Here is a 68,132-nt window from a genome sequence, read left to right as displayed (position 1 = left end):
TGATAAAAAAGGTGGCGTTGTGTTTCAATATACAAGACTCACTTGAAAGGCGTGTGGAGTAAGGGCATTTCACATAATAACCAACTAATGTACCACACCTATATGGCGTATTTTCATGCGTATTGCTCTTTGTTTGATAATCATAAATAACAATTTTATATCCATAATATATTTAGAGACGTCTAATTTCCTATGCTTATGTTCACTGATAATGTATTATCATTAGAATTTTTTTTCTTTTTCTTTTTTTTTTCACGTGTACTATGATTTCCCGATTTGCAATAAACAGTGATCCACTGAAACAACTTCTGCCTCTCTCCGGTCTTTCTTAATCTGAGTATATCTCAAGAGCTATATAAAAGATGTATATGAGCTTCTCTTGCAAAACATGGTTGTCCAGGGTTTGCTTTTATACAAAGAAGCTCACAATGCACGCGCGATGCAATGCAATGTTTGTGTGGTTGGTGAGTTCCTCATTTTCCCTTTCTGACGTAAAAGCTTAGCCATGTTGAAAGCAGGCTTTCCAATTCAGCGATACAGAACCTAGATGGATAAACTGTGGAACGTTTTCCAGAGTGACGTCACTGATAAAGAAAGTGGGTGAGGCGTCAAAGTCATGGTGCATTACTTGTGTGTTCTTCAGACTGATACAAGTCTTTACATGCACTGAACAGCTAGTCTAAAAGGATCTGAAGTTCTGCTTCACTGTGTGAAACAGCAGCATTGTCAGTGAAATAAAGTTACACGAATACTTTTAGTACTTAGTTCTCAGTCAGTGATGGATTTAGGTGGGGGGGGGGGGTTGTCAGACGGTGCTGCCTCCCCCCCCCCCTTCGGTTTCTGAAAAAATTGGAACTTTGAATAGCTGAACTAGCTGAATTGTAGTTTGTAACTCAAACCAAATGGCACCATTCACCCTTTGAAATGCCAATGTCTCGCCAATGGGGTTAGGGTCGGCTTTACATCTGTGACTCCTAAAAAATGGACCACCCTTCTTTCAAATATTCCTGGATACGCCCCTGTTAGGCGTGTTAAATGTTTTAAAATAACATCACTTGTTGCAAAATCTGTTGACATCTGGATAATTATTAATTATTATATTAAAATTTTGCAGGTAGCTCAGAATTATGTTAAAAAAGTGAAATGAATTAATGATTTTATCCAATATTAGTGAAAAATGTTAGCAACCACTATGGATTTATCAAAATACACTAAAAAGATTCCATACAATAAAGGAATTAGTATCTTATTTCCGGTGCATATTTTGTATTTTATGTACCATTAATCAAGTAAGATTATGATGACTTGAATATAAAAACACTGTTTGTAACAATTTACAACTGTGAGGTGATCATTTGTTAAAAAAATACATGGATCGAATTGGAGGTATGACAACATTTTTGTCTGTGTATTTTAATTAGCTATATATAGCCTTGTATAGTTTCAGTTGACCAACATAATTTGATAAGCAAGTTGAATATTCACCTAGGAGAAAAAACTTCCTAAGAACAGAAAAAATAATAAAATTCTAGGTTCCAAAAATTAGTTTGGACAAGAACAGTTTGTATAGAATTAGACTACAAACACATTTTGCTGTAGGTAGATTGTAATTTTAGTTTCCAAAACTTTTCCCAAATTTTGATGCCAATTATCCAAACTTGGGCACAGACTCGAAATCAAATGAATAAATTATAATATGACTTACGGCTTTTAAGATTGACAAAACAGCTTATATGCAAGGTCACTTACCTCGATTATGTATTCCCCATAAAACATTGAGTTGGTTTCATCAAGTATTCCTGAATACCCAGTTCCGTAAACCTGAGTGCTGTTAATGACCTCAATCACCCAGCCCGCGTTAGAAACGAACCCTCTAGCACTCTTGTCTGTAATGTAACAAATTGTCAAATGATAATTTTATCCACTCAAATGACATAAATAGCCTATATATCAGTTTCTACCACAGATGCTCTTTCCACTGCTAAGACTTCACTCATTTAAGGGTGTTTGGACTTCAAACACAAGTAAAGGATGTCTTCATGGCTCGATATCTTGGTCTATTGGCCGCATTATACAGTATGTCTCTGACTAACAAAAGATGTACCACATGAGGCAGGACCTCGGAAACAAAACGCCGTAATACAAAAATCCATGATCCGCTCAAACTTACTCAGAATGACATAAAATGGGGAAAAAGTATGCTACGAAATCTAAGTAGGATCGGATTACGAAAATCGGATACATAAATTTAAAGTCACCAGCAAAAGTTTTTCTCCAGACTTCCCTTCTCAAATTATAAATCAGTTCATACCACTAACAAGACTGCATTTTGCATTTGGGTTAAGGTGGTAGGGGTGAAACACCATCCTTCCGTCCTCTAATAGGACACGTCCATCTAGTATATCAGAATCAGTCACAGCAGACATATTTATTCCATAGTGGTCGCCAAAATATTTCACAGCATCCCTTCCAAATTCAACTATGGTCTGGTTGCTTCAAAAGTAAACGTGCTACAGCTGTACGTTGATATATAATATGTTCAGTTATACATACAACTCTCCATCTTATTTGTAATTACTGAAATATAGGTATATTAATTTACATTAGTCATAGTCCTACTAGACAATTTTTTTCACCAGTGAAGACAATAATTTGTTGCCATGAGTATTTCACAAAATAGCCTCCTTTACCTTTAATGTTAAAATAAGGTACCCGAGCGCCATACTAATGGTACTCACTCTGTTCTCCCGGCACACGCATGATGTTGCATAAATCTGGTGAGGTTTTTTTCTAGCCCTGTCCATATTCCACTCAAACGAAATACAAAAGTCCATCTACCCACACTTTCTACGGATAAGATATCACACTCCTGGGTGACATACAATGAGCAATGGAGCATGCAGAGCAAAGCTGTAGCAATTCTGAAATCACAAAAACAGTTAAAACTTGCATTTGACTTTCAAAGAAATTTTGCTTGTCTTTGAGAATATGAGTAAGTATAGGGGGTTAAAAAGTATTGTACCTCAACGTTAGTAGCACGCTCATAAGTTCTGGGGTTGTTCGGAACGTGTCAAATACGTCTACATATGTCAATGTGCGTTAGAGGTAAGTTCGATATAAGTTACACAATGCACGGTTCAATGCACGTTAATCATAGGTTGAACAAACGTCTTGGGTACGCTTGATATTATCTTGACGTATTACGACTTGTGAGTAACTTACACATAAAGCCTCGGTCACAACCAGACGCACGACTTTCATGATCGTACGTCCCCTGCGATTTTTGGGTGTTGCAGAGGCCGTGGAGTTCGTAGAGGTAGAGGAAAGTCTGCCTTGCGAGTCGCAAGGGCCACATGAGATGTCCTTTCAAGCAGGGACGCTAATTGCAAGGAGCGATGGCCGTGGAAATTGTACTCATTTCTTGAGTTTGTCTTGCTTCCTGTGTACGTGGCACACACTCACCACTTACGAAGGGAATGCAACGCACGGCGAAAGTAGTGCCCTTTTCCGTCAGTTTTGCTTCACACTTGCCTCACACGTTTGTCGTGACGTACTGACGGCGTACGTCAGTTTTGCTTCCTGTTCTCCTCTTCTTTCTTCTTCCTCCTCCCTTTTTCTACTTTGTCAGCTTCTTTAGATTGCCTTTTTGAGGCATATTAGAAACTAAATTGTGCAAAAATGTGAAAATGTTAAAAATTGTTGCACACGTTACACAGTCGACGTTCATTGTAAAGACACAAACGTGCGTCGTGAGCACGCCTTTTATACACCAGGCTTGGGGGTGACGTACGTGCGACGCTTTCCCGGTGTGCCCTCGACTTTGTTCGTTAGTTGTGAGGGCGTGCGCCTTAAGCCTAGGTCCCGACTACGTTTTGGACGCACGTTTTTTCTGGTTCCCACCGGCTAGGACGTAGCTAGATCGCACGTAGCCGCTGTTGATCATGTCGAAAAGTTTCTACGTGCTGTTTGCGTCCTCCAAAAGTCGCACGATGGACGTGCTCCTCACGTACGAACTCCCACGTTTTCCCCATTTTTTTTTTGGCCGTAGACCACACGCAGCAGCCCGTACGTTCGGTTGGGACCTAGGCTTTACTTGATTTCTTCCTTGCGATCTAGCTACGTCCTAGACGGACGCAAGGAACCTAAAACCGTGCGTCCAAAACGTAGTTGGGACCTAGGCTTTACTCAACACGCAAAGGGCACTTGTTCCTTTATAGCTTGCGACGTGCGTCTTGCACAACGCGCGACACTCTTGCTAACTCCGTGCGAGGGGAGCAAGTTACGCTTGCGGCCTCGCTGTTCGCAAGCTATTCGTAGAATCTTTTGGACATGTCCAACATCCTCCGTACGTGCTTATGGGCTGTCTGCGAACTCCAAATTCCGTAAGAAGGACTTGCGTGGGACGTGAGATTCTGCGCAAAATTTGGACGCAAACAGCCCGTAAGAGCCCGTACGGCCGGTTGTGACCGAAGCTTAACGTGTGTGAACTGGTGTCAACAATCGCATAACTTATTGCCCGCCTATGCTGGACGTATGAATCATACGTTGACATACGTCGAAAAGTTTTGTGCATGCACAAATTTTTTTGGACTACCTGGACGTACTACGACGTAAGCCGGCGTGCTTCAGCGTGCTTTTAACTAATACAAAACTTACCCGTAACTTATTCGACATACGCCAGCGTATTGGCCAAATTTTTTATACGTTGGCGTTCGCTGGCTGTGAAGGTGTCGTCAAGGTGTGACAGGGCCATAAGTTTATTCCCATTGTTAGATATCATTTGAAAAAAAATATTATAAAGGCAGGCGTTTGATTTAAAACCCATGTGAACAGAAAGGATATCATTTTAAGACGACGCATGTCACATAGTTGTGATTGTGTAGTAGTCAGTGCTATATCACAGTGTTTACCCGGCAAGTATAAAGTTAACCTGGACTGATAGTTAAGTATGATGAGATGACACATGTCAAACACTGATGCAGACCCGAGGGATTGTGATTCAGCTACTCCAATTAAATTTCGCTGACTCTCCTTGGTATGGAGAGGGTGATTAATTAAGTTAGGATCTGAGTAGAGTGATCAAAGTGAATTGAATCCACCGCGCAATGTCGGTCAATTTACGCTTGGGAGATCGCTAAATTGCGACCATGCTCAGCTTCGACCTTTTTCACAGCAAGCTAGGAGTTGGCTCTTTTGCTAGCAGAAGTTAAGACACGATTATTATCCTACGGGGCAGGGACGGAGTATTTTTGTTAAAAGAAAGTAAACACGGCATGGATGACAGCGTTATTTCCTTGGTTGCCGCGACAGGCCGTATGAATAACTCGCAGGCACCCGCACGGTAAATAAGGTTAGATTCCGGCGGCACTGTATTTTGATTTGCTGTCGATGTAAAGCTGAACATACTGGTATCCTCACAGGTTACATTTACAGTAGCTAACATAGCGTGCATGATTTTAAAGCATGCCACGGAAAGGCATTTCTGGTGTTTTGATATAGGCTTAGAAGTTATGTCGACATTATGTTGCAATATTTGAAAGAACAGCATCTTAACTGCTTCACTTGCTAATATTGCAAAAAAAAGTTTCTTTCGATCCAGTGTTTTTGCTCAAAGTTCACAATAAACAAAATTTCTATTTATCTGTCTACCTACCTATGTATGTATGTATCTATCTATCTATCTATCTATCTACCAAACAACATGGTGCAACACCGAGTTATATTTTAGTGATCATCACATCTTGAAACTTCATAATAATAAAATTGGGGTATGGAAATTTATTCATTTTTTATCTATCTATCAATCTATATATTTATCTATCTATCTATTTTATTGACCATCAGATCTCAAAACTTAATACTTATAAACTTGGGATAGGGACAGTTATTTGTTCATTATTAAAACTCCGAGAGAATGATGATCGAGAGACCTGGCTATGAATATCAAGGCAAGAGACTGTTATTAACGTTGGTTGAATCTGTGTCACCCGCTTAAATATAGTTCTATAGAGCAAAGAGCTATATGCTTTAATTTAATTAATTTGCCGTCTGACACACACGGTGTCCAATTAAGGCCTTGTATGAGACACATATAATCATTATAGACATTATATATATAGGTTCGAATCTCAGTACAGAATGCCGAAATGGACGCTCTGGTGGATTTAAACTGGTTTCATTTATAACATTTTGTGTAAAGTTTAAAGAGCTAAAGTAGACTTGTTAATAATTAATTCATCTGTTTAAGAAATTAACTTTACGAATCCCTGCTTTTTATATTTTCTACAGAGTGGGACTCCCCACAATCAGCAGAATGTACCTGAAGAAGTGAGTGAACATTAAATAATTGAAACTGGTTATTGTTGTCAGCTTGGATTGGATTTCCTTATCACAAGTTGATTTTCATCTTCAACCTTTATTACTGAATACTTGCCTTTTTTTCAGGGACTGAAGATGTTGTGAAAACCAGATCAACGTTGGTAATAATCCGAAAGCAATTTATTTGTTTTTATTTATTTATTTATTTATTTATTTATTTTTGTATATAAATTGACATATATTCAGCCGGTTCACGCATTTATATGAATCGTCTACCTTACCGTCTACATCAAAATGCCGCTTAAAGCTATCATACTGAAATTGCTACAATTCCACGGTTAAAGGTTCGGAATGAAGGTGAATATAACGACCTACCTCAACATATTGGTTTTACGTCTCAACAGGTTTTACGTTGGTGAAGAACGTCCGATGCTGCTTCTCACAATCTGGGTATTGTGCTTTAAGTACCGTGAGCGTAATATTTTAATAGTTGTTTCACCTGGAGAGTTAGGGATGTTTGTGTGTGTGTGTGTGGGGGGGGGGGGTACGGTACAGGTACTAAGGCCGGGTAAATACTATAAAAGCAGTTTGAAAATGTTACCCCTATAAGAGTTAGTTTGAATGCTTTTTTCTTGTCCAAAGCACAAAATGCTTTTTTCTAGATAAACCGACGAAAGCACCTTCCTTAGAAGGCCATGTTGAAAGTTCTTTTAAAATCAGTGATATTCAGTCAATCTAATATATCCTACCAGTGCTCCTACTAGGCACGACAAAATCGTCTTTGGCTTAGCAACATTATAGGGGTACTTTCAATTGCATTTGTGTCGACTTATTAAAAAGCACCCATGTCATTTTAGTGCAGTCTGTTTAATTTATCCAGTCTACAGAAAGCTGTGCTCAATTAGTTTATCTAAACTAATTCCTTTGTAGAACTTCAGTCTCTTGATTGCTATACGTTTGATAAATCCTTTGTTATTAAGTTAAAAGTCTTGATCCATGCTTCCATGTCCCCATACACAGGGGTGGAACGAAGATAATTTGAAAGGGGGGTCTGTGGATGGGAAGCCAACCCACTCCTCCGCTGAATTTTGGTATTTTAAAGGATGAACGGTGCCATTTGGTTCGATTTAGAACTATTATTCAGCTAGTCAAAATCCTAATTTCAAGAGGGGACCATTGGTGTGTTGTTTTTTTTTTTCAGAAATATGAAAACTGTATCACGATGTCTATAGACTTTTAGGATCGATCTATCTCCCTGAGGAGTCTCAATAAGTTGCTATCAACTTAACCGGCTTAAATGTCACTCACGTCTAGTAAAGCTGTTAGCGGGTAATTATCTTTACCCCATAGCTGATTCGGAAGGTGTGACAGACATTTAAGTTGTCTTTCTAGGCAAGGGATCCCAGTTTAAGACTGGGTTCCCATCCCTAGATCGATGTAAAAGAATTGGTCCATCTCCACATGGTTTCTCGCTAAATTGCTTTCAGCTTTAGTGACTTAGATGTCTGCCACGCCTGCTAAAGCTGCTAAACGATAGTTAATTGCCCCCTGTTAGCTTCAGTAGGCATGACAGACTTTTAAGTCGCTTAAGTTAATTGCGATTTAGCGAGAATCCCCTTGGAGATAGTTCGACCCAAAGTTAGTACGATAGTCTCTGGGAATGGTCTCTCACTTACAAAATCAGGCAAAGAAAATGGTCCTGGCTGGTTCTCTACTGTGTATGACACACGGGGCTTGATGCATGCAACCTCATACCAGTACACTGGGAGCGCAATCACAGAAGACGAAAATATAGAGGAGTGTATATGACTCTCTAAAATACCCACAACTGAAAAACTGATCACAGCAGCTGACGCCCTTGACTCGACCGGCCTCAATGTTCAAATTAGGTTATAAAAAGTACCTTTTATGATTAATTTTTACTTAATCTCACTTCCCCCAGAAAGAAGAGCAATTTTTCTTACTTGCGAACCATTCCTTAAAAAGTCTCAGCAATAAAGTATGTGGTGTTTTGCACCATTGGCAAGTACATGACATAGACTAGAACGAATTGTAAGCATTTAGACCACCAGCTCTCCCTGGCATATCCAAACGAGACATCTACATCAGGTCCTTTTATTCCAAGGTTAAAACGATTTGTAAAGAACTGAATAGGGGGTGGATGGGCAGTTGTGCGGAATATTCAGACATCCATAGAGGAATTTGCAAACATATTGCATAGTACCCCTGGCACGCAGATCCCCTAACATTAATGCTGATTGAATTATATGGTCCCTGCATTGGAAATAAATAAAACCATTAGCAATGAAAGAGCTATATGTTTTCATTTGCTGCAGATGTAAAACTGAAAATACTGGTATCCTGTCAAGTTACATAATGTACGTGTGCATATATAACAGTCCTCATGATCATTGTCATATGGGACTGACAGCCCATTACCGGGAAATTATTATTATTATTATTATTATTATTATTATTATTATTATTATTATTATTATTATTGTTGTTGTTGTTGTTGTTCACCTGTACAGCTTTGTGTGTCAATTATATGGTAACCACGTTACATAGCTCGGGCATAAATTACTTTCTCTGTTTTTGATAGATGACACTATTAAAAATATTAACACATATTGCATTAATTCTCTTTCACATATAGACCCTTTATCGAAATAATATATATCTTCACTTCCTGATTCTGTTTAACTTCTCAAGTTAAAGTTAAAGGAAAAAATACTGTATATACAGTATATATACTTTGGATTTCCTAACCCTTTCGGTGAAAAACTCCTCCTAGATTATAAAATGTTTTTTGTAAGAAAATATCAAGATGTTTCCATTTTCATTCACAATCAGTTTTGAATTATTTTAATTTATAGTTAAAAACTTTTTTATACATTGAAAAATGACTTATATTAGTCAAGGTCCATTGTAGAGTTTATGAGGATTTGTGACACAGTCAATGAGCCCACCATGTGACCAAGTGAGTATTTCAAAGGTCACATACAATGTCTAGGAAAAGATCTACCAAAGGCATGAATATTAAATCAAGCATGTAGTTTTAAAAATATTCTTGGTTACGCTTACCTGTAAAAGCAACACACGCATCCTTTAAATATTTGTATGTGACCTTTGACATACTCCCTTGGTCACATGGTGGGCTCATTGACTGTGTCACAAATCATGAACTCTAAAATGGACCTTGACTAATATAAATCATTTTTTAATGTATAAAAATAAGTTTTTAACTATAAAATAAGATTATATATATATATCGGAGAATTAAGTCAATACACCATGAAAAAGTTCTCCACCCATGGTGGCGGACCGTGGGGAGCTGGTATAGAAAATCAAGGATACGAATAAATTAGACTTTTCTCTCCATTTTATTAAAAAATGCCCTACGACCGTTTCGGCCCTGAGGCCTCATCAGGGGCAAAACGGTCGAGGGCATTTTTTAAAATAAAATGGAGAGAAAAGTCTAATTTATTCGTATCCCTGATTTTCTATATACAGGTATATATTCAATATTTGATACAGTTTTAAAGGGTTTGAAGGGGAATAACGGCATTATACCATCATTTCTATATGGAACCCATGGGAGACAATATTGATTTTGACATAATGTAGATCTCTGTATATATATTTAATTTTTTTGAACTGAAGAGAGAATGGATACCACTTCTGTCTCCACTCTGATTCCTTTGATGTACATGTATCAATTTTCCAAACACAAGACGGCTGTAGTCAAATTTGTAAATAGAACGTTGTATATAAAAAATTGTATAAAATATTTTGTGGTTGTTTACTGATTTAATTATTTTAAGTAAAAACTATCACAACATTGTAGGCCAGTACACCGAGTGAAGTATATGGGCAAATCCTGTAGAAGCAGGTTTGCTGTTTACAGTTAAACGAGGGAAGTGAAATAGCAGGTCCACCATGCATGGTGCAAAAATGTCTCTTGAACGATGTCGTTTTTTTTTTTTTTTAATTATGATTTCCATAGTATTCTCATTCGCAAAGATTTGTTTATATTTATTTGTAGATATCAGTATAGTCAGTTTGTCCATAAAGGAATTTTGCTTACTTATAATATATTTTATTTATTGAAAATGTTACTGCAAAAATGCAATATTCAATTTGATTCAAACAGGATTTTTCATAGGATGTTTAGGCATAGGACGTTTAGACATTTATTCCTTTTCGTTATTTGAAGTGGTGCTTGTGAGCATGCATAAAAGTTAAGAAAACCATCTACTTGCTGAAGCTGCTTTTATTCTTAGCATTTGGAGGAAACAAATGAATGACAACTTTCATTAAAATATCGGTATTGAAGTTTTCAAGTATTTTTATCAGTGCAATACATCAATGAAATTAATCAAATTGAAACAAAAAGGTGACAGTAACATTTACTAAATTCTGCTTGGCAATTTGATAAAATATTTTCGTCCTTATTAGTTGTGTAGTGTAGCTGCCGTTGTTATGCTTGCTTTACGGTAGTTCTATATCCGATATGATTAATCGTGTGCATTATTTGCATTTTTCAAATGCGCACACCTTAAAAAATGAAAATCTCTGTTCCGTCGATTTCCCTTTTTTTGGCATCTATGGAAAAGCCACCGTATGACTGTCCTTTGATTCCAGCCCAGGATGCGATAGTCTTGTACGTGTACAAACCTGATTTGGAAAGTGTGGCTGGCGTTGGTGTTTTATACTTAAAGGATTCCCGATCTTGCAAGTACAGCATGTAATAAGCTGGCTGAAATGGAATTATCAATAGCGTTATTACATATTAATATCAATAGCGTTATTATATTAATTTGGTTGGACTGGAGAGGGAGGGGGTGGTGTCAAACGAGGTGGAGACTGTATCACAAAGACCGCAAAATTCCCCTCAGCGATATGCTGTTGCTAGAAGTAATCATCATCTCCACCTGTCACGCCACTTCTAGCGGAAGGTGTTCCACAGACCACTGCACGTTTTGTTTGCTGTAGGCAGTGGCGGATTTTTTTTTTTTTTTGGGGGGGGGGGGGGGGTCAGGGTCGTTCTGACCCCCCCCCTTCTTCTGAAAAAAATCACACCAATGATCCCCTCTTGAAATTAGCATTTTGACTACCCGAATCATAGTTCTAAACCGTTGACAATGAAAATGACAATAAAAATTTGGGCCCGAACCCTTCGCAGGCTCTTATCAGCAGACTCCCCCTTCAAAAATTCCTGGATCCACCCCTAGAAGGTGTTGTGTAATCAAGAAGCTCACAAGCGCGATGCAATGCAATTTTGGTTGGTCAATGAGTCTCTTATTTTCCCTTTCCAGACATGAAAACTTCGCTATGTTGAAAGCAGCTTTTCCTGTTCTTTTCCCAAGCCCTGTATCCAGCGATACAGAACCTAGAGGGATAAACTGTGGAACGTTTTCCAGAGTTACGTCACTGATAAGGAAAGTGGGTGAGGCGTCAAAGCTCTGCTGCACAACTTGAGTGTTCTTTAGACTGATATAATGCTTGAAATCTTAACATGCATTGAACAGTTAGTCTAAAAGTATCTGAAGTTCTGCTGCACTTTGTGAAACGAGCAGCACTGTAAGGGAAATAAAGTCACACAAATACTTTTAGCACTTAGTTCTCAGTCTGTGGTGGATTTAGCGGGAGAGGTGTCAGGCGGTACTGACCCTCCTCCCTTCGGTTTCTGAAAAATTATTATTTTGACTAGCTGAACTAGCTGGATTGTTCGTAACCCTAACAAATGGCACCATATTCACCACTCGAAACCTCAATTTCTCGGAAACGGGGGTTAGGGCCGGCTTTACACCCGAGGCCTGTGACTTCTAAAAGTCGACCCTCCCTCCTTTCAAATAACCCTAGATCCGCCCCTGTAAGGCGTGTTAGCTTTCAAAAGCTATGTTGCCTTTATCTCCTGATTTGAATTTGTGTTTCAGGTAAACATAAAAGGGAATCCTTGCTTCAAACCGCTGTTAATATTAAATATATCCGTTACCATCAAATGGTACAGTGCCTTTTGTGTTGGCATATAATGATATAGTGAAACGCAGGAGGTTTGGTAGGCAGCTAGTAAGGGCCAACGTCCGACTCTGTCAACCATGCCAAAGGCCTTTGTTACATCAATGAAATCCTATCATTGGAGGACATTTTGTAAAAATGGTGATTGTCTAGAGTATATCATATTCACTTCATTCACAGGGGCTGAAGACCAATATCACATCTAAATTTGTGCTTAGTTCAAAATTGACTAAAAATATAACTCAATATTTTACTAAATGTATAATGAAAAAAATGTTATGTGTATCAATGATACGTATTTCGTCCTTTGATTCGGAGGCTATCTTGTTCAATGTTTTAAAATAATATCACTTGTTGCAAAAAGTGTTGACATCTGGATAAACGAGTCACGTTGTACTTAAATTTTGTAAGGAGCTCAAAATTAAGTTTCAAAAGGAAATGAATTAATGATTTTATCCATTTATAGTGAAAAATTTTGGCAACCACTATAGATTTATCAAAATGCACTGAAATGATTGGGATAGGGATAACTACAGTAAAGTATTTTATTTCCAGTGTATATTTTGTATTTTCTGTACTATTAGTCAAGTAAGATATGATAACTTGAATATACAAACACTGTTTGTAACAATTTACACCGGCAAGGTGATCAATTATAAAAAGGGTACATGGATCGAAGCAGAGGTGGGGCAACATTTTTGTCTGTATATTTCAATGAGGAATGGCGATATCTAGCTTTGTATAGTTCCCGTTGACCAACATAAGTTAATAATCATGCTGAATAGGGCCCCTAGGAGAATACACTTAGTAAGAACAGAAAAAATCACAAAATTCTAAGTTCCAAACATTTAGCTTGGACTTAAACATTTTGTATCAACTTAGACTACAAACACATTTTGCTGTAGGTTTGTTGTAATTTTAATCTCCAAAACTTTGAGCACTGATACGAACACAAAATCAAATAAATAAATTATAATATGACTTAGGACTTTGAAGATTAACAAAACAGCTTGTATGCAATGTCACTTACCTCGATTATGTATTCCCCATAAAATATTGAATTGGTTTCTTCAAGCGTTCCTGAATACCCAGTTCCGTTAACCTGAATGTTGTTAATAACCTCAATCACCCAGCCCGCGTTAGAAAGGAACCCTCTAATCTTCTTGTCTGTAATGTAACAAATTGTCAAATAATCATGTAGTCCACTTAACGACATATATATATATATATATATATATATATATATATATATATATATATATATATATATATATATATTTCAACTTCCACCACAGATGCTCTGTCCACTGCTAAGACAACTCATTTAAGGGTTTTTGGACTTCAAGTAACGGATGTCTTCATGGCTCAATATCTTGGTCTATTGGTCACATTATACAGTATGCCTCTGACTAATAAAAGATGTAACACATGAGGCCTCGGAAATAAAACGCCGTAATACAAAACTCATGATCCGCTCAAACATACTCAGAATAACATAGAATTGGGAAAAAGTATGCTTTGCGCATTGCTACGAAATCTTAGTAGAATCGGATTACAAAAATCGGATACATTAATTTGAAAGCAACAGCAAAAGATTTTCACCAGACTTGCCTCATCAAATTATAAACCAGTTCTTACCATTAACAAGACTGCATTTTGCAACTGGATTGAGGTGGTAGGGGTGAAACTCCATCCTTCCGTCCTCTAATAGGACACGTCCATCTAGTATATCAGCATCGGTCACAGCAGTCATATTTATTCCAAAGTGGTCGCCAAAATATTTCACTGCATCCCGTCCAAATTCAACTATGGCCTGGTTGCTGCAAAAGTAAATTTGCTACAACTGTACTTCGATATGTAATTTGTTCAGTTACACATACCACTCTCCATCTGAGTTGTAAATACTGAACTATAAGTAAATTAATTTATATAAGTCATAGTCTTAGTAGACAATTCTTTTCACTAGTGAAGACAATAATTTGTTGTAAAGAGTATTTCACAATACAGCCTCCTTTACCTTTAATGTTAAAATAAGGTACCCGAGCGTCATACTAATGGTACTTACTCTGTTCTCCCAGCACATGTATGATGTTGTTTAAATCTGCTGAGGTTTTCTACTAGCCCTGTCCATATTCCACTCAATCGAAATACGAAATTCCACCCACCCCTGCTTTCTACGGATGAGGAAACACACTCCTGTGTGACACAGTGAACGTACAATGAGCACTGGAGCACGCAGAACAAAGCTGTAGCAATTCTGAAATCACAAAAACATAAGTGTTTTTCACCTAGCAGGTAAGTAGCAAACTATTCAAACACTTTTCTGCGTCTTTATATCTGATGTAACCTGAACATTATAAGATGTAAAGTCATACTTAATAAGTGCATTTCTCTTTCTTAGAAATATTACTTTTCTTTGAGAATATATGAGGAACATATATTAATTATTGTACCTTTTTGCTTAAAGGCGAACAACAGGTGGTGTTGTTTTTACTACAGATTCATTTTGTTCACGGATATTCTGCCTAAGGTGCTAAGTTTAAGGGCAACTCCATGAGATTTCCCCGCCAAAATTATAGGTTACAGGTTCTCTCCGCGCGTTTGAAAATCCACCACGGTCTTACATATGTATCTATGCCATTTAACGCTTCTTACATTTCCCAATTCAGACTAAAAAGATAGAATTCCTTTAAATAAAAGTTTGTCTTAAGCGTCCCTTGTATCGTAATTATATGTATTTTATGAATCCTTTAGTGATGGTTTGCCAAATTCGATAGGCGATGTATGCCGTTCGCTTGCCAGGTGACACGATGACACAAAAATCAGTGATGTAAACTTTTTATGTTTTACGAGTAGCCCAGATAGACAAACAATCTTATTGGCACGTGTCAGCTGATTGATAATTAGGCACATTTAAATTGATTGGATTGAAAAACATCATCGAAATAAAAAATGCCAAGTGATAGTTAAGGTTAGATTCCAGCGACACTCTAATTTACTTTGCTGTCGATATAAAGCTGAACATACTGGTATCCTCAAAGGTTACATTTACTGTAGCTAACATAGTGTGCACGGTTTTAAAGCACGCCACAGAAAAGCATTTCTGGTGTTTTGATATAGGCTTAGAAGTTATGTCGACATTAGGTAATTTTTGCAATATTTAAAAGAATAGAACAGCATCTTTCACTGGCTGATATTGCGAAAAAAATGTCTTTTTCGATGTAGTGTTCTTGCTCAAAATCCACAATAAACAAAAGTTCTATTTATCTTTCTACCTATCTATCAATCAACATGGTGCGACACTGAGTTATATTTTATTTGTCATCAGATCTTAGAATCGGGGTATGTATATTTATCTTTCTATCTATCCATATCTATTTTATTGACCACCAGATCTTGAAACTTAATAATAATAACAAACTTGGGGTATACACGGTTATTTGATCATTATTAAAACTGCGAGAGAATGTTGATCGAGAGACCTGCCTATGAATATCAAGGCAAGATACTGTTATAAACGTTGGTTGAAACTGTGTCACCCGCTTAAATATACGTCTGCAGAGTGAAGAGCTATATGCTTTAATTTAATTAATTTGCCGTCTGACTCACACGGTGTCCAATTTAGGCCTTGTATGAGACACATATAATCATCATAGACATTATATATATATATATATATATATATATATATATATATATATATATATATATATATAAAGAAAAAAAGAACAGCAACTTTTTTGCCCGACCGGTTTCTTTCTTTCTTCAGGGGGTTTTGTTTATTTGTTTGTAGGTGTACAATTAAACACCTATTGTTACAGACGTCACATTTTAGCCTTTATGACATCACCTAGAAACAAATAAACAAAACCCCCTGAAGAAAGAAAGAAACCGTTCGGGGCAAAAAAGTTGCTGTTCTATTTTTCTTTTTATTATATATAATATTACTCGTACAGGAAAAACGTTTTTACTTTTAATATATATATATATATATATATAAGTCTGACATTCCTTGTGTTAAGTTTAAAGAGCTAAAGTAGAATTGTTAATAATTAATTCATCTGTTTAAGAAGTTAACTGCTGTTTTATATTTTCTAAAGAGTTGGTCTCCCCACATTCAGCAGACTGTACCCGAAGAAGTGGGTGAACATTTAATAATTAAAACTGGTTATTGTTGTCAGCGTTGGATTTCCTTATCACAAGTTGATTTTCATCTTCAATCTTTATTACTGAATACTTGTCTTTTTTAAGGGACTAAAGATGTTGTGAAAACCATATCAACGTTGGTAATAATCTGAATGCTCCAAAAGCAATGAACTTGCAATGTGTTTAACATTTCTTCTTTGTTTTTATTTATTTATTTATTTGTTTGTTTGTTTTTGTATATAAATTGGCATATATTCAGCTGGTTTACGGGCATTTATCTGAATTGTCTACCTTACCGTTTACATCTAAATGCCGCTTAAAGCTATCATACTGAAATTGCTACAATTCCACGGTTAAAGGTTCAGAACGAAAGTAAATAAAACGACGTACCTCAACATCTTGTATCAGGTTTAACGTTGGTGAAGAACGTCCGATGCTGCTTCTCACAATCTGGGGATTGTGCTTTAAGTACCGTGAGCGTATTTCATATTTTCTAAAACATTTTGAACATATACTAGACGAGCCTCAGGAAGCAGATGCCAAATGAAGTCACTATGTGAACATTGTAGAGTTCATGAAATTTTGTGACACAGTCATATTTGTAAATAGAACGTTGTATATAATAAACTTGTGTAAAATATTTTGTTTTATTTACTGATTTTATTTTGTTTAAGTAGAAACTATCAAAACATTGTAGAGTGAAAGATATGAGCAAATCCTGTAGAAACAGACGTGCTGTTTACAATTAAATGAGGGAAATAAAGAAGCAGGCCCATCAAGCATATCGTCTCCTTAACGATGCCGTCTACAAAGAAAATATTTCCATAGTGTTCTCATTCACAAAGATTTGTTTATATTTATTGGTAGTTATCAGTATAGTTATTTTTGCAGATGACACACAAGTATATATTACATGCAAGAGCAGCCAGTCTGCAACAATCACTTCTATGGAGACTTGTCTTAAAGAGATTCGAAAATGGATGAAAGTGAACATGTTGGCTTTAAATGATAGTTGATATGGTTTACATCAAGGTTCAAGGCAAATAGAAAAAATGTAGCAAATGCCAACATTTGCATAGGAGATGTTCTTATAAAACCATCTAGTTCTGTAAAAGATCTGGGAGTTACCCTCGATGAAAATGGCACTATGGGCAAGCGTGTATCTGAAGTGTGTAAATCAGCATCTTATGCACTATGGCGCATTTCCCAATTCAGAAAAATAAGGAAAGTGTTAGATAACAAAACCACTGAAAAATTAGTACATGCATTTATATCATCAAGATTAGATTACTGCAATAGTCTCCTCTTTGGTATTTGTGACTATCAAATAAAAAAGTTACAAGTTATTCAAAACTCAGCTGCATGACTGGTTTGTCAAATTAAGTACAATAGTACACACCATATCACTCCCATTCTGAAAGAATTACACTGGCTGCCTGTGAAGCAGAGGATTGATTTTAAAGTACTTTGTATTATTTTTAAGGCGATCCATTCACAAGGACCATTATATTTATCTGATCTTATCTGTTTTAACTTACCACGGCGGTCCACTCGTTTTAATACTGAAAATGATTTTATTTTAGAACATTCTGTTTTAGAGAAGGGGTGCCTCAAAAGTTATGGAGATCGTGCTTTTATAATCTACGCCCCAAAAGTGTGGAATGGTCTACCAAATTTTATTAGAAAAACAGAAGACTTTGACAATTTAAATCGCTTTTAAAGACCCACATTTTTAATTCTGTCTATATCTCTTAGATTTTTTAATATATATATGTATTTTAATAAGATTGATTCTTAGTAGTGTAAGTTTTAAATGGTTTCCAATGAGAGTTTATGATTAAAATATTGTAGTCATTTTAATGATTTTATTATATTAGCCATTATTGTAAGGCGCCTTGAGATAGAATGTAAGGCGCCATATAAGAATCTTATTATTATTATTATCATTATTATTACTGTATTATTATAGTCAGTTTGTCCATATAGGAATTTTGCTTACTTTTAATATACTTTTTATTTATAAAAATGTCACTGCAAAAAATATAATATTCTGTTTGATTCATACATGATTTTTCATAGGATTATCGAGAATCTTTGTGTAAGTGCAAAAAAAAATTGATTCCATTGCTTCTTTCTAGTGCATAGGTTCGTTTATATTTTATGGGCCAAAGGAGTATAGGGCAAAGGTGTTTTTTTAGCAAGACCATGCAAGTATTATCCTTCAAGTAATATTTTCTCCCCCTCCCCCTCTATTTTTTACCAACAAGAGCATAATATAGGTGAAAGGTACGTCTCTACAACCAGAAGCATTGTCCATCCCATTCCTGGACATTCAGGGCTAAACTAAATAGAAAACGAGACTTGTATAATGCATTTCAAGAACAATGAGACAAAAACGTTTAGGCATTTATTCTTTCTGTTATTTGTAGTGCTGCTTGTGAGCATGCGTAAAAGTTAAAGTTAAGAAAACCATCAACTTGCTGAAGCTGCATGTATCCTAATCATTTTGAGGAAAAAAATAATGACAACTTTCATTAAAAGATCGGTTTTGAAGATTTCATGTATGATTTTATCAGTGCAATACATGAAGAAAATCAATCAAATTGAAAAAAGGTGACAATTATATTTACTCAATTCTGCTATGCAATTTGATTAAATCAATTCCTAAGTTTTATAGTGAAGTTGCCGTTGTTAGGCTTGCTCTACGGTAGTTCTACATAAGATATGATTTACAGTGTGTACATTATTCGCATTTTCAAAAGGGCGAACCTGATACAATGAATGTCTCTGCTCCATCGATATCGCCTTTTTCTGGATCTATGGTAAAGCTAGCGTATGATTGTGCTTTGTATCTACACCAAGATGCGATAGTCTTGTACGTGTACAAACCTGATTTGGAAAGTGTGGCTGGCGTGGGTGTTTTATACTTAAAGGATTCCCGATCTTGCCAGTGCTGCATGTTACCTTGCTGAAATGGAATTATCAATAGCGTTATTACATATTAAAACTAACTCCAATAATAATAATTAATTTAATTTGGTTGGACTGGAGAGGAAGGGAGTGGTGTCGAACGAAGAGGAGACTGTATCACGGAGACCACAAAATTCCCCTCAGCAATATGTTGTTCATAAAGGTAATCAGCCTCTCCGCCATCTTCCACTTCTAGCGGAAGGCGTTCCGCAGACTACTGCACGTTTTGTTTGTTGTAGGCAGTGACGGATTGCTATGTTAAAAGCAGCCTTTCCATTTCTTTTTCCAAGCCCTGTATCCAACGATACAGAACCTAGAGGGATAAACTGTGGAACGTTCTAGAGTGACGTGACTGATAAGGAAAGTGGGCGAGGAGTCAAAGCCATGTTGCTCTACTTGAGATATGTAGTGCTTGAAATCTTAACATGCATTGAACAGCTAGTCTAAAAGTTCTGCTGCACTTTGTGAAACGAGCAGCATTGTAAGTGAAATAAAGTCACACAAATACTTTTAGCACTTAGTTCTCAGTCTGTGGTGGATTTAGGGGGAGAGGTGTCAGGCGGTACTGACCCCCCTCCCGTCGGTTTCTGAAAAAATATCATTTGACTAGCTGAACTAGCTGGATTGTAGTTCGTAGCCCTAACAAATGGCACCATTAACAATCGGAACTCCAATTTCTCGGCTATGGGGGTTATGGTCGGCTTTACACCCAAGGTCTGTGAGTCCTAAAAATCGACCCTCCCTCCTTTCAAATAATCCTGTATCCGCCTCTATAAGGCGTGTTAGATTTTCCCGTCAGATCGAATTTGTAATGTGGTGCTTTCATCTCCTGATTTGAATGCGTGTTTCAGATAAACAGAAAAGGGAATGTTTAAGAGTGGCAATGCTAATGCACACCATTGCTTCACACCACTGTCAATATTAAATATATCAGTTACCATCGAATGGTACAGTGCCTTTTGTGTTGACATGGAATAATATAGTGAAACGCAGGAGGTTTGGTCGGCAGCCAGAAAGGGCCAACGTCCATCTCTGTCAACCATGTCAAAGGCCTTTATTACATCAATAAAATCATATCATTGGACATTGGAGGATATTTTGTAAAATTGTGATTGTCTAGAATATTATATTCACTTGATTCACAGGGGATGAAGACCAATATAACATCTAAAATTTGTGCTTAGTTCAAAATCGACTAAAATTTAACTCAATATTTCACGAAATGTATCACGAAAAAAAAAAAGGTTATGTTTAGCAATGATATGCATTTCGTCCTTTAATTCGGAGGCTATCTTATTCAATGTTTTAAAATAATATCACTTGCTGCAAAAAGTGTTGACATCTAGATAAACGAGTCACGCTGTACTTAAAATTCTGTAGGGCGCTAAAAATTGTGTTTCAAAAGGAAATGAATTAATGATTTTATCCATTTTTAGTGAAAAGAGTTGGCAACTACTATAGATTTATCAAAATGCATTGAAATGATTCCATGCAGTAAAGGTATTAGTATTTTATTTCTAGTGCATATTTTGTCTTATCTGTACCATTTGTTAAGTAAGATTTGATAAATTGAATATAAAAACAGTATTTGTAACAATTTGCACCTGCGCGATGATCATTTATGAAAAAGTACATGGGTCAAATCAGGGTTGGGACAGAATTTTTGTCTGTATATTTCAACGAGAATTGGCGATATCTAGCTCTGCATAGTTTCAGTTGACCAACATAAGCTGATTACCATGCTGAAGAGGACCCCTATGAGAATACACTTATTAAGAACAGAAAAAATCATAAAATTCTAGGTTCCAAAAATTTAGCTTGGACTAAAGCAATTTGTATCAACTTAGACCACAAACACATTTTGGTCTAGGTATCTTGAAATTTTAATCTACAAAACTTTAACCACTGATACGAACTCAAATCAAATGAATAAATTATAATATGACTTAGGACTTTGAAGACAGCTTGTATGCAATGTCACTTACCCCGATTATGTATTCCCCATAAAATATTGAATTGGTTTCATCAAGCGTTCCTGTATACCCAGTTCCGTTAACCTGAATGTTGTTAATGACCTCAATCACCCAGCCCACGTTAGAAACGAACCCTCTACCCTTCTTGTCTGTAATGTAACAAATTGTCAAATAATCATTAAATCCACTTAAACGACATAAATATATTTCAACTTCCACCCCAGATGCTCTGTCCACTACTAAGACTTTACTCATTTAAGGATGTTTGGACCTCAAACACAAGTAACAGAGGTCTTCATGGCTCGATATCTTATATTGTACATTGGCTGCATTATACAGTATGCCTCTGACTAATAAAAGATGTACCACATGAGGCAGGACCTCGCAAATAAAACGCCGTAATACAAAACTCATGATCCGCTCGAACTTACTCAGAATAACATAAAATTGGGAAAAAGTATGCTTTGCACATTGCTATGAAATCTTAGTAGAATCGGATTACGAAATATGATACATTAGTTTGAAAGCAACAGAAAAAGTCTTTCACCAGACTTGCCTTATCAAATTATAAATCAGTTCTTACCATTAACAAGACTGCATTTTGCAACTGGATTGAGGTGGTAGGGGTGAAACACCATCCTTCCCCCCTCTAATAGGACACGTCCATGTAGTATATCAGAATCGGTCAAAGCAGACATATTTATTCCAAAGTGGTCGCCAAAATATTTCACTGCATCCCGTCCAAATTCAACTATGGCCTGGTTGCTGCAAAAGTAAATATGCTACAACTGTACTTCGATATATAATTTGTTCAGTTACACATACCACTCTCCATCTGAGTTGTAAATACTGAACTATATAAGTACATTAATTTACATAAGTCATTGTCTTAGTAGACAATTCTTTTCACCAGTGAAGACAATGATTTGTTGTAAAGAGTATTTCACAATATAGCCTCCTTTACCTTTAATGTTACAATAAGGTACCCGAGCGTCATACTAATGGCACTTACTCTGTTCTCCCAACACATGCATGGTGTTGTTTAAATCTGATGAAGTTTTCTACTAGCCCTGTCCATATTCCACTCAAACGAAATACGAAATTCCACCCACCCCCGCTTTCTACGGATGAGAAAGGACACCTCTGTGTGACACAGTGAACGTACAATGAGCACTGGAGCACACAGAACAATGCTCTAGTAATTCTGAAATCACAAAAACATAAATGTTTTTCATCGTTCCACCTGGTTGGTAAGTAACAAACAGTTCAAATACTTTCTGCGTCTTTATATCTGTTGAATAATGTTATGTAAAATAAAAGTTTGTCTGAAGCGTACCTTGTGTCGTAATTATCTGTTAGGAATCCTTGGGTGATGGTTTGCAAAATTCGATAGGCGATGTATACCGTCCACTTCCCAGCTGACACGATGACACAAAAATCAGTGATATAAACTTTTCATGTTTTACGAGTAGTCTGTTTTACGTGTCAGCTGATTGATAATTAGGTCCATTTAAATTGTTTGGACTGAAAAACGTCATCGAAATAAAAATCGCGCCGAGCTGTTTTCATAGATAGTAATATCTAATGGCTGAGTAAGTTTATTCCCATCGTTAGATGCTCCTTGGAATGGAGAGGGCGTTTAATTAAGTTTTAATCAGAGTAGAGTGATATAAGTGGATTGAAGCCACCGCGCAATGTCGGTCAATTTACGCTTGGACGATCCCTTAACTGCGATCATGCTCAGCTTCGACCTTTATCTCAGCAGGCTAGGAGTTGACTCTTTTGCTGGCAGAAAATAAGACACGATTATTATCCTACGGGGAAGGAGCAGGGTACTTTTGTCAAGAGAAATCAAACACCGCATGTGTGACAATGTCATTTCCTCGGTTACCGCGACAGGCAGCATGAATAACCCGCAGGCTCCCGCATGGTAGACATACTAGCGGCACTTCACTTTGCTGTCGATGTTAAGCTGAACATACTGGTATCCCCGCAGGTTACACATACAGTAGCTAAAATAGTGTGCATGATTTTAAAGCTCGCCACGTTAAAGCATCTCTGGTTGTTTTGATATAGTCTTCGAAATTATGTCGGCATTAGGTACTTTTTGCAATATTTGAAAGAACAACATCTTGACTGCTTCACTTGCTGATATTGCGAAAATATGTTTCTTTCGATGTATTGCTTTTGCTCAAAATTCACAATCACAATTAAAATATCTTTTTTATCTGTCTATCTATCTATCAACGTGGTGCGACATTGAGTTATATATAATTGATCATCAGATCTTGAAACTTCACAATTATAAATTAGGGTGTGGACATTTATTTATTCTCTATGTATGTATGTATGTATGTATGTATGTATGTATTTTATTGACCATCAGATCTTCAAACATAATAATTATAAACTTGGGGAAGGGACGGTAATTTGTTCATTATTAAAACTCCGAGAGAATGTTGATCGAGAGATCTGGCTATGAATGTCAATGCAAGAGACTTATAAACGTCGGTTGAATCTGTATCAACCGCTGAAATATAGGTCTATAGAGGAAAGAGCTATATGCTTTAATTGAATTTATTTTATTTACTGTCTGCCACACACAGTGTAATATATATATATATATATATATATATATATATATATATATATATATATATATATATATATATATATATATATTCGTAGCTTTGAATATCTGATCTCACCAAGCAGTACAGAATGACAAAATGGACGCTCTGGTGGATTTAAACTGGTTTCATTTTGACAACTCATCTAGGTTAATTTATAAATTAATGTTTCAGTTCATGTACGGAATGTCTTGGTTTGTAGTCCGTAATTCCTAATAATAATTTTTGTTAAGTTAAATAGTGTTAAATAGAGCTAAACAGTGTTATTAACAATTTTAATTAAAATTTATCAGATTTAAAAGTTAACTTTAAGAATCCTTGCTTGTATAATATTCTAAAGAGTGGGACTTTCCACAATCAGCAGAATGCACCCGAAGAAGCGAGTGAATATTAAATGATTGAAACTGGTTATTGTTGTCAGCGTTGGATTTCCTCATAGCGATTTACACGTTGATGTTTTGACCGCGAATCTTGGCCCGGTTGCACCAACAGGTCGTAAATTTACTCGGCTACGACTGTTGTAAACCGCAACGCCTGGCGTCCGTGCGCCAGGTTTACTCTCCCTGCTTACGCCCGTTGCACCAAGACAAAAACTGATCGTCGTAACTACGCCCGAGTAATGCTCCGTTGCGCCTCTGTCCAACAATACGTGGATGGTATAATTGGGCAAATGAGGAATTCTCAGCTGCAGTCATAATGGAATGATGACATAAATAAACACAAAAGGAGCATTTCAGTGACGGAGAAATTCATGAGCTACATTATTCCATTTTGATTTAGAAATAAGAACGTTAAAATACGTTAACTTTGCTGTTGCCTTGGATATATAGCAATAAAATCGTAAATATATTCCGAATCAAAATATTATTATAGTATGCTATCGTATGCTATTATAATATGCTGTTGTAAATGAGAAAAACGCGTTGGAGGCAGTACGTATTTCTATTAATGGATTTGAACACTTTCACATTTGTTATTGGAACATTTGAGTCTGAAAATAATCCAAAAAAGCCAGCATTGCTTTCTTTTTATAATTTTACTACAATTTCATGACCTTTTTTTATCTATGGTTACACCGCGAGGTATCATTTAATTCAATCGAGCTTACATCTTGGAGATTGAGAAATACAAGAGACCTAATACATATTATATGAGCCTTAAAATGTTGATATTTTAAGCTTTCGTCTCTATGTTTATATATAGTAAAATATGAATGATATAAAATTTGAATAAAAAATGACTATGGTTAGTTATGGTTTGTCAAAAATTGTGAAAAGAATTAAAGAAACCGTACTGCTGAGAGCCAAGGCGTGTCGACATAAGTGGTAAGATTTAATTTGAACACATGCATGTACATGTACATGGCTACACACATAATGTATTTAATTATCACTTATATATATATATAAGTGTATAAAATTAGTTTTTTAAAAACCAAGCTATACAGACGGAAGTTTTGTGTAAGAAACAAACAAAAAACAACCCACATAATCTACGTTAACTACGATAATTGTCATCAAACTCTCTCTGTGCCAGCCTAGCCATAGTGGAAAACGAGCTACGACCGACTTACTCCACCTAGCTAGCAGGCGTAAATTTACGACTAAGTTAAGACCGACGTAAACACTATTCTAGTTTGGTGCAACTGGCTTTTCTCGGGCGTAGCATTTTGCGCCCGGTTTACCCGGCGCAACTGCTACGCCTCACTTACGACCGGTTGGTGCAACCGGGCCCTGGAAAGCAGTATTAATGCGTTATCTGATATATCTTATATAACGGTGTCCGTATTTCAAGCCTGTTTATACTTTTTATTTATTGTGCGGTTCCGAACACCAATACCGGACACCGATGCTTCATTTTGACGAGAAAGACTGATTATTGCAAGCATATAACACAGGTCAACCTATCAAATGGCTTTGTTCTACAACGGCAGCATTTATGCAACCAACAGATTACCTTAAAATTGTAAACTTATCACAGGTTAATTTTCATTTTCAACCTTTCATTTTCAATCTATTTTCAGGAACTGAAGATGTTGAGAAAACCATATCAATGTTGATTATAATCTGAATGCTCAAAAACTTGCGACGTGTTTTACATTTTTTATTTACTTATTTATTTATTTATTCATTTATTTTTGTATATAGATTGACATATATTCCATCCGGGCCATGAGCATTTATCTGATTCGTCTACCTTACCGTCTACATCAAAATGCCGCTTAAAGTTATCATACTGAAATTGCTACAATTCCACGGTTAAAGGTTCGGAACGAAGGTAAATATAACGACCTACCTCGACATCTTGTATCAGGTTTTACGTTGGTGAAGCTCGTCCAATGCTACTCCTCAAAATCTGGGGATTGTGCTTAAAGTACCGTCAGCGTAATATTTTAATGATACGGGCTGCTCGAGATAGCCTATTTTGAATATCTGCGCAGCAGATGACGTCAAACGAGACCTAGATATATAAGAGCGAGATTTAACGAAAGGTTGGGTTAAAATCTGCCATAGCAACTCCTCTCGCGGTCGGGCACGAGTCTATGTTATAGGACTACATTGAGTAAAATTTGGCGTTGTCATGTAATTTAAGATAGAGTCAACGCAATGGCGAATTGCTTATGTTGTTTCGTAGGGTGCATTGCAGTTAAAGTACAGACCAGGTCGTAGTATTTTGTTGGAAGAAAGGGACCAACTGTAGACAACTCACACCCGACCGTCACTGGCTTCACGGCATCACCGTATAGACCGTATCATCAACGGTCGGGGGACATATTAAAAAGTAAGTTTTGTGTGTAGTTTACAGGACACCATGGTTTATTAATGTAATACAGCTCTAGTACTTGTGATTAAAAGTCTTTTACGGTAACTATATCAGACCAATTTTCTTATACCATTCCTGTCTCTGTGATGTGTACCTGATCATGAAATACTGGTTACCTTCCACACCTATTCAGTATACACAATGTTCAGTTGCATTTGTAACATTCCATGCCGGGTGGTCAGTTATGATCATTGCAAGTAAGGTAGAAAATGAGAGTTGGTATTTTTACAACATACTGGTATGCATTTCAACATACTGGTATGCATTTCAGAAAACTAAGTGAGTCATTTTTTATTTATTTCAGAACAAGACAAAAATGTGCACCAATAGCACATGTTACTGGGGTTCCATTCCTGGATCGATCCAACAGAATTGGTCCATCTCCACAGGGTTTCTTGCTTAATTGCTTTCAGCTTTAGTGGCTTAAATGTCTGCCACGCCTGCTTAAGCTGCTAAACGCTAGTTAAACGATAGTCAACTATACCCGAATACCCAGAACCATAAACCAGAATGGTATTTAAGACCTCAATCACCCAGCCTGCGCTGGAAACGAATTTTTTCCATGCTCCATCTGTAAGATAACAAATGATCAACATTTAAATCTCTCCATTAAAATATCAGGAATTTATTGCAATTCCCTGGACAAACGCTCTGTCTATTGCTACATTCTAAACATTATACAAATATATTATTACAGGTTCCTATTGCTGATCTTTCCAAGCAGTACTACATGGCGAGATGAACGTTCTTGTGGATACAATCTGGTTTTACTTTGAGCAATCTCGGTTTTTGGATGTTTCAGTTGAGGGGCGGAGTCAAGTTCACGACCTGGTGTCTGACTATATCTTGGATTTGATTCTATATTTTTTTATGAATGAAGGTTTGGAACTAAGATAAATATAACACCCTACCTCAACATATTGTATCAGGTTCCACGTTGGCGAAGAACGTCCGATGCTGCTGCTCACGATGTTCAAGAGAGTACCGTTTACGTAATAACAATAAATCTGTTTAACTCAGGAGGGGGCACACAAGGGAAGACGGGTACATACTATAAAACAGTCTTGAACCGTTACCCCAGAAAGCATTCATCTGAAGGCTTCTTTTATTGCTCAAACTACAAAATTCTTTGTTGTAGAAAGACCGATGACCACATCTTCCCCAAAACACCCGTTTGAATGTTTCTCTTTCCTTCGATAATATAAACTCGACCTAATTAATACTACCGGTGCCCCGTACGGGCACGGCAGAGCAACCGTATTATAGGGGTACTTTTAATTGAATTTGTGTCGACTTATTAAAAAGCACCCACAGAATTTTTAGTGCAGTCTGCTTAGTGCAATACACAGTACCAAAGTTTACCACAAAAAACTTTTTCTCAACACTTTTGTTCCGCTTTATTTTTCCAGTCTTGAGAAACATGTGCTTATTTACCTTATTTGCGTATTTTGTAGTGGTTTATCCTCACCAATTCCTTTCTACTTTGATTAATCTTTTGCTATTTAGTTTAATGCCTAGCTCCTTGTTTCCATGTCTCCATGCACGACAGGGTGCAAACAAGGGTTGCCTGTCTGCTTTGCAGTTGCATCAGAGTTTTCCTTCTACTACAGATGTGGTGTGACAACAGTCAAGAGCATCCCCCCCCCCCCCCGTCCCAGTGTGATGACCGCATGCCTAATAGGCACCACAGAAGGTATTTCCATCCCCCCCCCCATGCGCACTGAACAAGATGGAGAGAACTTAAAATTTCTAGCGTGGACCACAGACTCAAGTGTAGTCCTTTCGTTTCCATATAGCCGAGCGCGCAATCCTACATGGCTGTTAATCGTGGACTGTATCAATTAAAGAGGAGAGGGCCCTAGGTTGAGTGAATACATATAACTCTAATAAATGGGGCATGCAAACGCGTATAGTATTCCATCAACTATCCAGGTTGCAATAGAGCAAATATAATGTACCAACTGCTGTATTGTTCGCTGTGTTATTGATTACATTATTCGCTCTATTGCGTTGTTTCAGTTAAGCGAAAGAGGGCATATTGTGCCCTAGTACACATGAACTTAATACTTAAGAACGCGTCTACATTGAGTATTTTGTGTTATCGTCACCGTCCATAGTGCAGCAAGATTGTGGTAGCGTTCTGTAAGTAAAAAACTGCGACCAACATGGCAAATATCGTAGTTTTCCTGGGCGATCTTTTGTCATCGCTTGGTCCAGCCACTGTTCTGGTCTTCGTGGCAGTATTGTTGCTGAGTCTGTGGGCGTTAACGCCTCGGACGCCTCGGGTGAACTGGCCGCCCGGGCCTTTCTGTTTTCCCGTGGTGGGCTGTCTCCCACAGCTGATAATCAGCGGGAGGAGGCGACAACCGACAGTTCTTCTTCCGTGGTATGATACTTACGGAGATATCATGCACATCAAAATTGGCGAACAGCACATGGTGATACTGGGGACTAAAGAGCTGCAACAAGAGGCCTTCGTGAAGAAGGCGAGTTCAGTGAGTGAAAGGCCGCTTTGGGTTTATATCTTCGATCGTCTAGTGGGAAAGGACGGTATGTATACTCACAATGGCTGCATTCGCGGCCAAAGTTGATCCGCGAGCTGGCAGATCCGCGAATCAAATATGGCCGACCTACTTGAAAGCTTACCGCTTAATCCCTGGGGGGAATCTATTCAGTGTCTATTAGGGGGATAATGCGACAAGTTTTTAAGTGAGTCGGCCATATTTGATCACCGGATCTGTAATAGAGCAGATCAACTTGTTCTGAATACCCTCTAAATAGGTCATCTATCGCACGTCCCAAAAGTGCATTGTGAAAAAAGTTGCAGAGGTCACGCATTGTACGTGTGTAAGAACCTCTGGGTACTGAAAAGACTTAAGCTAATAAAAATATATATATATATATATACGAATGACCTCTGAAACTTTAAGTTAGAGAGGTGAAGTGTACATGTACTAGCACTGAGCAAGGTGTTTTATATATATATATATATATATATATATATATATATATATATATATATATATATATATATATATATATATATAACTCCCTGCACCGGGCAATTCACAGTGTCAAAAAAAGGAAGAGCTTACCTTCCGTGTCTGTATATGAGGACACGTTTATTCATTCATTAATCTGTATTATTTATTTATCATTGAATACTAACATGCTGGAACTGAATAGTAGATCACAGTACTGTAAGCATGCAGTTACAGTTTCACTCAAATCTTGAAGAATGTACTGTTATATGTGCATTTATGCTGTCACTGAGTAAAGTAATTCAGTAAAATAAGTCCTTAATTTAATGTTTATACCGGTATATAGATGTTTTATAAATATAATTTCCGAATAATTCAAACTCAAAATGTTAATTATATTAATTAGCATATTTATTTTCGTTACAGGAGCTGGAGTTATAATGAATTCTGGCCATGCATGGAAAGAACTCAGGCGTTTCACACTCTCGTCTTTTCGAGATCTCGGAGTGGGCAAACATAGTTTGCAAGAAAGGATTCAAGACGAGGCTAGATACTTGGTGCAAAGTATGGAAGATGAAAATGGAAATCCTTTCTCTCCCAGGGACAGGATTGGAAAGGCTGTCAGCAACATCATTTCTATAGTTGTTTTTGGCACGAGGTAGTTTTTTTTTCTTTTTTACAAAGTCTTGATCAATCTAAACTAAGGGACCAGAAATTTACCTTAGAAGAGAGTGCTGGTACATTAAGTTTCATACTTATATGTTTCTGGTATCTCAATTCCATGCCTTGGCAAGCTCCTACCGTTTCAACCCCGAGTTTCAACGATTACCAGTACTAGAAACTACATTGTGTCTTTCAATATCAATAGTCCTTACGAATGGCATGTACATGTGCATGTAGTACCAGTACGTGAAGAAGAGTGCTAGTTGTAAATGATAGTCTTTTCGTAAAAATAAATGCATAAACTATGAAGCTCAATGTGGGCGTTAAGGGACAATGTGTCATATTGACTCTGTCTATTTACAGGTGGAATTATGACGAACCTTCAGAAATGTTGACGAATGTGGATCAGACGTTGCGGTTACTTACCGGAATTCTAATCTTCACAGACTTTGGACGCGTTTTTACGCCGGTAATATATAATTAAATTGAAATAATTTTTTGTGAATTGCTTTATCTATAATAAATAACTGAAATACTGTACTGCTTAAATCTCACTAGGTACATGCATGCCAATACACGTACTGGCCTTGGAATTGACGTAAAATGAATTTAACTTCTATCCCGATAGAACAATCGCATTTTGTATCAGATTTTATCACATTGTAATGAACCGGTCATTCGGAGTAGGGTTTAGTATCTACTTGTTAAGGTAGATAAATAGGCATACATTTTCAATTTTGTTTTAGACAAAGAAAATATTTGCCCTCGTAAATCGTCTACGTGAATTGATTGCACAAGAACTGGAACGACACCGCCAGACCTTTGATCCAAATGACATCCGGGACTTCATTGACCTCTTTATAAAGGTCACCCAAGAGGGACAGGATCCTGAGGTCTTCACTGGTATGATTGAAGAAAAGATGATCCGAGTACTAACTGATCCGCCGACTAAATATGACCGATCACACTCCGAAAGCTATATGCCGCTGATTCCCGTTGGTCTTCCTGTCACCACGGCGGTTAGTACTCGGATCATCTATTCTAAATGGACCCTAATGAAAAGAATGCTACAGGTCCAGGTAATGTTGCAATCGCTTCATTTTTATAAAACTCGACCGCTATTCGACAGGAAGCATGTTTAATATCACACAATGCGTATCGTCAGTTTAGGGGTTAAGTTTTACCCTTTGACCACTAAGTTGCGTTTTACGGAACATCCATCATTCTTTTAACTAATCCCCTTGAGTAACAATGAGAGGTGTTTGTTCTCAATTATAATGGGTCAATAAGTATTCTTAATAGTGTGAAAATATATAAGAACAGTGTTGCAAAGCCGATTTTGCATAATTGGCTTTTCGGTTTTATAAATCTAAATTTATCCCAATTATTTTTTGTCTGAAAATATTCTCCTGAGTTTTTTCAATAAGTATTTTCACATTTATATTATATCGAAATAGTATTAGTGATGCACCCTTTTGTGCTCTCTATCCTTTTAATCAGATCTTCTCTGGCATTTTAATGCACAATTACTACTCAAATCAAATTTTAGAGAAGAACTTTTTTCGCACAATCGCCGATCTGTACATGGCCGGCACCGACACAACGGCCAATACTTTGAGATGGTCCCTTGTCCATATGGTGAATGAGCCACATGTTCAGAAGAAAGTACAACAGGAAATCAATGAGGTAAGCGATGTTTTTATCATAAAAAATACAGAGAAAAATAGCGTTGAACTACTTTTACGATTCAACTAATTAGATCTTTAATCGCACAGTAAAGTATTGAACATACTTGTACTTTGGAAATTAAAAAAATGCAAATATCTGGAGGAGGTCATATCTATTCCCATTTATGCCCGTGCTAAACCTCGTACACCCAAAGGAATCTTCGGAGATATCCTTTTCATTGGGATTTTCTAAGCATATCTCATCAGCCTCATTAAATACTGATACCTGAGGAAAGAGGGCGTTTGAAACGCTCTCAAATCAATTCCAAGGCATGGTTGGAATTGTCCAGCCCGTGTGGCCATCGCGTCAGCCTCTAGACCAAGCTTCACTATTGCAGGAATGACCTCGGTGACAAAAAGATACTGGCGCTCCCTGTCGAATGTTTCCACGGTAGTTGGAGTGTCTAGGTTGATGAATTGTCCGGAGGACGCTGTATATTCTGGCCACTGGACACTGACCGGGTCACCGACATTTGGGTCACTGAAAGGACGAGAGTGTTGAATGCTTAGAAAAAAGAAAAGAATGAAATTATATGTTTATGACGTTATTTGGACGTCAGTACGACATAAAAACGACATCCTGACGTCATGCTTGTGATGGGCCGTTTTCAAGACAGGAAGTTTGGATTAATGAAAATTCATCGACATTATGGCCATTGAAACTTTATATACACCGTGTTTTCATTAACAATTGCATGTATCATACATGCTTCAATTACGCATATTGATAAGCCCTTACCCATATTTTGCGAAGTTAGCTATATATCGTCTTATACTTCTTCCAAGTTCCATTTCCTCAGCCGTCAAATTATAAAGCTCCGGGTGCTCTTCAAAAACACCAAAATACAGAATGCGAGTGTCAAAGTGATCAGCTCGTACAAAGGGCGCCTTGGGAAGGTAAGAAGGTGGATGGCCAAGACGGACCGACAATGTGTATTTGTACGCTGTGGCACCTCCCGCTGCGTTCAGTCTCGCCGACTCCTCTGCAGGCATTCCAAAGAGAAAGTCGGTGTTCTGTTGTACCAGACGTGTCAAGATTTCCAATGGCTCCATGGGGTCTTGGAGGAGGCCGTATTCATGAAGCATCGACCTGGCAAAAGCGACCTTGGCGCTTTTCATTTTGAGGTGATAGGCGAGTGATGCAAACGTTTCAAGATTGATGCGTTGCTGGGCAACGGTAGGGGGATCCCCAGCCACTGGAAGTGCAAAGATGCTGGCGCTGTGGGAGGAGAAGCCAGTCATATATCGAAGCCCGGATGTCACGTTTTTTCTCAAGAGATCTCGCGGATGCACTGGGATCAAAACCCCGTCAATACCTGGTCGCCAATTGAGTACACCACGCAACCTTTTCTCTTTTATCTCTACTAATCCCTGGGCATCCTTACTGCGGAGGCAGCGGAGTCTTGCCGAAGGTTCATCCATATCACAACCGGCCATTTTAGAAAACTCAAGACTGACGTTGAGAGACTCGGTCAGAGACCACGGAGCCAAGCTCGACCCTTCGGCAGATATCCCTCCCTGGATCAAACCACGGTTTAGGGGAGAGATCATCTGAAAATCCACCGACGCTCCTCCTGCAGAATCACCAATTAAAGTGATGCGATCAGGGTCTCCGCCAAATGCCTCAGCGTTCTTTCGTATCCATTTAATAGCCCAGTGCTGGTCATACAGACCGTAATTTCCCCTTGCCTCGTCAGTCCCCGTGCTGAAGAACCCCAGAAAACCCAATCTGTAGTTTATAGTGACGACGATGACATCGGACTCCAGCGCAAGGATATCCCCATTAAAAGACGCACCTGAGCCTGTTTTAAAAGCCCCGCCGTGAAAGTGAATCAAAACCGCCAGACGAACGCCCGTCGCACGTAGAACATCAACCCCGCGTGGCACGTACACGTTCAAAAACAAACAATCTTCGTCACGTGTGATGTTGGTGATTGTTCGTCCTAGGTTGGCAAAAAGGGATATATCGCTATCACTCTGCGGGCAGTGGGGACCGAATTGTTGGGCCAGTAGTACCGTATCTCCCCATCCGGGATGTGGCTCGGGATTGGCGAATCTCAGTCTTCCCACAGGCGGTTTTGCGTACGGTATACCACGAAAGCGGTCCACTATTCCTGGGACTGGATTTGAAAGATAAAAGTGAATCGGTGATATATTTAAGCCATAATAATATAAATATGTATTTTGCAACTAAATACTGATTGTACATGCACTAAGAAGGAAATGGAACTAAAACACAACTGTATTATCCACTATAACATAAATGGAGAGTTCGGTGATTGAAATATTGAAAAAAAATTAACTTATGCTTAAAAATGACCCAAGGCAACTTAATGGTTAGAAGGAGATGTTTCAACAATGACCCAATTAGTACATATCAGAGCTTCATCCCTGTATGGTGCATTGTTAATCACAATATGCGTGTCATATTTAACATAATATACGGGTCGCATTTAACACAATATACAGTATTCTCTCTCCCAATGTTAAAACTAGTTATCGGCACGTGTGTGTGTGTGTGTGTGTGTGTGTGTGTGTGTGTATGTATGTGTATGTGTGTGTGTGTGTGTGTGTGTAGAAGTGTTCTAGATCTCTACAACCCCATTATCCAATACTCTAGATTGCGCGTGAGCGTTCTAACTGAACACGAGGACATGTGCATGTACAAACAGGCTTTCCCACCCCAAACAGACAGATGCATTTAGGCCTACCTGACGAAAACGCGCAACTAGGGGAGTGGTGATTATATTCAAGGAATGTCTTGAAATAGGCGCCTTTCAAAGTTCTACGGTAAGATCAGCGATCTGTTTTCATTACTGACATTAATTCATCCAGATTAATGTTAATTTTAGTATTCTTCGCTTATTGACACTGAAATCCCATTATTTTTCAATCGACACCTTTAGACAAATTTCAAAGACACCGCATATATGAAATACGGTTTCTGCGACCGTTTTGTGATGACGAAGACGTTATCTACTTACCGGCGCCAATATTAACAGCAACTTTTTCTCCAACAATCTCCCCTAGGTTTGTTCTCACCATATGCGTATCCAAACATAGAACCGGCTGTGTTGTCACCAAAATGTAGAAACAGACAGCAAAATGAGCAATCTTACCCGCCATCTTACTGACACAGCAACACGCACAATGCTTAGTCAAACGCGTGTTGGTGTACGCCTAGCTTTAATGTCAAGCAATAAAATTGTGTGGTGCAAAATACTGCGATGTCTGTCACGGTGTTAAATCAAGAATAATCACGTTATTTTAAGAGGCAGTATAATCGGCTATTCTACCCCTTAACTATTATGTCGTCTGCTAGACACTGAATTCATATTACAAAACCACTTGAAAGAATTACTATTGCCATAAGATAGCGCTTAGCTCCAATTAATTTTAAATAAAATGTTCGTGTGGAATTTGATAGCGTTTAAGAGACCATTCCCACAGATATTTAAATCGATCTATCCCCCTGGGGAGTCTCACTAGATTGCTGTCAGCTTAACCGGCTTAAATGTCTGTCCCGCTTACTAAAAGCTGTAAGGGGGTAATAACTTTTGTGCGCGCTCGGCTCCCGGAAGCTGACAGCAATATAGCGTAAACCCCCAGGGAGTTAGGCCGATCCAGATGGATCGATCTAAATCTGTGGGAACCCAGTCTAAGCGTGCTAGACGAGGACATGTCTCGTCTGACGCACTGTTCTGCTTGGTAAAGTTTTATCTAGGAAATTTTGACGAACACGTTCAGTTACAGAGTGAATATATTCTGATTAATTATTTGAATTGCTTGGTCTTTAGTGTCCCCATCAGGTGTATTGAACAGGGCTGGGGAACTAAGCCTTCCCTCCGGGGGTTTTACATGTACATACGGTTTACTACGCAAACGGCTCACTATTCTTAATACTGGATTTGAAAATAACAATGAGGTGAAGAGCTGAAAGTGGTATCAAAATGCTCACAACTACAGCAACGTCTCTAAATTGGATTGGTTTTGAAACTACTGCAATATGAATTACCCTAAAACTAAACTTTAGTCACAGTAGTATCAGTAGTATCAGCACAAAAAAGGGCACACAATTGCCTAGACAAATATTTGTGAATATTAAGTGTTGAATCAATCTGCGGCCCTGTTCGATAGGGTCTCGTGCTTGGTCCAACTGTTGACGACGATGAAACCCAAAGCCCTTCGGTCACGTGATGTGTCTGCACAATTTCTGGACGTTGCTCCTGTCCACTCTCTGATGTTGCAATTTCCACACAAGTTTATCCTGAGCGTTCGCGTCTCCGTCTTCCTCTGATGCCGCTTGGAGATCAGTTTTTAAAAGGAGACATGCAATTGTATTAATGAAGCTTTGGAGCAAAAAAAAAAATAAATAAATAAATAAATAATAAAATAAATAAATAAATAAATAAATAAATAAATAAATAAAAATAAAAACTAAATAAATAAAAAAGGTTTAGAACCGTGATTCAGCTATTCAAAATTCTAATTTCAAGAGGGGACCAGAAATCGAAGGGGAGGTCAGGTCCCCCCTGACCCCCTCTAAATCCGCCACTGTATAGGCCTAGTACCATTATTACTCACCATTATTGATTTCTACATTCACTTTATCTCAAACAGTCTTCCCGAGAATTGTTGTCACACTGTACCACGGACGTTTCTCTACAAAACGTTGGTGCTAGCAATAAACAGTAACAGAATTTGAAAATTATATTAACCTAAGGCTTAGGCCTGCCTGTGCCTTAAATTGAAGAGATCTAGTAATTTCCGAAAAGAATATATTGGATAGTAAAGGAGAATAATAATTTTAATTATCAAAATACAAGAAATATTCACTCACTGCACATTCTTCATTTGGGGTCAAATTAAATCATAATCCTTAAAAATATGAAAATGCTCAAACAGTCAGCATTTTTATATGTACACAACTAATACAATAGGTCATAACACAGATGGAACAGGGTGACGTTGGACAATGTCTATATATGCCTACACGGTAGCCTATCGGAACATGCCCAGTGGATTGGAAGAAAGGACAGGATAAACTGCAATCGTTAGATATATGCACCTCATCCTATCCCAGAGCCCATTATAATTACAAAACATTTTCATTTCAAGGTCATAGGTCAAGGTCGAGTTGTCAAGATGGAGGACAAGATCAGGATGCCCTACACTGAAGCAACCATCTTGGAGGTTTTTCGAATGTCGCCCGTCGGTGAGTTCTAATATCTGTTCATCGTATAAGGTTATCATATAATAAGATAAAATATTTTCCATTCATACTAAGTTGATGATCAAAAGTGACGCATATTTAAGACACAGTTTACAGAATTTGGGTGTGAAAAGCAAGATATTCGCATATACCTGTACTGTTGCATTTTGAAAAACCTTCATGTAAAAGCCATGGAGCTATTGATTTCCAAACTAAAAAAAAAAACACCCTTAACCCATGAAAGTATTCTCATTGCCTCCTGGGCAACCAAGCGTACTGAACATTTAATCGTTTATTTTCATCATTCCCGTCGCAGATTCTATTAGGCCCGAGTTTGAGGCTTGTTTCACACAGAACAAAGTAAATTGCTTGATTAATTTTTGATACTTAATCTTAAGCCCCTTTTGGCGTCGCACATGCAACCAGCGAGTCGGTGGAGGTGGGTGGATACACCATTCCCAAGGGAACGATAGTGATAGCAGATCAGTATCGGATATTACACGATAAATGTAACTTCGAGGCCCCGTACCAGTTCAAACCAGAAAGGTGGCTGGATAGTTCTGGGAAGGTGACCAAGTCTGGCGCTTACATACCATTCTCCACAGGTGAGATGACAATAATTATATTATAATTATATTTTAATTATATGCAGAAAGGAATCCTACGAGAGGTACATGTAGCCAAGTTACGATGGTAAGTATTTTTGAATAATGAGCGGTTTAATTTTGTAAGTAATTAAGTTAGCTGTATTGATAAAAAAGAATTTATTTGTAGCACACGCACGCACACACACACACACACACACACACACACATATACATGTGTATATGTAGAGAGAGAGAGAGAGAGAGAGAGAGAGAGAGAGAGAGAGAGAGAGAGAGAGAGAGAGAGAGAGAGAGAGGCAATTATTTATTTATTTATTTATTTATTTATTTATTTATTTCATTTTGTCGTCAATTTTCAGGACCTCGTGTTTGCTTGGGCAAGGGGCTGGCCGAAATGGAAGCTTTCATTTTCTTCACCACGTTGATGCAGAACTTTGTGTTTAAGGTGCCAAATGGCGAGAAACACCCCAATGGAATCGAAGGCATAAACACAGGGGTCTTTATGCCGTACCCCTACAATGTGGTTGCGGTGAGGCGTTAAGATTCAACTTTAAGGACCTAACGGCTCGGGTATCGTATGGCAGAAGGGCCAATTTCGTTATGGTGGAAGAATCGCGGCATATTTAGCTCGTGGTTGTTTTCAATCTTAATGGAGTTACAACCGCCCACTATTTAGAGAAAATGACGTCTGTTTTTGTTTCATTTAAAAGAGAATTATTTCAAATTATGTAGTGGTTTTGTTTTCCATATATCTTAAATTTCTCTCATACTGAAGGTGCATAAAACTGTAGATCAATGTCAGATAGAGCCTAATTTATCATATTGAAAGATGTTGACACAGCAAGGTCATAGGTCAAGGTCGAGTTGTCAAGATGGAGGACAAGATCAGGATGCCCTACACTGAAGCATCCATCTTGGAGGTTTTTCGAATGTCGCCCGTTGGCGAGTTCTAATATGTATCCATCATATAAGGTTATCATATAATAAGCTACAGTATTTTCCATCCATACTAAGTTGAGGATCAAAAGTGACGCATATTAAAGACACAGTTTACATAATTTGTGTGTGTAAAACAAGATATTCAATATTACTGTATCGTTGCATTTTGAAAAACCTTCATGTAGAGGCCAGGGAGCTATTTATTTCCAAACTCAAAAACTCTCTTAGCCTATGAAAGTAGGTCCTATTCACATTGCCTGCTGGGCAACCAAGCAACCAAATTAGCCAAGCACATGTATTAATACGGTTACAGCACACGTTTTGTCCACAACATATCTGCAGTGCAAGGTTCTTCATTGTGTCTGTAGTGTAATAGTGCAATCTAGCGAACTCTCTTGCTTTAAAATCAATTGGAATGAAGAATCATTAAATACTAGTTGTGTGGACGGGTGAACCTGTGTGAAAATGATTTTATAAACTGCAGTATCTATTAAAGTTTGATATAACGGTCATTTATTCGATGTGCAGTGTAGGCCTATAATAATAATAATAATAATAAGTGTGTGTGTGTGTGTGTGTGTGTGTGTGCGTGTGTGTGCACTGTAGGGGCCTATACACTTATTTTCATTTTTCCCATAATTATATAATCAATCCATTTTGTAAATAAAAATGCTTTTTGCTTCAGATTCGTATATTTTGCCACACAAACAACTGCATGCTTCTTGAGTGCAAGTGATGTCTTTTTTCTATTTGCTAAGGTAATTTCCGAATTATCTAAGCTGGTTAGGGAAACAAGCCTGAAGTCCCTATCTTCCAAGAATCGTTCTTAATTTACTACAGTATATCAGACAAATGTGTGAAATGTCCCATTAATGTAAATTTTGCACAAAAGAGGGTCAACATTTAAAGCTGCGGAACAAGTACAGGAGGCATTTGACCTATCATTTTTGAGGCGAACCCACCACTTTTTTTAGGGGGGATGGAGGGGAATTAGAGATTCCTTTTACAAAATTAAAAAAAAAACATTGGCCCCGCTCCCCCACATATCGCCAGAGAGTACTTGACAGTGAGCCGAGAGAACGCTACAGGAAAGTCCTGGTAGCCATCCACATCAAGAAGACAGGGGCCAGTCTCAACAGAAATGAAGGTGCCATCCTCACTGACGTTTACCTACCTTTCCTACAGCAATAGGTGGGGGGAGGGAGCAAGTTTATCTCTTGAATAGAGGCTTTTCACCTGAATAGCTAGCCTCATTACCTGATAAAGATGCTCTGTTAGACATCAAAATATTGGAGGTAAATTATTTAAATATTACGCTTTTGAACGAAGAAAAGAATACGTAATTAAAGGCTGAGAAAGCATATCTGATTTAAGCCCTCCCGCATATTTACACTCACAGAATTACAGTCAGGCGATCGAGTCTCGTTTAATTTTAAATTTCATTGCAGTAGCACCAAAAATGATGAAATAACTTTGGAATTACATGTAAAATGTTTTTTTTTTTTTACCAGAAAAAGTTTTAAATCGTGAAGAAAGGAGAATAGTGCGTTGTTTAGAGAAGGCAAAAATGATGCTTTATTGTACCTTTATCAAAGAAAAGCAAAATCGTGAGAAATCGATACATTATTTTTATTCTTCATCTCTTATTTTGCAAAGATCTTCTCTGTAGGTAGACACTTCGTGAATCTCTTTGGCGACGACATGCCATGAAATGACGTTTCCTCCAAACTTATCGCCACAGTTTGCCACTGCTGCAACGTCAACATTGTCGGTGTTCCATACATTGATGCTCGTGATGTCACCAACATATGCTTGTGTAAGCGACAAACCCGCCGCCTGACGTATCTTGATCTTGTCCAACAATCCAGACTCCATCTTAAAAAAATTGCACCAATAACAATTAAATACCCTGCATTTTTCTTTAATTTCATTTCATGGATGGTTCAAGAAAATACAACATAAAGTCTAGTACCTACTACATTTAGCAGTACAAAGTACATGTGTGAAGCGACAAAAAGGACCACGATCCAAATTGGTACGGAATCTGAGGACAGTCACCTACAGCACCATTTGCATAAATATACATACGGACAACCTTTCCTTTAAATGTCACTGATTTATATACCCCCAAAACGAACTAATTAATAAATGATAAGCATTTTTCTTACTTTCTGGTACGGTCCAGCCTGACCGGTAGCCATTGCCCGACGCTGACGGCATGCCATCCATGTATAGCGTCCACTTTCCACCATAATTGTTCCAAGAGAAGCACCAGTGGTGCCAGAAACTATCATAGACTTTCGTCACGGATGTATCCATCCCCGAGTTGATTAAATTGAGGACGATGGCTCCATTTCCCGAGTACCCAAGGAGGAAAGTGTCCACCGCAGAAGCCGTGGCGTAAGACAGGAGATATGTAACGCCATTTCCAATAAAGGCAGACTTTACCCTCATGCACGCTGTCATGGCGGTCATCGCATCGGGGTGACTGCATGGAGCTTCACGTAGCTCTTGACCGTCTGCGGCGAAGGCCAGCGGAGGATCGTGCTTTCACCTGGAAATAATTACGGTACATTTGTTTTAAAACACATTTATATCACCTGCCCCACTACCTGTGCAGCCGTTCCCGCCAACGAGTGCAGGTTGGATTTTTCGAAGTTTTGATTTCTAAATCAACTTAATGAAGTTTGTCTAAGACCATTTTACAAACTACCCACAAACATGCCATAGTCGACTTAATGAGATTACAGATGAGATTAATAAGTATGTCCAAGACCATATCAATCTCTTCAAGCACCGCTGTTAAAAGAAAAAAACGCCTGTTGTATATATATTCAATCTCTTTCAAGTCTTTCTTTCTATCTCAAGGTAATTAACTTTTGATACGGATTTTTTCTTCTCTTCTTTACTGCTGTGCCATGTAAGATTTATTACCTGTTACACAGATTATGGCCTATTAACTTTGCTCTGCCCCTCATAGCAACGGCTCTTGTCAACGGAGGCGTGGCTTAGTTGTCAGTCTGCCTGCAGTACGTGCAGGTTAAAAACTTACCAATAGACGGATCTGGTCTAGATTCAAGAGTGTTATTTAACCCTCAATCACCTTTCAGGGGTCTCGAAGGCCCGGACCCATGTATCTTTTGCTCTCTCTTCGTTCGCATGAGGTTTTGAGCCTGGTCCTTTCGTGTAATCCTCAAGCAACTTATACCCCATCAATGGATTAATAATTAGTTTTTAAATAATTTACACCATATGTAGAAATTAACTTTTCCAAAAGTTAGTCCCATTTCCTGGAAACCGGGCCTCTGAGGCCCGGTCCCTTGATAATTTTACTTCCACATGGGATAAATAAGTCTATGTAACCTCAAATATCTTTGCTATCAAATGCTTTACACAAGCAATATCATGTGTGCTATGACTATCAGTATGGTCAATGAAATCTGCCTGTGAAAGATTCAAGACCTGGAGGAATTATTATTTATGAGTAATCAGTCACCTTGGTCACCTGATATGCAGATATCAGTTTAAATCTATCATTATTACATACCTGATAGACTGTGCTACCTTTGCGAAACTTTCCATTTTGAGAAAAAAAATGATTTTTCAGCATGTTCCATACACAGTGTATACTCACCCAGGTGGAGGTAAAGCGAGCAAAGGACCGTTGTAACATGAAAATCTGACTCCCCCCATGAAAATTTGACTCCCCCTCCACAAAACTTCATAAATCTTATTTTATTTGAGTATATGGCTGTGATCTTGTAGTATGTAAAATGGAGGATACATTGGCATTTTTTTTTAGTTTGCAGGTGAAAATTTTCATGAAAAATAAGAAAATTAAAAATGTGCACTTTACCGCCCATTGTCTCCCTTATGAAAAAGCTATTTATTTGATATTGGATGATCATTTCTACATCTTTCCTTTAAATTTACTTTATGAAGATTATATTGGAAATATTTGAAAGTTTGATGGTAAAGTATTGGGTGAAAAAACTAAAAAAAAAAAACATGAAAAATAAGAAAATTAAAAATGTGCATTTTATCACCCAGTGACTCCCCTGTGAAAAAGCTATCTATTTATTATTTGATGATCATTTCAAAATCTTTACTTTTACTTTATAAAGATTATATTGAAAATATTTGAAAGTTTGATGGTAAAATATTGGGTGAAAATACAAAAAAAAAAAAAAAAAACATGAAAAATAAGAAAATTAAAAATGTGCATTTTATCACCCAATAACTCCCCTATAAAAAAGCTATCTATTTAATATTTGATGATCATTTCAACACCTTTCTTTAACATGTACTTTATGAAGATTATATTGGAAATATTTGAAAGACTATAGGGAGTCAAAATCCTATGGATACAAGAATGCAAATTTATTATCCATTTAAAATCATCAATCCCCATTTTTCATTCAGCTTTGGGAAAAATGAGAAAAACAACAGCAAATATAATGGGAGTCCATAGGAGTCTAAATCCCATGCATATGAAAATGAAGAATTTCGTAAATTATTTTCACCCAGTATTTTACCATTCAAACTTTCAATTATTTTCAATATATTCTTCATAAAGTATCCTAAAAGAAAAGATGTCAGAATGATCATCAAATATCAAATAAATAGCTTTTTTATAGGGGAGTCATTGGGTGTTAGAATACAAATCCTTAATTTTTCTTATTTTTCATGTTTTTTTTTTTTCACCCAATTTTTTACCATCAAACTTTCAAATACTTCCAATATATTCTTCATAAAGTATCCTCAAAGAAAAGATGTCAGAATGATAATCAAATATCATATAAATAGCTTTTTCATAGGGGATTCCTTGGGTGGTAAAATACAAATCTTTTATTATTTTTTTTTTCTTGAAAAGTTTTACCTGCAAACTTTTTTTTTTTTTTTTGGGGGGGGGGGGAGTCAAAATTTCATAGGGGGAGTCACATTTTCATTATGAAAATCTGACTGGGGAGTCACATTTTAGGGGAGTCAGATTTTCATGGTACACCGGGCCTCCGAGGCCCAGTTTCAGGGTTCACGTAGGGTTCCATTTCCTTGTGGATGAGGGTTAAGCCAATGTTGGATAACTTTTTGATCATTATAAGCAGACACAAAAACAGCAAAAACATTTAGCCCATTTTTAAACATCACCTTAAAAATTGTTGGTAGGCCTTGGAAAAGCAAATCCCGTGTGCTTTATGCAACGATGCAAAAATGACACAAAATGGATGTTTCAGCAGCTTCGGTGACACAAGCATTTTGTTTAATATCCGCATAACCGTTAAGATCGCTTTTAAATCGCTGTTGGTTGCTTCAAATATTAGAGGGCATAAAACAACATAACAATAAGTACAAAACAACAAGTCAAAAGTATGCAAATATTACATAAAATATACACATTACAGGCGAGACGCATTTTTTTTTTCTTTGTGGAAAGTCTCCCATGGATATCTGCCATATACGTACACGTTAACGTCCATTTTCCTTACAAGTAGGCCTATACTTTCTTCAAGTATGTATAACTTACCAGCAACGGACATCCCAATGCAGGAAACCAGGACAGACGCCGTTAAAAGGTGCATGGTTCTTGAGTGACAGTGCTCCAGATCGGTTTCACTTAACAAATGAAAAACTGGTAGAACACGTATATTCACACGCAAATTGCTACATATATAGTGTTAAGTGCCTGGTCTTGAAACCCAACACACGACAGCGCCTGATAATGATTAATAGAAATTAAGGTCTATTACATGTACATTGTAGTTACAGAAGATAAACTGATCACGCTTCGCACGCATACTACCATCTCTTTCAGACTACTAGCTTTAGGAAGTTTAGCTGCAGTTTAACTTTTAATGTTTACGTGCCATATCTCTCCCTCTCCGTGTGTGTGTGTGTGTGTGTGGGGGGGGGGGGGGGTCTACTTTACAGATGTCATATATAATCCGAGCTTTCGGCCCCTAGATCTAGGTATTCTTCGGGGATTATGAAAAAATGAAAAAAAAATGAAAAAAAAAAACTCCTTGGATACGTGACGTGTTAAAAACACGCCATGTCCCAAAAGCGTGCTAAACGTGAACAACGTCAAGATTACGTAACAAAGAAAAAAAAATTATACTCATTTAGGAAACTATTGTCCCTATTGAGTCCGTTTTTCAAGGTGTCTAGTGTTCTTATAAATTGCTGTTCGGCGATCCGTCTTTGCCGACACTACTGCATCAGTAATAATACTTATTTTTTCCTTAAGATCTATACGGTGAATTGACATGAATCTTGTGTGTGTGGATGCACGTGACTGTTATGGCCATGAAAACAATTTTGACTGCGTTTGAATCATCAGTTTAGCGTCTCTCTCTCTCTCTCTCTCTCATACGAGCGACATTCAATACAACTATATTTTTGATACTCTGATAGTAACGAAAGATTGGATGACCAAGAACCGGATAATTTTTCAGCGCTTTCAAAGTACCTGCAGCGGAGCTCTGTCTGACGTTCGACAAAATTGACACAAACCAGAATTTTATAACGTACATGAATCACATATCCAGAAAGAAAAGGAAACATACAGATATGCTCTGAGTACTGGTACCGGTAGCATGATGCGCCATGCAGAACTTGTAATTTCAGTTTTTTTAACAGTATTGTATCTATAAACGTTGTACAGGTACCTTTATTACATTGTGAAAGATGACAAATGTATGTACAAGCTCACTCAACATTCGAGTAGCATGTAATACCGGTACTTTCAGTTGTTTGTCAGTTTCTCTAAAACTATGTTTTTATTGACGCTTTCCCACGTGACTAGGCTTTGAGAAGCTTACTTATTTTATAGCCAATTTATAATCAGTCCATTTAGTCGAGTTTTATCAGTAAACTGCAGCATGTATGGTTCCATAATTGTGTGTCTTCTTGTGAGGATCTTTGGGTGTGACTTTTTCTTAGCTTACGGGGTACCTTTAACTGCCAAAATTGGCGGTAAAGATGTAGAAACCATCCTAGGGTCAACGGGGTTTGCGCGTAAACATTTTACCATTGGTAAGGTAAGCACTTTTCCTTTCATTGTACTTCATGTGACTAAAAATTAGCACTCTAAAACAATAAACTGCCTTCCAGGAAATAGAAAAGTCAAGCACTTAAGGTGGTCCTGCTTGTAGATTTCACATGGTATCGCACGGTACATGCGGTCTTGTCCTTGGCTAAAACAATGGGGAAATTGTTTGAAAACCTTTTATTTTTTTTCTAAATCAAAGAGGGGAAAAACTCGCCATTCACTGATTCTGAGAATGCTTTATGCGAAAGATATCAAATACACAGAAAAAGCCAAGACATATATAATTCCAGTTGAAAATCCTACAAATCTCATTTTAGTCCTTATACTGTTATGGTTTGTCGACCAACATTTTCTGTCATAATGATAATGCATTTCACTGGTCATAGTATTTTGCTTTATATTTAAATTCTATTCTTATTGGTTCCCTTAACATTCTCCAAACAGGTGTGGTCCTTTCGGAATCACCTGTATGAAGGTGCTTTAAGGTAACTGCAGATAGGCTCAATAGCAGATAGTTTGTACAGAATGAGATCTAAAAGATAATAAAGTACTTTCTCAGTGTGATATAGGAAATACTCGAGTTGGTCATCTAACTTCACACTGCTGGACACTGACTCTGAATTTTAAATGAGATAACAGTATTTAGCTTATTATATAACAATAGAGATAAGGACCGAAAACTATTTTTGTCAATAAAAGCGATGCATCCTCGTTAGAAACAGGCAGGACAAGGTTAGACTAAATACCAAATATCTGGAAAAGTCGAGAGAGAGCCCAGGTGAAAATAAGCCTTTCAAGTCCTTATATAATACCGTTGCACTATTTCCAGACCAAGTGATTGCTAGAACTGTGTTTTAGCTGTTTGCATCTAGTATTGTCTTTACGTGGACTCAAAAGTTTGCCATTAATTCTAAAATTCACTGAATATGCAAATAAAAAGTCACCCTTTTGCTTATTCTGATATTAGCCGTATAAGTTTTCTGTCTGGTCATATAACCAAAAAAGACAAGGATTTTATTTTACCTTCATACTAGAGAACACTGAAATAAAGATGAAAATTACAGGGGTTTTCATTTCTACAAGTTTTCAAAATAGGAAGCACATATATTCGTGCATTATCACATTTAAACAGGACTAAAATCATGTTTTGTGTTGGGAGGTTTCATTTGCAAAACATCGGTTTGGATATGTCGAACATTCTCAATGCAGGTAACAGACAAAAGATCTCATTTCCATAAAAGACATCCTAGTTGTTTTTCGATTAAGTTTTTTTTTCAGGTTTAATGATGTCATTTTAAGTACAGCTTGACTAAGCACATGTATTGCAATGTTCAAGGTCATTCTAGCCATTTTTTTTAAAAAGGTCCGTTTCTTGGGACATATGCTTCATTTTCGTTCCAGGACCACAAGCACCATTTTGTCCGGTACCTTGACGTTAATAAAGACGATATACTGGAAAGGAGAGAGTATGTCGACTTGGTCATCCAGAGAGCAAAATCCTACGTGAACACCGCCAGACAGTGTGAACTTGATGACGTCATGCAGGAAGCCTGGTTGGATTTCTTGAGCAATGACAAAAACAATCATACCGAGACAGTGAACATGAAGTTGTGGAATCGAGAAGGCCACCTCACAACCAGAAGGCAAAGGCAACACAGAATTTTCATACGAGCTATATTCCACATTTTTGACACTAATGATAACGAAGGATGGGACGTGCAAGAACTGGCGAATTTTTTCGATGTTTTCCAAGTGCCCGCAGCAGACCTTGGCTTGTCCTTTGACAAAATTGATGTCAACCAAAATGGCGGTATTGACGAGAACGAGTTCCTGGATTTGGCATATGATGCAAGTTTTCTTGGCTGCACTCCATTTTTCACTGATTTGGATTCCGCACGTTCTGCATGAGCATAAAACAAGCCAGTGACATTTCATCATATATTCCATTTATTTACACAGAAACAGATACATCAAAATAAAGTCAAAGTGTACAACTTGATTTCATTTTTATTTTTTATCGTTTAATCCCTTTTTCAAACTTTACATTTTGCATGCTGTAAGTACATGGGCCAGTGTTGAAAAAGAATTTCATCAGCTGTGTTATGTTATAAGAATGAAGAAAACTTACTTCATTCTTACGGACTGGTGTTGTTTTAAAGATTATTTAAATTTATTCTCAAACATCATGAAACATCAATCACCAAAACCCTGCTACCTGCCCAGGTCTTGGCAATCTCTTCTATTAGTCTCTAAGGCAGAGTTTTTATTTTTCGAGAATGACAGTTTGTTCTTTGATTGCGGCCAATCTGGTACCTTGTCCATATCCTGAAGATAAAAAATTTATTACAGATAAAAATAATCTTTCTTTATATATGCCTGCTAGAACTGACACTGCTACTCACTAAGTTGGAAAGAATATCAGTATGTGTATATTTCACAGGTGATAAGAAAATATCATCAATTTACAAACCATGTTTGTAGAATAACTGGTCAAAAATAGATTTCAATCTTTGAAAAGTAAACTAAAGGAATTATGAATCATGTATAAATAATTTTAAAAAATCTTTACTGAATAAGTATAAATGTAAACATTTCAAAGATTTTGACATCAAAATGCTTTTAAGTATTCTATTTAGCTGTATTTTGCCAAGTAACCACCCCCAATAAATGAATTATTTTAATTAAAATGAACTTTCTTGTGACGGTACTTAATTTACCTTTGCTGGCAACCACCATTCTAACAAAAACAACAGGAGATAGTTGAGAGCAGCAAACAATATGAAGATTTTCCCTGCAATTGGCCCACAGTGCTGATATCTGAAATAATAATAATAATAATAATAATAATAATAATAATAATGGGTCAATGTTAAGATAATATGTTGTTGTTTTTTTATAATATTTATCCACACCACTAGTAGGTATGTAAGCTAGTGCATAGAATTCAACAGTTATCTTTGTATTATTTTCATGTAACAGGCCCTTTGCAGCTGGATGCTGACATGTTGATATCTGTTGTTTACTGAGCAGCTCACTCTCTAGTAAGTAAAGATGTCAACATGGCAGCATCTAGCTTGCAAAGAGCCTATACCATTTCGTATGTTTACAAAACAACATTACTGCAAAAGGAGGTATCTTTTTTGTTTTATATTACAAGTTATGTACATGTCTGAAAAAGGCACCTTCATTGTATATTACCAGTTCAAAACATAATTTCAGGAAAAAAAACCCTTTCACAATGTCACACTCGCAAAACACCACAATTCTAATGTGTGTGTGTGTGTGTGTGTGTGTGTGTTTGGAAACCCTAAGGCTGGTAAAGTCAACTCACCTCATGATTTTGTCAGGTAAAGGCCTAGGTGGTTCCTCACACACCATGTTATAAACTGTCTCAGTCCTCCTGGCCACGTCTTGCCATGTGTAAAGCCTTTTCACTCTCTCGTGTCTTTCATGAAATTGGGTGTCCGACCTACCCATTTTACAGATTTCAATAGCTGCCTCTAGTTCTTTGGTAAGACCTGCAATTAATAATTTCAATGACAACAATGACAATACTTTATGTTAAAATACTTATTTGTTTTTCTTTCTTCTCTTTCCCTCCCTTGTAAAGGAAAGTTTCAAATTGGAGAAATTCAATTAAACTTGTTAGTAAAACTTATGAGAAGTACTAAGTTGGGCTTCAGTTCATATACAAGTAGCAGTGTTATTAATGGATAATCAAAAATTTAGCTGAAATACTACACTTTGATGTATCAAATCATCAAGCATGTTGTTATCACAAGACTTTATCTCTGGTGCATAATATCCATATAACTTTGACTGATTCCCTTAATTTGCAGTACATTATATAACCAACTAATACAAAAGAAGGCAGAAAGTCAAACTTCCTACTTTTAACACTGGGTTCCGCTAACTGGATGAGATCACTGGGTAAGACTTCTGGTATGCCTCCAACCTTAGTGCTGATGACTAGCATGCTTCAATAAGAAATATAAATTACACAAAACATATATCAATATATAACCAACTAATACAAAAGAAGGCAGAAAGTCAAACTGCCAACCTTGGTACATATGACTAGCATGCTGCATTTAAATAATGATTAATATAATTTACAACTGGTCTTAAAGAATACATTAACTGCAGGGTTATTCCTTTACAGCAAAACTGACTGGCAATTCTTAAAACCACTGTGTGACAGCTGCAAAGGGATTCTATGATGATAGTAGTGTAGTGTATGTTACTAACTTACCCACAACAAGCAGCCTCCACTATGGCAATACAGAAAGCTTCTGTGAGTGAGGTATTCAGGAAGATATCCCCCTGTACCAATACCTGAGTTGAACAAATTAAAAATATTAGTAAATAAACATAGAAACAAACAAATAAACAAACAAACAAACAAACAAACAAATAAATAAATAAGATGAAATATCTATTTCAGCATTTGAAGTTATAATCTTATTTATATTCCTCGAATTACTGTGATTGAGTGACTATTCAAGACTTTCTTAGCACTGAAAGGATACTAAGATTTATTTTGGGATCATATGACAGTGTAGCACAAATGCTTTACTTTTTTGCCACTATTAAACAGGAGTATGGCAAAACCTTTTTAAAAACCACTGTTGTTTTTGTACCTAGTAATCAGTAACTAACCTCTCTGACTTTATTATGCTCTATGGCACCCAGGAGTGTCACTCTGTCATGCAGCTGGAATTGTTCCCTGATCTCCTCTAACACAATCCTCTTTGGACCATCCCCACCTGGATGAAAAATGTGATTAAAATGTCGTGAAAAAAGGGAAACATTTTCAGGTCTTCTGGTCTGAGTGACCAGTTAAAGAACTTGAATGCTTGAATTACAGAAATAATATTATTATAGTAATAATGATTACCTGATACAAACCAAATGATGACAAAGCCATTTCATATAAGAGAGAGATACAAAATGTAACTGATATTGTAAAAAAAAGGAAAGATTTTCAGGTCCAATAGTCTGAGTGGTCAGTTTGTTGACTTGAGTAACAGACTTAATATTATTACAGCAATATTGATTACCTGATATAAAAGAAATGATGACAAGGCTGACAAAGAGAGACAAAAACATACCTATTAAAAAGTCCACATTGTCATATTTGCTGCAAATGTCTGGTATAATGCCTGCAAGCAAATCTGTGCCCTTTCTATATACCAGTCTGCTCATCACCACCACAGTGACTGAAAATATCATATGAAATTAAATTTCACTGTGAAGTAGTTTTTGTTTTCATTCTAAAGAAATTTGTTTTTTTTTCAACCCTTCATCAAAGAAACTATATACACAGGTAGGTAATGAAATTTTGTTCAGTCTTTTAGGAAGCAATTTATTTTTTTACTAACATAAATATAATGATTGTAAATACATACACTCATGCTGATAACTTTTTTCATTCAATTTTAAAAACAAAATACAGGATGGTTGAACAACATTTGGTAAAATCTCTCCTCACAGGTGCATATCTCTAAATCTATCTCTTAATACAGAAGAGACTATTATATAATTTAGTGTTACAAATATACAGCCACTTACAAGCAGTTTTTGAAGTTGAGAGAGAGAGAGAGAGAGAGAGAGAGAGAGAGAAAATCATCTTCATTTTTCTCGAGATATTTAGTGAAACTGGACAGGCAAGTAAAAACATGGTAGTGTTATATGGCACTAAAACACAATCAACTCACCTCTACCCTTTTTCCTATTCTCTGGAGCAGGAGTGAAGGCAGTGGCATCCACAGCATTGGGTATCACAGACACTAGTTCTGGGTGAATAGAGGCCCTTAATACTGTGTTCTCTTTACTGAAATATATATGTTTTTCATTTTGACAGTTATATTATCTGGCATCACATAATCAGTAACAAATGGGGAGAAGGGGTTAAGGCTCTGTTCTCACAACTTTTAGATCGATCTATCACCGCGGGGAGTCTCACTAGATTACTGTCAGATAATCCCCCTTAAGTGTCCGTCCCCGCCTACTACAAGCTTTAAGGGGTAATTAACTTTCGTGTCCGCCCGGCTGACAGCTATTTAGCGTGAACCCCCAGGGAGTTAGGTCGATCCAATGTAGGTCGATCTAATCTATGAGAATGGGGTGTAAGAATTAAACTGCAAATGATAGCGAATAGAACTGTTCAACATTACAACAAATTAAAAAATTAATCAATCAATCTATAAATAAATCAATCAACAAACATTTTAAAGACAATTACTAGTAACCAAATATAAATACATATCAAATAGATAAATATACTGACCACCCAACCAATAACTAAATTTATCAATCATTATCATACCTTTTAGATGAAAATCATCACATCAAACCCAAGTTAAAAATCTTTCATACCATTAGCTTACAGCCAACCTGGACGTAGGCATTCATCAGACTGAAGATGCTGTAGTGATCAGTGAATAAAATAACAACATCTCATATCAGTCCAATGAAGGCCTATGTTCAGGTCGGCCGTAAGCTTACGGCATGAAAGATTTTCAGCTCATGTTTGATAATTTTCATTTATTATCTAACAACCAAGCTAATGAACAGTTTTGCTCAACATCTTACCTTGTATGTGAGACACAGATTGCATGGTTCACCCCAGACAAGGAGATCATCAGGAGTTTATTGGTCAGAATGGAACTGGCATCAGCAAACCCAAACAGGGAGTGGTCAGTGAAGACTGCCCGTATGTCCAGAGCCTGAGCATGGAACATGGCCTCATGGGCCAAAGTGGAGAAAGCCTGTGGTCAAATAATAAATAAATAAATAAATAAATAAATGAATAAACGAATGAATAAAAAAATACATGAATGAATGGAATCAACAAAAAAGCTCTTGCTTCAGCTTAATATCATTGCCACTAGTTCACTTTATAAGCATTGACAGACTAGATTCTATGTGAATTTTCTTTATTTGGTCAAATATGATCTTGAGCATTTGGTAAACAACTGATTTTTAAAAATTCTTTTTACACAAGTATTTATCATTATTTCCTTATGCAGTGCTCAGAAATTGAAATTTCTTCCCTTAAACAACAATTATGCCTCAAGTTTTTAAATATATATGTACTTATAGAGTGTTCCTTTACAAATTTGTGCTTTGAGTTTAAAAAGGAAAAAATCAACAAGTACTTACTGAGTGTCCATGAATTATTGTTATTTCCTCCCTCACACAAATATTACGGATGAGAGGCAGTGTTGTTAGGAGGGTTGGAACAGCACACTGGTTATAAAATGGAGCTATAGGGATATAATACACCTGAAAAATAAATATATTTATAATTAATGCATAATATGTATAATATACATAATTTAAATAAAAACAAAAAAATATGAAACTGCATGCACACAACATAATAACAAGTTAAAATGAGATCAAAGTAATAAAGGTTCACTAAACTGCATTAGAATATTACCTCCAGTTGTGTCTTTTCATTGTATTTTGGTCTTAAATTAATACTGATGGTCCATAGAGAAAATAACACTTCACTTGTATTATTTAAATTCAAGACCGAACATTTCCAAAACACTTTTATCCCATTTTCTATAACCAACTTTTAGATGCCTGTGTTTTACTTTAAGTTTAACTTCATCTTAATGTTAACTGAGAGAGAGAGAGAGAGAGAGAGAGAGAGAGAGAGAGAGAGAGAGAAATTTTACCTTCAGACCATTTGTCAGGTACCTTATCCCTTTTCTGTTCCCATATGCATGTGTCACTATAATCACCTTATGTCCTCTCTCCAACAAACACTGGGACAACTGATAGATGTGGCTTTCCACACCACCCATGTTGGGGTAGAAGAAGTCTGATACCATGCTATAAAACATAATTTTTCTATATAACTAACATTTCTTTTCTTTTTAATTAAAAAAATAACTGCCCTTCAGACATTATTTCTAACCAAATGTACAAAATGATCCTAGCCTTCCTTATATCTGTAAACATTTTAATTTTTTCATGACTACCTACTGCTACTGTTGTATGTGTCCATCTTGTCTTGGCATATTTAAGACACTGACATGAGTGAAAACATACTAGTAAGTCTGTTTTGTTAAAGATGCATACAAAGTCAATTTTTTGTCACAAAAACCAACCAAATGCCAGCATATAGTTTCAAGTAGTATAACTAAGAGAATTACCAAAAGGCATTGTTTAATTTTACCCGAAAATGATGTTTGAACAGATTTTTCTGCTGGCATTCTAAGCTGTATGTCAATGGGGCAGGAAAGTAGGTCACGAATGTAGGTTAAATTTACAACCATAAATTTAAAGAAAGGAGCAGTCTAAAGGTCTTTTATGGCTGATCGAGTGATCTATTCAGTTTATCCCTTGGCATGTCAAATTTATTTGAGTCATATAAGAATCTAGTAGAGGTGGTTTACATGTGTTACTGGGAATCCACGCTCCACCGATGCTCGGTTCGTATGTACCTTTAAATTGATTGTATATTTATAGTGTACTGGTATTTTACAAACTGTAACATTTTCGTATTGAAAGAATTGATCTATCTATATATCTACCAGTACTTAAAGTACAAGTAACCTTAGGTCTACTGAATACATGATCTAAATCTAATGCCATTGGTACCAGTTACCGTTCTAACTTACTAGTGCCTGCCTATAAATGAAAATACGTTGATGGGACCCGCCCACGTTGTCTTTCAATTTCAACAAATAAATAATCATCTGACTACCACCATATCAGCACTGGTCAGCATTAAAAGGAGGGTGCTAGATGACCCCCCCCCCCCCCCCACACACACACACATACACACACACACACACACACAGCCTAACACTCACAATCGCACACATTCTTTCAAAGTCTTTCTGTCCTCTAATTTATTGACGTTATTACTAGACATCTGCATCATCCACAGCTCCTTTGCAGCTGTGCTAAGTTAAAGTTACAGCTAATAAAATTCCAGACGCCTGAATAATCACGTACCATATTCTATGCTTCATCTGTGTAAAGAAAGCGATATTTAACCAACTTGCAACCGGTAAACCTGTGCACACATTTTCCTTCCTGTTAGACTAGCACCACTTTCCAGCCTTCTCCTCCTTAAGAACAAAGAGGTGCCCTTTAGTTTCAAGCACTCGGAACTACTCGGATGTCTCCGCACTCGACAATGACCTCGGGAGGCATCCATATTGTTTGTTGATTTGTTGGTAAGGAACTACTTTCAACCTCGCGCTAATTTAGACCACAATCCTTTCAACGTTTGTATCTGTTTATCCTTTAAATCAAAGTCAAACTAAGTGCATTGTTTGGCAAAATGTAAAGCATCATAAAAATCAGGGGTATTGACGGACATCTTTATGAGCAGAATAATTGATTGAGTGAGAAGGCATTTCCGGCGGACAAAATGCATTGATTTGATGCATATTTCTCCGCCCATCCGAGGTAGAGGTCAGTATGGAGCTTGCGGAATGAGCCGAGGATTGCCGATTGAGTTTAAAGCACAAGAATCACAAATTAATTACACTTCACTTTGTTCATTCAGATGCTGAATACCGAAAAAATTCTTAAACGATATCTTTAGACATCATTCACTGGATCAGGCTGCCTCTCCACGGTTTTTAAGTGTAAATGACCGAGTTATCGTGTCTCAAAGACTGTGTTGGCACAACTGCCACTAGATGTCAGCGCTGGACACGCAGCAGGTGGGGTAGAATTATTTACAGCTTAATATTTAATTATTTAGTGCTAAATATCAAAGGCTTTTAGTGATGAGAGCTTTACTATATGGACAGACTGATATGATACAACGGTAAGTCACGTACACGGCTTTCTGTAACTGAATGGTAGACTATTTATTAGTATTATGTGTTGACTTTTCGTGAAATGGTGTCACAATTTACGGTGCACCTGTTGTTGTAGAAGTTGAAATGCCCTTATGCCGGGTGTCAATATAGTCGGCTTTCCCGACACCGAAATAAAAACTGTCTTATGATTATTTTACATTGTCTTTTAATTGTGGATTTATATATTTAAATTAAAAAAAACTATTTAATCGATAAAAAAATGTGTCAACTGTGTTGCCTAGATAGGCTGATGTTCTGTTACTGGGTATAGCCCAGTTCAGTGTTGTTTTGTACCATGTAAGCAATCATTTGATGGGATGAAAGAATGTTTTTAGTCATCCAGGAAGATTCGAATCAAATATGTGTATAAATCAAATGCTGGAATGTTACATTTTAGCAAACAAAAATTATTTAAAAAATATATATTTATATAGTGGGGTCTCATCCTAAGGCCTTTCAGTAGGTAATGACCTAGATAAACCCATCACCTGCTAAGTTTTACATGTAGCCTCCAGCACCATGTGTCTCAGACTGGAGACAATTTCTAGTCTTATGTCTATAAATAAAAAAACAAGTCTTAACAGGTCAATCCATATTTTTGTATTGGGGTATCACCCTCCCTCCCTGTCTACCTTTATCGCTTTGTTCTCCATTGATCTAGCGTTAGGCTGTCTGGTGCTTCTGTGTATCCTTTTGTACAGTTCATTGTATCATTTTTTTCTCATATGGCTCTGTAAGTCTTGTGGGTCAGAATTCCTTCTCTTTGCCTGTACTAGTACTTTCACAAGGAAAGGGAAGAGAAAAGAATAAGAAGAGTATTGAAAGGTTAATATTGCAAGTTCATCTCCATCAACAAAATTGAAATTTGATTTAAGTGTTTGTGATCATTGCTTTGCATTAGCAACTGATTGTTTGAAGTTCCCAACTACTAGTTGTAGAGGGAATGGAGAAGCATATGAGAAGCATTTTAATTTAATCATTAAAAGCCTAGTATGTAATGCTCTGTACAGTTCTAACAGATGCAAAGATTAAGATTTTCCTGCTAAAGAAAAAAAAGTACTGTTCACGAGATTTACCTGCCAAAATTAGTTTTCCTCTGCGGAGGGAGGAGGAGGGGGGGGGGGGGGGGCATTTTCATCTTCTTCCCAAGTTTTTGCTTGACCTGTCCCTGTGCTTTAATTTGGTGGTTTAAATATTTTTTCCGGTACATTTCCTGCTAGAACTATCAATGCCAGTGCTTTTATATGACAGGGTTTTATAGCTTTTAGACCTCAATTGGAAAATATAAAGTTTTACAGGATATATATTGACATACTAGTAAAAGCAAAATATGACCTAGGGAAATTTTTAAATACATACAGTATAGTAGTATACCTTTTTAATGAATGGATTTGAAATAAACAGTATATTTTTATAATTGAACAACCTTTGATCTTGCTCCCCAGACTAGTCATATAGCTCTCTGTATCTAGCTGGGAAAGTTAAAAAAAGTCCTTAACGATCCTCGCAAGCTTTTTCTAACATCAAGTGATGTGCTGTAGGGAGAATTCAGTTAGTTGCACATTTCAAAACTATTGACCTTGCAACCTCAGTGGGAGCGTTCCCATAAACTCATCGCACTAGCTGGATCGATCTGACTCTGATGGGATTTTCACAAAATTGCATTCATTTTGAGCAACTTTAATATGTGGCATGCCATCTCAAGCTGCTAGGAGGTAATGATAGTTATTGGCCCCCCCTAGTTACTTACACTAGTGGGCTTGATTTGATCTTAAAGTGCAATTTAAGATCACAGATTGTCTTACTAGTACATGATCTTAAACAAAGAGTAAGTCCATTTCTAGTCTAACAGCCAATTAAGTTGTCTTCCATTACACATTCTCCTATTGTGAGCAGAGGTGTCCTCTATTGTGAGGGGAGGTGTCCCCCCATTGAGAGGGGAGGAAACTGCTTGACCACTTATGTAGATGTTAGATCATTTTTGAACTTAAAAGCAGATTCAGTCCATTTTAAGACTACTGCTGTAATGATTATGATCGTGGATCACTACTAGTAGTTATCTTAAATTGCACTTTAAGACCATATCCAGCCCACTAGTGTTAGGGAGGTATTCCAGACTATTAAGCTGATTACACTGAAAGCACTTAGCGAGAAGCCCCACAGAGTTAGATTGATCTAGCTGGTACAATGAGTTTTTGGGAACGCAGTCAATGACTGCATTCCCACAGATTTAGATTGATCCATATGGATCAACCTAACTCCCTGGGTGTTCACGCTAATTTGCTGTTAGCCGAGGGCACACTATAGTTAATTACCCCCTTACAGCTTTTTGTAGGCGGGACAGACATTTAAGCTGACTAAGCTGACAGTAATCTATTGAGACTCCCCATGGGGATAGATCGATCTAAAATCTGTGGGAATGGGGTCAGTGTCTCATTTTGTTTGGTCTCAGTCTGAGTACTAGTAGGAGCCTGTGCAGAGAATGCACCTTATATAGTTTCAGATTCTGTTATATTACTGTATATATATATATAAATGCACAGCTGATACCATGCATAGATAATAATGCTTCAATACAATTCATACAAGATCGGTATTATTGAATATGCTGGTTCAGGTATTCACTACATATTCTTCATCAATAAATAAGTCAGCTCTAGAATTTCTGCATTTCTTAACAAATGGCTGCTGCTATGTCATATAGAAACATGATATAATGATAAATTTAAAATATAATGTAGAATTTTAATTCTATTTTAAAATCAAAAAATTAATTAGAATTTGGAAATATTTTCCAGATGATGCTGACTGGCACACATAGTGGGGGATAAGGAAGTTTCTCCATTGAAGTGAATCACACAACCTTTTCTATGATCATTTCTTTTGTGCTAGACAAGTAAAGAAAAGCAAAACGACAGGAAAAAACCCCACGGAAACGAGACCAGGCAGAGAGCAGTTAATTTATTTAGTCATTAAATCTGGCCAATGCATGTCAACGTGGATGCCAGTGCCAGCATTGCTGTCAACCAGAGAAGATTCTGCATAATGTCACCGGTGCACATTAACTGTTAAAGACCCACATCCATGAACATTTATTCATTTAGATATTCACTCTAGGAAGTTGCTGTATACATATATAAATACATCTAACTTATCGACCACCATCATACGAGATTGCATCCAGATCATCAGCTGGAGTAACAGTTAATAACTGAAATAATTTATTTTGGAATAGAGGTGCTCATAGAGACGAGATGGAGAAACAGGAGAGAGCCTCCTATTTAAAGATATTCCTAGTGGTCATGAACTACTGGACGATGTCCATATCAATGGTGTTTGCCAACAAGTATCTGGTGGGGAGTCGGTTCTCCTCCCTGGATTTGTCTCTCTTTGTAGCCTTCTTTCAGTGCATCATCAGTGTCGTATTTGTACTGTTCTACACACGGGCGGGGAAAATGTGCTATCCCGACATCCATACAATCAGCTACAGTCCCAGTATAGGATTATCGCGGAATATGGTCGTGTTATCGGGACTTTTTGTCGGCATGCTGTCTTTCAATAACTTGTGCCTAAAGCATGTCGGCGTGGCTTTCTTCCAAATAGCACGTTCTATGACTTTGATATTCACAGTTATGTTTTCGGCAATTATTCTTAAGAAGTACTCCTCCTGGAAGGCAATTTGTTGCTGCCTTGTCGTGGTTGGTGGATTCATTTTAGGTGTAGATCAAGAAAAAGTTGCGGGGACGTTGTCGGTCCGTGGTGTAATGTACGGCGTGACCACGAGTGTCTTTGTGGCTCTGGTGGGCATCACCATCAAAAAAGCACTGGATATTGTCGACAAGGATTCGGCCAGAGTGACGTTCTACAACAACTTCAACGCGGCCATGTTGTTCACCCCTTTAGTGATAGCAAGTGGGGAATTAGAAGCCTTCTGGCTGTCAGACAAAGCCAGCGATGTGTACTTCTGGATGGCCATGGTTGTATCAGGTATTTTGGGCTTTCTCATTGCGTGGGCCAGCGCCTTGCAGATTCACTACACCTCCCCAGTGACTCACCATGTGAGCAATAATGCAAAGTCTGTGGTACAGACAATTATGGCGGTGACTATCTATCAGGAGAGTAAACCCTGGTTGTGGTGGGTGAGCAATATAATGGTGATGACCGGAGCACTGGCATATGCTCTCGTGAAAATGAAGGAGGAAAAGAACCAAAGACAGATTGAGGACAATCTAGCCAAAGGGGAGCATCAAAGCGGATCGAAAGTATCGAATCATGTGATATGAGGCACAAGTGTGTGATGTCACAGCATGTCATGTGACTGGAGCTGTGACATCACAGTGCGTCATGTGATTATGGGGCTATGGGATTTCACACTTGTTAAACAAGGGGCAGTTGTGTTAACACACTGTGTTATATATGATAGCATCTGTGACATCTCAAGATATGAGAGACACATGATGTCCTGTGATGTCAAGCAACAGGACCTGTGAATAGTGCATTATATATATATATATATATGAGGGGCATTTTTTTTCTTTTTGTCAAATGTGATTTTATAGAAACTGTGACAACATCATATGCCATTTTGTACGAACAAACTGTAACATATTATGATCAAAAAGAATGTGAAACATGTCGCAGCATGGTGTTTTGCAGTGTGACATTATTGCATTTTATATGATGGGATTATGTGGCAAGGGATCTCAACATATGGATTATAGACTTATCCTCAGATACTCTTTTAATTCAGAATAGATAATGGTCTTCTGTGCATGTAAGTGCTATTAGCTTTGCCCACTTAAACTTTGTGGTTGTGATGTGTACTTCTGTGCACTGTGTACTGTGTACTTCAAGGTACCAATGAAAAATGCATGCTCTTTTCAGCTGTCTCTTATCAGTCTAACAAGTTTTTTTTTTCTTTTTGCACTGTTACTGCAGATCAGATAATGGCTATTAAATCCATGATCCAAGTATGTTTATTACATTCCATTTTTAGGAAGACATATCTCTTTTTTTTTCAGTACTTATTAAATGCCTGTTAGCCATTATCTTTGTGCACATACTTTAATTCCAGCTGATATGGATGTATTTCCATACAAAATTTCAATGTTATATAAGGTTACACAAGCCCCCTTGTTCTAGTACATATATATGCATGTTAAGTATGGCTGTTGATGATGATGATATTCAAACCCGAATATGATTTCTGTGTTTCATAGAAATTATTTTTATTTAAAAATCAAATTCTTACAGGTTTATGCTGTAGTATACATGTACAAGCTTTAAACTTTGAGCTCCTTGCAAGTAAGGTATGGTGTTGCTTGTAGATATCTTTGGCAAGATCAACACGAAATATGTGATAGTCCTCTGTAATGTTGTTTTCTGAAAAAAATAATCCAGTTTCATCAGCTGAGTGCGTACCTGTATACATTAATATAAATAGTTTCTTTGCACAGCAACTGTGCACTCCAATATTCCCAAGAAGGAGGACAGTTTTTATTATTATTTTTTTTTTTAAAGAAAATATGGTGTCTTGCACACGTCTAGCTTTGAAAAAACTACGCCTGAAGTTTGGTCTTCACTTAAAATTGGATTTTTTTTTTATTACTTCACGATTTACAATTCATATTGATATGTAGAGCTCATCAGTCTAAGGTGACTATTGCTCTGAAACATCAATATATATATATATATATATATATTTATTTATATATATATATATTTTTTTTATGAATTGTGCACGGCAACGTTAACCCATTTACATGTACTGTCAAGCTATGAATTTGTAACGGATCTATCATGCCTTATAATTTTGGTCTTCAGAATAATGCTAGCTTTTGTCCATTTTCAATAGTATCCTCTGTGACAAAAGACAAAATGGTTTAGTAAGTTTTATATATATAAGTAGTGGGAGAGCAGCACATAGAGATAATAGGCTTACCTGTATGGCCTAGATATGCTGTGTTTGTGTCGACCTTAAAATGAGTTCAAGTTATGTGTGAGTGGTAAAAACAGCCCTGTGTTTGGGCTAGATGTCGCATAAGACTGGTTGTAAGCAATTGTAATTTACTGCTTTATTTACATTTATTTAAATTTTACTTTTTTATTTCATTTTAGGGAAGGGGGCGTTATTATTATATGTTACATATAAACTTGATCTGGGAGACTTAAATTGGAGAGATCGAATAGGTGTTAGATTTCTACAGTTCCACAACAAATTCGCAGTGTAATCAAAAAGAAAAATTAGGGGATATTATTTTTTAAATATTGTATTATTGCTTTAAGTTTTTGTTAATTTTTAAAGAGAATGCAAGTATATGTTGTGTTAAATGAGATCAAAGCTCAAGTTCGGAATCTAAGGATGATTCTCAACTACAATCAACTTCTAAATTTATGCCTTGGGCGAAGTAAGCATTTTATTTGTCCAAGTTTTTTTTTCCTTAAGTGCAGTTGTGACGGGAATGGAAGTCCTAGGAATGGAAGTCCGGGGTCCTATTTATGATAAGTGTTAGGGTCATTCGTTGTCAGGCCCGTGGCCAGCTATTTCAAAAGGGAAGTTCTTTTTCTAAAAAAGTGGACCTGTTAGCATGAAACCTTCGTATACTTAAATAAAATTTTACCCATAGGAGACCTTTTCCCGACAACCCCCTCCCCCTCTCTACGTGCCTGGTAGTATTGGGGTTGATACGTATGTATATGGGACGAACGTCACCCGTACGAAGTAATGTGACACGCACTTGCGGACTACCATTCCTGTCACACCGGTTAAGCAACAGAGTACAATAACCCAGGAATGTATCTGTACATGTATACATGTACAGATACCACAGAGGCTTGCAATTACCTTTATTGGTTTTATTTGTTAACATTAACTATACCGTCCCTTGATAACAGGGTACTTGGAGGGAATGACGTGGTTATGGTGGAATGGGGTGTACTTTGAAATTTTCTGGTGAATGTTTAGAAGCAAATGTGGAAAATAAAGCAAAAACAAAGACTTGTGATTTTGATTGTTTCCCTTCACTGATGATAATCATGTTATAATTCAAGATTAATATGCACTTGTACGAGTATGTGTTAAAATCAAGTTAAACTCGTGTAAATTGAGGAAAAAATAATAAAAACCCTCTTAAAAATGTGCATGCCGTGGTCTTCTCTCGAAAGTACTCGAACAAGGAATAAAGCCAAGTGAAGAGCATTAAAGTGATAATAACTCTTCGTTTCGGCCAAAAAATGAATTTTCCTGGAGTAAACAACAATTTCATATATAAGTATAATAATTTATTTACTAAAATCGCAACCTAATAGGTTGAAGTTTTACAATGCGTCTTAAATAATAAAATCATAAGGTATTTTAAAATTAACTTAGAATTATAAACTAAACTAAAAGGACCAAAGACTTATAAGACAGTTTGAAGCAGTAATTTACATAAAATTTAAAAGACTGTGTATTATAAAAGATGATTTAAAACGCTCCGTTTTTACTTTTGGTATTAAAAATTTGTTGCTGACCCTGAGATTTCTTGGGTTCTTTTGTTTAAACAGATGGTGTAGCTTATTAAAATTCTTGATTTTTGTAAAAAAGTTCTTAAGTAAAACGACTCTTCTCTCCCTCAGAGAGGTGAGATTGCTAGCCTGTAGGGCATCCTTGTAAGTATAAAATGGGTAAATAATTCTAAGAGCTCTCCTTTGAACAGATTCTAAGCATTCACATTGTTCAGCTGTAAGACCAGGCCCCCACACAGGGCATGCATATTCTAGGACTGATCTAATTATTGATTGATATATAACTATTAGATCCTCAGTGGCCAGATTTGCCCTTTTCAACTGCCTTAGATAAAAAAGCCATACTTACCAATGGTTAATGAATCCATTTTTACATTCAAAGTTAGTCCCTGTTTTTTTTCTAAAAAGTTTGGTTTTTTGTTAAAATCTCTTAAGAGATTTTAACAGAGTATAGCCATCAATGGAGGTCACGTGGTCTAAAGACAAGCTCAGATATCAGAATAATAGCTATAACAACCATTTTTGTGGGAAAACAGAATATATTATATTTTTATGAGTCACTCACAATGTTTTTATTGTGAAATACAGATTTCATACGAAGAGTTATTATCCCTTTAAGTTATTTCAAAGTTCTTCCAGTTCTGGTACGCTGTGTATTCAGCGGAGTGATGACCGGTTAGTACTGAAAAAAAAATAAAAAAGCTAAGCCAGAGAAACCAGTTCTCCTTATCTTCCCATAAAGGCGTCAGGAACAGCCTGGGTCCGGTTATACAAAAAATAAAATAAAAAAAATAAAAATGAATAAATAAATAAATAAACGTAAGTCGGGTTCACTCTCTAAGAGCGCATTCTCAACGAATTAAGCCAGGCTTTACAAAGCCGGTGACCTAAAAATGGCGGACGTACATGAAAGAAAAACCGCCTAATCTTTTAATAGTCTCTCCGCCTCCCCACACGTCGTCCCTGCGGGGTACAGTAATTAAATCGCGTCTCCGTTCGCCATGCGGAAGCTACCTGAGAAATATTAAGTGCGCATGCTCATCAGTTAAACTCGTGGTGAAGAAAGCATGGCGGCTGAAGGCGATCGAAGGAAAAAAGCTCTTCTGTTCTATTATCTTTGAAAACAGAGACGAAAAAGGAATAATTTGGCCCGTAGCAGCAATGAATCGATTATCTACGGAGATAATATCACCAGAGATATTCACGGAAATATTAATGTTCGGAGCCGAGATTTAATTACTCTACCCCGCAGGGACGACGTGTGGGGAGGCGTGTGAGAGGCGGAGAGACTATTAAAAGATTAGGCGGTTTTTCTTTCATGTACGTCCGCCATTTTTAGGTCATCGGCTTTGTAAAGCCTGGCTTAATTCGTTGAGAATGCGCTCTAAGAACTTAGTTACCAAGGTTACATGGGAGGTTGCAGGAGCAGTGTAACAGCACTCTCATGTAAATCCTTTTTTTTTTTTTTTTTTTTTGTGTGTGTGTGTGTGTGTGTGTGTGTGTGAAACCAGGGCCTGTTGTTTACAATGATGTCGAATAGAGAAGGAAAAATAGCACGGCTTTAGTTATTACATGCAGGTCGGTTTAATGGTTTATAATGGAAATTACCTGCATGGCACAGTAATTAATCGACACGAGGGTCTGTGAAATAGCAATCCCGTTAGCTGAAGGGCAAGGAAGCTGCAATATGGATCACAACATTTCTGTCATTGTTTATAACACAAAGGCAGCACCTTGGTAGATTTCTCTACCATAAGGCAATTTAATTTTTTTTTTAAGCAAAGCCATTCAAAGAGAATGCATATTAGCCTGCGTTTTTTATTTGTAACTTGGCAGGTTTATTAATAGTACCAGCAGCGTACTTAATATCCATGGATTTAAGGTTATTAACGGTAAAGACACGTGGACGTTTTAACAAAAGCTTCCTCTTAACATTTCTTTATATCTCCTTTAGTGTTTTCGTTTTATTTAGGGTGATGTCAGTACTACTTAGTACATTGATACCAGTGCCTCTCTTGTTAAACTATGAAGTAGTAAAATGCGTAGAAAATGACTGCAAATGACCAGAAATTACTATTGTTTTCATTTTAAGTAACCGACAGGGGCAATCCCCTCAAATACCTACCCACTAGATACATAAGTTGTGAACCCTCCAATTTCACGTTTTTTAAAGATTATCACTTACCATTTTATCCCAAAAAACACCATAATTAACATGAATTATAATACAGGAAAAAATAAACGAAAAGAACGGTGCAGATATACACATTTTTTTATCATTTATTCAAATAAAGAATATCAAACTACTCAATCCTGATGTTCTACGGTGATTTTTATAGAAATCAAAATCACAATCAAACTGAAAAGACGTCAAATGTCACCAAGTAAATTAAATGCACAATTATCATAACTGTGCTCTCTAAGTGATACGTGTCTAAAAGCCTATGTAAGTCAAGCCTAAAAGAGTGCATATTGGTCGAGCACTGCAATTATCTATAACCTGTTTTTAAAATTTAATTTAGTTGCTTTCATTTTAGCGAAGGGAGTATTATAGAGGAATTATCAGGGCTCACTTTGAGCATGCAATAGCTCATTCTGCCACTGCTATGACCACACCTCCACCTGTTACCGCAGCTACTATACCCAGGGAATTATATCGAATATAATTCCCTGCTATACCGGAGACCACATGTACAGTAACCTGTTTACATCATACAGGTAACTTCCGTTCACGACTTTGTGAGGTCTGTGAATTGCCAGTATACCACAGGGTGTGTCTGGCAGTGACTAACACAGGTGCTCTCCAAGGGGAATTATATATAATAATACAATAAAATTATAATAGATGAGTAACTAAAATAATATATACAATAATAATATAAAGTATTTATGTAATAAAATATTTTATGTTGTGCGCACTACTTAAATAACGAGCTTTATTGTCACCACCCTAACCAGTTAAGAAATATCTGCACGTGCAGCCTTTCAAGTAATGTAGATGAAAGTCGCTGTACATGTATGTACAAATGTTTGTCAAGATGATATATATATATATATATATATATATATATATATATATATATATATATATATATATATATATATATATATGAGTAACTAAAATAATATATACAATAATAATATAAAGTATTTATGTAATAAAATATTTTATGTTGTGCGCACTACTTAAATAACGAGCTTTATTATCACCACCCTAACCAGTAAAGAATATATATATATATATATATATACTTTGTAGGCCCCTATACATTAGTTTCCCACCCCAACTTTGTTTAGGAAAGCACATCATGTTAAGCGAAGTCAATTTATCCAGAGTACTAAAAAAAAACAACTAAAAACAACAACAACAAATGAGAATGAAATCGATCGACGCACAGTAAAATTGAACAGTCTTCTTGCTCGTTGACCTTTTCCTTGCTGTACTTTTCAATTATATTAAAAAACAAGGGATAAAAGTGTATCCTGACCGCTCTGTTTTTAATTTTGACACAGTATATATTTTATGTGATCTTTAAAATTTGCTACATCAATACTTTAAAGTTTGGTTAAATTTGACAGTCTTTCCTAACTTCTTAAAAGACATTCTACGTCTTTCCAAAGTAGAAGAATTGAAAAGATTAAAAACTTTATCATAAAATCTATCAGGGACAACTATTCTCCATCCCCTTCTTTGGACATACTAATGGTTTACATTGATCCGAACTCCAGAACTAATGCCATACCGGATAAGAATAGCCAACAATTGAGTGCATTATATATTGGAAGAAAATTATTGTCAAATCGTCGAGTCGCTTTTTTTTTCCAAAGAACTTAAGTATTTGCAGTTCAGCATATTGAGAAATCAGTTATGTCTCATTCTGTCAACGTTGGCATTTCTCATTCCAATTATTGTAAATTATATTGAAGGCCAAGGTACATGTATGTTGCAATCGGGTTAGAGTCTCGTATCCTCACTGAACAAGTTCACGCATCCTATGCCCGGTCTTCATTGTTTGAACTGCTGGGCCAAGTCATTTATTTCTTTAGCGAGTTCTCTGATCTTATCAGCCTGTTCAGACCCGGTCCCGCGATACATCTTAACGCAGGACTGTGCTAAGGTGTAAACATCAAAGGGTGCCGCCAGCACGCTTCCTACAGCTCCCATGTGCAGAAGTCGAAGCCCTTTGTCAAAACCACGTAAAATCATGATAGCGCCGCTTGCAACGCTTAAACCCTCTAAGAGCCTAATTTTACTCGAAAATGGATACAAACCTCTATGTCTAACGGCAGAAAAGACACCAGGAGATCGGAGCAACTTTTTAAGCCTCTCTAAGGTCTCTTCATATGCTTTGAACCTCGCAATAAAGGTATCAACTGCCATCTGTGCCGTTTCGCACTTTGATCTGGTGGAGTAATACTCATTTATTCCCGAAATGCCGGTTGCCATGCCTCCAAAGCCACTCAGAAGTCCGCCAGCGGCAAGGACCGGCGTAATCACTATAGATGCAGGAAAGCCTGCAGCTATAAAACGGACCGCCAACAGAGAAACAATAGAACCGGCACATTTTCCTGAAATTTGGTAAAAAACCTGAAACATTACGGGTCTCAACTATTTCTACATTAAATAGGTGATACAGTGAAATATGAGAATAAAAATTTAAATACACGATAATCTTTAAAAAAAAAAAGATCAGTCGGAAAATCTTAACTCTAAACAATTATGGACGATCTAAG

At 37.0% G+C, this 68,132-nt stretch overlaps 5 protein-coding genes across 8 annotated transcripts; 2 read left to right on the top strand and 3 right to left on the bottom strand.

The window, feature by feature from the left end:
• Positions 1 to 28,926: 28,926 nt before the first annotated feature.
• Positions 28,927 to 48,055, top strand: LOC106169411 (cytochrome P450 2J6). The gene is made up of 9 exons (XM_086995238.1): positions 28,927 to 29,431; positions 30,289 to 30,520; positions 30,889 to 30,994; positions 31,272 to 31,428; positions 32,075 to 32,211; positions 37,371 to 37,467; positions 37,863 to 38,069; positions 38,429 to 38,598; positions 47,458 to 48,055. Exons 1-9 carry the CDS (start codon positions 29,047 to 29,049, stop codon positions 47,962 to 47,964), a joined length of 1,998 nt encoding a protein of 665 aa, XP_086851364.1. The 5' UTR covers positions 28,927 to 29,046; the 3' UTR covers positions 47,965 to 48,055.
• On the bottom strand, positions 32,207 to 35,297 carry LOC147759884 (carboxylesterase 5A-like). Its single transcript, XM_086995525.1, has 3 exons — positions 35,237 to 35,297; positions 32,992 to 34,372; positions 32,207 to 32,733 (listed from the first exon to the last, which is right to left on the bottom strand). Exons 1-3 carry the CDS (start codon positions 35,295 to 35,297, stop codon positions 32,442 to 32,444), a joined length of 1,734 nt encoding a protein of 577 aa, XP_086851651.1. The 3' UTR covers positions 32,207 to 32,441.
• Positions 40,623 to 41,833, bottom strand: LOC106163490 (neuronal pentraxin receptor-like). The gene is made up of 2 exons (XM_086995242.1): positions 41,177 to 41,833; positions 40,623 to 40,883 (listed from the first exon to the last, which is right to left on the bottom strand). The coding sequence occupies exons 1-2, from the start codon at positions 41,481 to 41,483 to the stop codon at positions 40,807 to 40,809; spliced, it is 384 nt and encodes a 127-aa protein (XP_086851368.1). The 5' UTR covers positions 41,484 to 41,833; the 3' UTR covers positions 40,623 to 40,806.
• Positions 48,046 to 55,232, bottom strand: LOC106163491 (phosphatidylinositol N-acetylglucosaminyltransferase subunit A). 3 transcript variants are annotated; one of them, XM_086995239.1, is made up of 12 exons: positions 55,033 to 55,232; positions 53,745 to 53,901; positions 53,221 to 53,343; positions 52,651 to 52,826; positions 51,774 to 51,889; positions 51,168 to 51,275; positions 50,716 to 50,822; positions 50,309 to 50,391; positions 49,948 to 50,033; positions 49,388 to 49,574; positions 48,774 to 48,873; positions 48,046 to 48,381 (listed from the first exon to the last, which is right to left on the bottom strand). In XM_086995239.1, the coding sequence occupies exons 1-12, from the start codon at positions 55,047 to 55,049 to the stop codon at positions 48,268 to 48,270; spliced, it is 1,374 nt and encodes a 457-aa protein (XP_086851365.1). In that variant the 5' UTR covers positions 55,050 to 55,232; the 3' UTR covers positions 48,046 to 48,267. The 3 variants fall into 3 exon arrangements, with proteins under 3 accessions (XP_086851365.1, XP_086851367.1, XP_086851366.1); XM_086995241.1 differs by having other exon boundaries at positions 54,996 to 55,144; XM_086995240.1 differs by lacking the exon at positions 55,033 to 55,232 and adding an exon at positions 54,693 to 54,949.
• A 90-nt stretch (positions 55,233 to 55,322) lies between these two features.
• On the top strand, positions 55,323 to 61,301 carry LOC106169443 (GDP-fucose transporter 1). 2 transcript variants are annotated; one of them, XM_013548904.2, is made up of 2 exons: positions 55,323 to 55,751; positions 58,691 to 61,301. In XM_013548904.2, exon 2 carries the CDS (start codon positions 59,147 to 59,149, stop codon positions 60,173 to 60,175), a length of 1,029 nt encoding a protein of 342 aa, XP_013404358.2. In that variant the 5' UTR covers positions 55,323 to 55,751; positions 58,691 to 59,146; the 3' UTR covers positions 60,176 to 61,301. The 2 variants fall into 2 exon arrangements, with proteins under 2 accessions (XP_013404358.2, XP_013404357.2); XM_013548903.2 differs by having other exon boundaries at positions 55,323 to 55,858.
• The last annotated feature ends 6,831 nt before the right edge of the window (positions 61,302 to 68,132 follow it).

The sequence above is a fragment of the Lingula anatina genome, chromosome 9, assembly GCF_051362555.1.
Source record: "Lingula anatina isolate TDL-2025a chromosome 9, LinAna3.0, whole genome shotgun sequence".
NCBI classification, from domain to species: domain Eukaryota; kingdom Metazoa; phylum Brachiopoda; class Lingulata; order Lingulida; family Lingulidae; genus Lingula; species Lingula anatina.
The sequence above is the reverse complement of the archived record's forward strand: the minus strand, read 5'-3'. Positions and strand labels throughout refer to the sequence as shown.

What these genes read in the sequence shown, in the direction of transcription:
- LOC106169411 (XM_086995238.1), top strand. Translation starts at nt 29,047, where the DNA reads ATGGCAAATATCGTAGTTTTCCTGGGCGATCTTTTGTCATCGCTTGGT. An exon ending in GGATCCTGAGGTCTTCACTG is followed by an intron (nt 31,429 to 32,074) that starts GTATGATTGAAG and finishes ATCAAATTTTAG; the next exon opens with AGAAGAACTTTTTTCGCACA. An exon ending in TTACATACCATTCTCCACAG is followed by an intron (nt 38,070 to 38,428) that starts GTGAGATGACAA and finishes GTCAATTTTCAG; the next exon opens with GACCTCGTGTTTGCTTGGGC.
- LOC106163490 (XM_086995242.1), bottom strand. Translation starts at nt 41,483, where the DNA reads ATGACCGCCATGACAGCGTGCATGAGGGTAAAGTCTGCCTTTATTGGA. An exon ending in AGGCTGGACCGTACCAGAAA is followed by an intron (nt 40,884 to 41,176) that starts GTAAGAAAAATG and finishes AATTTTTTTAAG; the next exon opens with ATGGAGTCTGGATTGTTGGA.
- LOC147759884 (XM_086995525.1), bottom strand. Translation starts at nt 35,297, where the DNA reads ATGGTGAGAACAAACCTAGGGGAGATTGTTGGAGAAAAAGTTGCTGTT. An exon ending in TGCTGTTAATATTGGCGCCG is followed by an intron (nt 34,373 to 35,236) that starts GTAAGTAGATAA and finishes TTTCAAATCCAG; the next exon opens with TCCCAGGAATAGTGGACCGC. An exon ending in GCTAACTTCGCAAAATATGG is followed by an intron (nt 32,734 to 32,991) that starts GTAAGGGCTTAT and finishes TCGTCCTTTCAG; the next exon opens with TGACCCAAATGTCGGTGACC.
- LOC106169443 (XM_013548904.2), top strand. Translation starts at nt 59,147, where the DNA reads ATGGAGAAACAGGAGAGAGCCTCCTATTTAAAGATATTCCTAGTGGTC.
- LOC106163491 (XM_086995239.1), bottom strand. An exon ending in AGCATAATAAAGTCAGAGAG is followed by an intron (nt 50,392 to 50,715) that starts GTTAGTTACTGA and finishes TGTTCAACTCAG; the next exon opens with GTATTGGTACAGGGGGATAT. An exon ending in TTACCTGACAAAATCATGAG is followed by an intron (nt 48,874 to 49,387) that starts GTGAGTTGACTT and finishes TTATTATTTCAG; the next exon opens with ATATCAGCACTGTGGGCCAA.